Below are 66,472 nucleotides of genomic sequence, written 5' to 3'. Positions count from 1 at the left end.
TAACTGCTCTTTGAGTATATTCACAAATCTCAGAAACACAGCGATAAACAGAGCGGTTATTCAAGCTGCTAATCAGTAAGACGTATAAGATAGAATGAATTGTGAAATGCGGAAAAGGCAATTCGCAAGGCGCGGCGGTCGCACATCAGTTGACAACGGTCACGTGTTTAGTGACGTAAAAGTAGGCTAACTGCTACAGAATTCCCCTTCCAATGAACAAGTCAGACGTAGGAGGGGTTGTTTATTAATTTGAAAAGAGATCTGGAAGATTGATATTAGGATATGGCAATTGGGTGCATGTCCAAAAACTGTGGGACATGAAGAGAAATAGCATGCAAAAGTGGCGAACAAAAAACAAGCGTGGCGTTATAAGAAAACAATATATATACAACTCAAGAGAGCAACGTTTTTATGGGTGTTTTAATAATTTTTTTGGTGGGCTCAGACGATTGAAAATGCAATACAGGAAGCAATAAATTTTTGGCCGGGCTCTTTTTAGCTGCGGCATCTCAAATGGACAGCTAGAGGCTGTCTGTTTTATAAACAATGTTTGAACAATTATTTTTCTTGGTCGCTCGGACCCTTTGTGACACAAATAAATTTCAGGCGTACATTGATAAAATGCGATACATGGAATAAAATATACATTGCGATAAATTTCATGCACAATTCGGTAAGCTTAGCGTTTGGCATTGAAGTGTATTTAACAAACATATTTGGCCCCTGTGTCGGTATGTCAGCAAAGCGGGCCGTGGTGTGTTAGTTTGTTAGTAAGGGTGTTTGGGTTCGTTAGAGGCAAGGAGGTATAGAAAAGCGTCGTCTAGCAAATTTGCGTAGTCGAATGCTCCCCGGGATATAGTCCATTCCCGAAAAGGGTCTTCATAGTTAGCAGGGCTGTCTTACGTAGTTGGAGATTTCTTCAGTAAATCGACCTGATTCTTCAATAGAATTCACTTTACTGAAGCTGGTTGAACGAAAGCAAAGACGTGGCATCACGTATTCTTGTGCTGTGAAGTTCAACGAAGTGTTTGATGAAGTGCGTTCAGAATTGCACTTAAGACTGAGATCACATTCGATCCCAATGAGCGGTCGGAAAGCTGTCCTCGTGACAAGTGAGGACGTCTGGAATCTTTTGAAGTTGAGGAGCATGTTGATGTAAAGAAGCCTTCGATATTGCAGAAGGACCTCCATATGTCTTGCCACCAAACAGCATGTTTGTATGACAATGGTAGATGTGGGTTCACAAAGGGTAGGGTGAAAAGGTGAAGGGTAACGTTTGTACGGTGCGGCCGAGATTCGAACTCGGTTCGCGAACAATAAGCAAACTGTATAAATACAGCTCCAATGTAGTCCCGGTCCCACAGCGCACAATGTTATAAAAGCGTGAGAACAGGAAATGATTTGGTGGCGCTGCGGGTGAGCGTTTAAAAATGCACTGTGTGAAACGTAATATCGGGACACGATACAAAAAAACTTTTTCCAACACAACTTTTGTGCTTTGTATTACATTGCACATTATATATTAAAAATTATATCATGAGAACACAAAATTGTTCCATATTGGTATCAGAAAAGTATATAACGATTTGTTGCTTTGCTATGTAGCGTTTGCCGTGAAATTTACACGGTTTAAACATTGCCTTTATAGCATCAAACGGCTTAAATGTCTTACTGGGGTGTTGGGTTGTCGTGAAGAGATCCCTAGTCTGTCCGTTCCATACTCATGAAGTTAACTTTCGCTTTATTCCATGTAAGCGTTCGCTCCTGGGTCCCTCGTCGAGACCTCTGGAAAGCGAGGACATCTTTGGTGCGAAATAATCTATCCAAATAATCTGGGTGCGTCGAACACCTTTGAGGTGCGAGTTTTCTGAGGAACGCTGAAGAGGGCTAAATATTTTCGGGGCTGTTCTAGCAAGATATCCGGTCCTGTGGCTGATAGGAGAGCTATTTGGCGTCTTCGGAGGGAAACGATTGGTTGTCGATTCTCTAGTTTATTGTTCCATGGAATTAACTTCTGTAATCTTAGAAATATTAGTTCGTATGCATTTCTGAGACTTGCCTGCTTTTGATTGCAATGTTCTGTCCTCAGATATCTTCTGAAGAACAAGGAGGTCACCAGTGTAGCGTAGGGAGTTCGTGGGGAGGTGTAAGAAGGCTGCTGGCTCTATAGACGAGAGCCGACGGCTGCCTAAGTCACTTACAAGTTCTTAATCCGACTCCAAAGGAGCAGGCCGCTAGAATACCTGTCCTTAACTTCTTGTACTCTAGGCAAAGACAATCCACTCACTAGATAACTGCTCTTTGAGTATATTCACAAATCTCAGAAACACAGCGCTAAACAGAGCGGTGATTCAAGCTGCTAATCAGTAAGACGTATCAAATAGAATGAATTGTGAAATGCGGAAAAGGCAATTCGCAAGGCGCGGCGGTCACACATCAGTGGACAACGGTCACGTGTTTAGTGACGTAAAAGTAGGATAACTGCTACACCTACAAGTAACGTTTTAAAATTAAAATTGCAAGGAAGAAATAAATAAGACAGAATAAATACAATAATAATACTTGACCCACCCGAACACAGGTGTATTCTCCAATCTCCTTTACCTTTCTCATTAATAATTATGGAGAATTCTTTAAAATCGAGAAAGACATGTACAAAAACTGTAGCTGTGTCCCAAATTTGAAGAGGTCCCACCGTCTGTATTTGTTATTTACTGTGTTCGTTGTGCATGTGACAAATGCCTGTTTAAGTCGTTCTGGTATATTTCCTTTCCCTGCATCCTGCTAGTTAACTGGCCAGTTTTAATCCTCAACGCATTCGCTTTGAATGCAACGTTAGTCGTGTCCTTTCTACTGCAAAACAGTCAACGATGTGCTCCTTACTGGCAACACGTGTTTTTACTGCCCTGTAAGCTCTTTTATTGAAAGCGAAATATGCTAAATTATGTGAATGTACAATAAATCTATAAGCGACCTGACAGTATGCTCTTTAAATTACAATGGCAGTTTGTTTTAGTTTCGATTAAGTGGAGTCAGATAGCACGGTGGTCATGTCCCCCTGTTGAAATATACATTGGAGACCCCGACTGAGATATGAACATGCAAATAAACCCTTCTGAATAAAATTTTATGCATACTGTCAGGTTGCATAGAAAGTATGAATTATTTTGGTTTGCTAGCGTTGTTTTCTCGTTTGTAAGTATTTTTAAGCTACGCCGATCAGTTATGATTTGTTGAAACGTTTGTTACCAAGATTATGCCAGCGTTATTGCTTGTCAATATGATGTTTGATTAGATGTAATGTAGAGAAAAATCGTTTGACGCTTTAAATTGTTAGTTACGCAAGACTGTTATAGATATTGTTGCAAAATTATGGCCTTACTTGGTAAGTTTTAAAGGTAAAAATATTACGATCGAGGTTAAATACCTCTCGTGATATCTAATCTCAAAACCAATAAACGGATAGATTCTATCTGAACCAGCACTTACAGGAGTCGTTACTTCAAAAGTGTCAAGGCCACTGCGGCTATTGTCTCTGGTCACGTGTTATGGTGATTGATCTTTTATATCTCACCCAAAATAATCTGATCACTTTGTGTGAAATCCCTGCGTCACTTAACCGTTATGATTTATAAGAAGGAAAACAGAGCAGAAGGCCAAACCTTGTTGCCAATTCCCCACATAACGCGAGTTTTATCTCATTTGTGACTGCAAGCGAGCATGCTCTGGGCATTATAAGCCCATGATTGCTAAGGCCTTTGATGCCTCATTTACTTTTCAGACGGTGTGAGATAACCGTCATGTAGCCCACATGAAGTTACTAGCATGCAGAGAGTAAGTTTCTAGAATGACCTTTTGCGCCAAGATTCTATCAAAATTGCGCTAAAATACTGAAAAATCATAAAAATCTTGAGTAAAATAAAAGCCAAAAAACGCCAGTTACCTTAAGTAACGTTACCCAAAATTTCACAGGCCGGTTCGTTATAAATATAAGGCAGGAAGCAGTTTTAATCGTTGTTTACTAGCGTATTGCGTGACGTCATAGCACGTGATGACGTTTGCGTATCACCTGACTAGCCCGGCCTACATTTTTACGACCTCTGTTTAAAACAGACAGTTCCTTTTTCCACAAAGATTTCGCGTATTTTTCCACATCGACTGAAAAGGCGACCTTGTGATATTAAGGCCTAACTATTCAAACCGGCAGATTTGTAAAACAAATGGCCCAAAAGGGAGAATTGGCGTTTAATTAGCCGTAAAATGTAGTCTGATGAATAAGTGAATGATTGTATACATAGACCGTTCTTTTGTATTTGTGCCGTCATGTGATGCTGGACGGAAAAGTTTTGCGTTTTGCACCATGGAATGTTTCAGGAATTTGTAAAGTTAGTTGCTTGGCAACCGTTGGCTGTTTCATCGGTACAATAGTTATCTATAAAGCCAATTTTGATTTATTTAATTAATACCGGTATTTACCAGACAGACAATAGTAAAAATTGATATATAGTATGCGTACTTGGTAAATAGTAAATATGGCCGGGTAAATAGCCAAATAAGCTGGTTAATCAGCCAATAGGCAGTTCATAACAAAGCTATTTAAAGGGGTTAGGGAATAAATCATGGAAATAACGATCTCGAAAAATGAAATTTGATATGACCACAAACCAAACCCTAAATGCTGAACCTAAGCGTAACACAAGTGATTATATAACCGCTAATAGTGTATGTGTCCGCTAGCCAAATAGCCACTGCTTTTAATTAATGTTTAAAGCAGGGGTCGGGAACCTATGGCTCGCGAGCCATATATGGCTCTTTTTGTGACGCCATATGGCTCTTTTGATGAAAGCAAATAAATCTAAGCTATCATTTGTCAGCATGATCTGGAATAAAACTGCAAGCGGCCACGACCGCTTTCCTAACTTTATTTTTACTTTTTTAACACACATAATAGAAAATGGTAGGCGCTTTGCGCGAATCCTGTATGTTTTTTGAGACTGTTTGGAGGAATCTCTTAATATTCAAAATTCCCTATTCTTTCAACGAAACTGCTTGATCAAAGTATTTACAACTTAGCTAATTGATTTTTTGGTGCATTGCATGTTCTGTCGTTTAATTGGGAACAAAATAAACGGCCCTGCTCAATTTACTTTTTTGCCAACCTATAACTAGATGTTAAAAAAGTGTTAAATGGCTCTCATGGAAATACAACCAAGAATATTTGGCTTAAATGGCTCCCTTAGCTAAAATAGTTTCCGACCCCTGGTTGAAAGGAAATCGCTTAATGTTGTCTTTCCAATTTTCCTGCCTGGTGTTGTCTACGTCATAGTAATGATTAGTCGAGCGTAGCGACAGGCGCTAAAATAGGGGTTTTCCCATCCGGGAAACTATCTCACTAAGTTTGTCAAAATAAAATTCTATAGAAAATCACAAGGGTCAAAATAAGCTATAAGTAAGTTGTCAAAACTTGTCATGTGTTGTGTGTCTAAAGTATTTTCCATCATTTTTTTTAGTAACAACAAAGCGAAGACCGAAGATTAAGCTAAATCTAAACGGTTACTTTTCATTCTTAGAATGTTAATTCAGCCTTACATGAGTTTTACAGAAATGTTATTCATTTTTGACTTAATTGTTGCTTGAACCATATTCAACTTCAAGTAACAAATATACAAGGTTTAAATTTAAATGCAGTGTATTCCGCTATTTTAAAGTCGAATCCACAGGAAAAAAGGGTATTTTTTTCTAATGACGAGTCATTTTAAAACGGAATATTTATAGACCAGTGTTCCGTAGAGTAATTCGAATAACCATTGTTTGTAAATGACTTGTTTACAACATCGATAATAACTATGCAGCCTTGTAAATAAGTCATTTTGTAATGATTCAAGCCTACAACGCTTCTCAAGCGTTAGCTACAAGCCCCAGGCAAACGGTTTCCAAAACAAGGCAGTTTCCACAAATTTAAAACAATAGTCATTTTTCTACCCCAGTCAGATAACGCCCATTGATTAAAAGTTATGCTAAAGTAGGTTAAGTCTTTTATTATTAGCAATACTTCAATTTGCATACACTAAACAGAAAGCCAATGAAAATATTAACGTAAATATTCCAATTTTATTTGAAATTTGTATATAAAAACCACCAAAAAAATAACCAAAGTCAGAAATATTAAATCACCGATTTAATCAAATTGAACTTTATTAAGTCATTGACATAAAATCATTACAACAGAGAGAATACCCACAATGCTTTCTTATTTCCGATAGCCCGCCATACCTATGGTTTGTCTGAGTTGGCAGTACAGCACCCTAGTGTTAACATGTTCAAGTGGCTTTTACTTGCCATTCAGCCAGATAAAAGTTGATGAAAAATGGAAGTACCAACAAACTTTTAATGCAAACAATATTGCATTCGAGATGTGCGAACTGTATAAGATGAAACAGTGACTGCCATTAAGCTGGAACACCAAACTAAGGTGAGTGTATCCCTATTTATGTAAGGTTGTCGACGACCAAATGTTAGTTCACAACCCATGGGTCACTTTTGGGTGTTTTACAGGTTTGAATTTATCAATTTCTGAGCACAATTTCCATGTGTAAAGATTGTTTCCGCAACACGAAAAAATGACAAATATCAATTACATTTTAACTTATTTTTGCCAATGTCTTATGAATGTTTAATAAAGAGATTGGGTGAACAAAACTTTGCTGGTACGCTGACGCTTAGTATTTGAGTCACTGCGATAAAAAGGTTTGGTGTAGCAATGACTAGGTGTTTTGTTTGATTGGACGATATAAAACATTGCTACACAGGCACAGCTGACAACCAATTAAACTGCGCGCTTTAAATTGTGGGCCGCGACACGCATGAGTAACTGGAGAGTTTCTCAGTTCAGTAAAAAAGTTATACCGCATTTGCAGAACTAGAACTATAGGCAGGGTTGCCATCGACATAGACCCAAAAATAAGGACAACCGAAATATTATATTAGCATTTAAAAAAACGTTTTTTGAAAAGCATTGTATTTATTCGAGCTGTGTCATATCACATTCCATACTTTTTGCCAGAAACAATTTGATCCAGCAATTTATTAAGGTTTATGATTTGGTTGTTGGTCTACTCCTGTTAATGTTGCTTAAAGAAAACTATTTTAAAAATCCGACACATAACGTGATCGACCAGGTGAAATGTGTCGATCAAACGGCGCGATTGAAGTGTTGGCAACCCCTGATTTATAGCTTTACTAATTTAATCGAAGTGTCTACTGCACCCTATTTCCTGTAGCCCAAACAGTAGTAACCTTGTACTGCTGTTTACTGCTAAAATTTCCTCAGCTGCCGTATGCTGGTACAGCAAGGCAAGGCTGCTGTACCACTGCCCTAACTATCTCACCACTTTAGATTAAGTAAAATCCTGAGACTTGTACGCCAATAAAAAAATCTCTGGAGCAAAAGCATAATTTTAGAACATTATTCAACACTGGTTACCAGAGGAAAACGATCGAAGTTCTGTAGTTGTTGAAAATAAGACAAAATAAGGACGCAAGTCGAAAATAAGGACATTTCTTAGAAATAAGGACATTTAGGTTTTCTAAGACCTAGTTCGTCAAAAAATTTGAAAATGCTTTAATTTGAAAATGTGTTAACAACAGCCAATGACCTTTTATTACTAAACCCCAAAACGCCACTGGAGGCCACCCAAGAGCCAATTTAACTCAATTTTAGAGAAATCGAAATAAAAGCAATTCCTGCATTGTGGCGTGTTGACCTTATACGTAAAGCCTATGTTTCTATAAATGTGGTTTAATAATTTGACGTTCTCACCAAATTACTTTTTTAAGTTTTCTATAAAGGCAGTCTTCAAAAAAGAAATATAAACGGGCAGGAAATTAATGTTTTCTAATAAGGTATTTGTTATTTTCGCGGTTTAATCCGCACCATTTTATATCGATTCATTTGTGACGTCAGGCCTTTTTTCATTTTGGTTTTGTAAAATGCAGTGCTGAAAAACAGCTGCATATAAATTTTGCTTCTTATCAAAGACTGATTGTTTAAATACGGCGATATATATATATATATATTTTGTGATTTTTAAGAAATTTTTCTGTGCTTTAACATTTGTTTTTACCGAACAGTCTAAACATCATCTGATTCGAAAACAAGAATCTTACTTTTATATTTTAACTATCCAATTAAATGATAAACCTTGCAATACGATATATGGCCAATGTTGGGCTTGCAATCAGTTCAAAACACGACCCAAAAATAATCTCTGATTTTTATTGATAGTGAAGTGAAAACAACTTTATCGTTGGGTGAAATGTTGTCATCTACGGATTGATGTTGAGGACGGTTTGGTCATCTGTTAATTTCAAACGAGAAAAAGTTAGAAACTGCAAACAGAAACTGCAAAAGGGGTTGATTTATAATATTATTACTTTCTTTCCGATTCGAAACGAGCAAGTGTAGAATAGAGCCGAACCCACCTAAACATCAGTGATGTCCAGGAGTTCATCCTCTGCTTTTTCGTCGAATTCATCGACTTCTGCCCCGGCATCGCGAAGCTTCTGGCGGAATTCTTCATTATCGTGCAAAGCAGCGATTTCTGAACGAGTGAACACAAAAAATCAAGGTTAGATTACAGCAGGGGTTCTTAAACTGGGGTCTATGGACCCTTTGGGATAGGTCTATTTGTATTGTGGCATCAAATTATAACGTCATCTCTCAAATTCCTTGTCTACACTGGTCCTCGCGAAGCAAAATATATATTTTTTCTTGGCAAACAATTGCTGCTGTTCGTTGAAAACCCTTCTCTATATTAACGGACATTACAGAGTTCTTAGTTGAAACAAAGGACATACGTAAATTATACCTTATTACATTTTGTATGACTGCAAATTATTGCATGCGAGTTATAAAGGAACTAAGCAAATTTTAAACTTTTGTAACTGGACTTTTGCTAAAAATAGTTGAGTAAAGCCCTGGTATATGGTAACACTTTAACAATTTTGTTGGCAAAATGATTTGCAGTGTTGTAATGACTTATGTCCTTGACTTGACTTTGATGGAAAATATTTATCTTTACGTCCTATAAAATGACTGTATTTGACCACGACAGAAAAGTGCAAATAATATTTTCTTTAATTTAAAGTCATTGTCATCATTTGCTTAAAAGGGCAAGGAGATATCTTGTTTTATATACATTTACTTTTTCACTATTGAGAAAACCCTTTAGATTACAACGTTTTCATTTTTAGGTTAATTTTTACTCTCTCACCTTCAACTGTCATGTCTTTCAAAGATTCGTCTCTGAAAAAAAAAAACAATATAAAAACAAAGTTTAGTTTCGATTTAGCAAAATTTCCACACTCGGAAAATACACGTAACAGTTTGTGTACTTATGAGGACCCAAAATAAAATACAGGACCCAAGGAAAAAACTGCATTTTTGCCTAAACTACGCATAATTCGAAATGGCTTACCGGCAATCCGTCGGATTTAACAACAAGCCTGCGGCGAGGTTCGAACTCACGACCTCGGCCAAATCGTTTCAGCAACTAACGTTGTTTTTATAATACATACTGTGGTAATTTTTACATACATATAAAAAGGTTGTCGTTTCTTGAAATTTCTTAGCGATTAAAAGGTTAAACCTTAAAAAACTGCCCACAGACGTCAAAGTTACCGCCTTGTTCTCACTGTAACACATTTTTGAGTCTTACCCGAATTTGCTGGTCCACTTTTGCACGTGGCCGGCCCACTTCTTGACGTGCCCTGCCCATTTGTTGACATGCCTGATCCAGCTCTTTCGGCGCCTGGTGCGTCGGCGTCGTCGGCGGCGGCGGCGTCGTCCCCAAGCGTCAGTGTCGACCAAGAGAAGAACGGCGAAGAGCAGGGCGAAGATGACCAACTTGTTCATGTTTTTCTTTTCTACTTAGATGTTTACTAAAAACTAGAAAGAAAATCAATGTTTGGCGTGTTCGGCAAAAATGACTTTTTCGCAGTTAAAAAATGCAACAAGGGGCGTCAAAACACCCTGGGTTTGTGCAAAATAATTTTTGTCACAGTCTTAGTAAGGTTTTCTGAATTACCATATGGGAAGAAGATCGTTAAATCCCCAAACAATGTTTTTAATGTTTTTAATGGAATATATTTTTTAATTATTGTTGCCTTCTGCCCATTTCAATAGAAACTTGTTCAACGTAACGGTGCAAAATGAAAGTTTTAAAAAGGGGAAATGGTTTGCTCAGTAAAAGACTCTAAATTTGCGACGACTCCAAAATACTCGAATAAATAACAAGTAACGTTAAGTGCAACCTGAGTACTCCAATTTAAACGAGTATATTAAAATACGACGAGTATTTAAATAAATAACGAGTCCAACCCAACAAATCGGAACAAAAACGAGTATATAGCAGATTTACTCGGAGTTAATACTTGAGTTAGTAACGAGTATATTTGCGACAAATTTACCTCGAGGTTTTGGACTCACTACGAGTATTTTGAGAATGCATTGTGAATTCTTTACTAACAAGGCCAGTCAACAGATTGCGAAAATTAAGCCCATCGAACTTAATTTTCCATAAAGTATACAGAATAAAAAAAATGCAGCTGTATGCAATTTTGCGCCGAGAATCTGTAAAACAAATTCCAGCCCTATACCAAACGCAATTCCCTGATATTCTGAACACCCGCTAAGAAAACGAATCTAACAAAAATTATCGTATACTAACGGAATCTGTCGGTTAATGATGCAAGCAAGTCAGACTGGAGAAAAAACAACTAGCCTGTGGTGAGGTTCGAACTCACGACCTCGGCCAAATCGGGACCGTCGCGCTGAAACTATACAGGCTCAGATGGAAGCAAGTCGAGAAACAACCTTATCAGCATTGCCCGCTGTAACCTGGTAGTTTAAGCAACTCTACAGGGATTTCTCCCCATTCGTTTCATTTCCACTCGCTTTTTCGCTTTTTCAAGTCGGTTCTCCAACTATACTCGAAGCGACTGTTGGATTGCAACGAATTCGCACGCGCCTTTATACTGCCAATTTCGCGGTTTGTTTTTTAACTTACCAGCTGCAATATACCTACGTTTTTCCGGTTTGCTGCGAAATAATTGAAAAACGAAAATAATTGAGTTACTCGTGGCACGACTGATGCCTTTAACGCATTCCATTACGCATTTTAATTAACTTGGTTAATATTAATGATTCAGTATTGTCACGACAAAACGTTTTTTAAATTCCCCACTCAATGATATCAACAGGCGTTTTAGAAACTCCGTAAACAGTGGAGTGTCTTCCGATTATCCAAATTCTTAGCGTTTACCAAATTAAAAGAACGAATTCTAGTTGTTTAACTATTAACGACGCCAAGAAACTTTTGCGGTTCTTTAAGTCAAACAACAATATGCTGTTTAAATCAATGAATTTTTATTTTCTTAAAACTTTGTAAAAAATATGTTTTTAGGTTAAAATTTGTCAAAATTTAAATTAAAATTTGTCAAAATTTTAATTTTTATGGTCCAAATTTCTTAATTTTTAGTTAAAAAAAATCGCAATAATAATAAACATTAGGTTGTAAATAATATTGAATCCCCAGCCATATCAATTTTAAAAATACCACCCTGCTTAAGATTTTGTTTTTTATAAGTTTACTATATTTTGTTTTTGTGGTTTGCAGTGTTTTTGTGTCACTACAAAAATAAAATAAGTCTTAAAAATAGTCTTTTAAGTTGAAATTGTCTTGCAAATATTTAAATTCTTTCTACATTGAATGCTAGTTGTTTAACTACTAACGACGCCAAGACCCTTATGCGGTGCTTCAAATCAACAATATGGTGTTTTAATCAATGGATTTCTAACAGACGAAAACTTTTTCCCAAAAAATTATTATTAGGTCACAAACTTGTCCAAATAAAAAAATAAAAAATCTTTGACTGCAGTACCGTGACATTTTTTTTCTGCCGAGTCTTTCGGGCAGTAAAACAATAAAATTATTACTTACATTAACACTTACACTTGTTTTAAATAATATTTTATTTTTTTAGGCCCAAAAATAATCACACTACTAATAAACATTAAATTGTAAATAATATTGAGTCCCTATTCTTATTAATTTTGAAAACACTGTCCTGCTTAAGATTTTGTTTTGTGGTTTACAAAATAAGTCTTAAAAAATTGTTTTTAAGTTAACGCGAGTAAACCAGTATGACTCAATGAGAACAGCAGGCGGTTTAAAATATCTGTAAACAGGAAAATGTCTCCCGGATAACCGCTTTTCTGAGATGAGTTAAGATAGCCCGCCCTACTGTGCGCTATGTTTCACAAGAAAAGGGTTCATTTTAAAAGTGCCGCTGCAAACTAGAAATTTCATGATTTTAATTAGGAGAGAAAATATAATGGTCTGACGGTTTGACTGAAATGACTCTTTTTTCGATAAACATTGTTGTCGGAAAAACCCGTTTGTCACGTATATATTTTCTTCTTTATTTCGTATACAAGCTTCATTTTTGTCACGTACACAGGCTTCGTTTTCAAGCGTTAACTCTGTGAAAAATTTCTGTATATATATATATATTTAATTTTTATTTTTGAATTTTCTGAAAATAAATCCGATCAGCAAACAATCAAACAAGTGGTAATAGTTTTATTGCCTCAAGAAAAAAGCGTTTGTCGCGTATATGCAAGTTCCATGCGATTTGGGCAGATTTTCGTTGGTGAGCCTGTTATTTATTTTTATTTAAGTTAAAAAAAATTTTTTTGGTGGCTTTCTCCAGATAAACGACGAATCTAATTTCGCCGTTGACAATTTCAACCTACACCTTACGCTAGGTAGGATATGAAAACATTGTGTAGAAAAACAAATTGGAAGTATTGCGGCTTTGAGAACTTTAAGAATCTCCTATTAAAATTTTTGTTAATTAGACAAATTTTGTTTCTAAACAAAACAAAAAAGTACTATTCTGAAAAAGACCCAACCAATATAAAAAATATTATTTTATTATTATGTTTAAAATTTTTTTTTTAAATAAAGTTTTTAAATGTTTTTTTTTAATTTTTTTTTAATTTTTTTTTTTTAAATCTTTTTTTAAATAAATTTTAATACAAAACACACATACTTTGGGATAAGAATGTATTTTAATGCAGGAAATTGTAACTATTAAGCTAATTTGAAGCTCCGTAGCTATAAGTGTTGAAATGACATACAAAAGTAGGCAGCTTTTAAACGTTTCGAATAACTCTATTCATTTCCAACATCTTTCCACGACTTACTGCGCCTTATGTTATTTTAAAATGAGCTGTTTACTGCAAAAGCTATATGAAAAAAAATGGAGTCTTTCATCAACCATCACATCTTTCTTGATTAACATTAAACAGATCATAACAACATATGGTAAAGTGTGGTAAACAGGAAGAGTTTGCAGCAACCGTTTTACTCATCTTGCTATTTTCCTATCGCCAGATATTGTATGTAAATCTCATGCGGAAGCCTTGACTCATAAAACGTCGTACGGTCCTTTCGTGCTGTTATTAGGGTTCGCTTTAACTGGAATAACAGGACGTATGATTATTGTGTTTACTAAACAAACTCTTTCAATAAACATTTCCTTCAAAGATGTTTGCAAAAGCGGTAGACAACATCGTTACTTTGGCATTATAGGATTTCAATGTAAAGCCAAGATTTTACAAAAAAAGCTGGCATTAAGCACCAACAAACAAACGGCGATAGGTAAATATTTGTTATACAAAACAGGGTTGCCAGATGAAAAAAATGAAAAAAGCCAAACTTACCTTAAAAAAAAAGCCAAATCTATTTCAAACTCTAACAAGCTTATGTTTTTCCTGAAATAAATAAAAAATGCAATAAATGGTCATGCTGGTACATTGAATTTCTCTTTTTGTGGCAATTTTTCTTAATTTTTTTCTCTTTTTGGAATTTTTTCCTGGCAAATTTTTTTGTTTTCCCAAATTTTTCTTAGCAATTTTTCTCTTTGTGATATTTTTTGGATTTTTTTTCTCTTTTTGTGTTAGCTTGATCTCTTCTTAACATAACACTCATGACATTTTTAAATAAAACGAAAAAAGCCGAAAAAAGACAAATTTCATTTGAATTTTTTTTTTGAAAAAATAAAATCCAAAGAGGTTCAAAAAAGCCTAAATTTTCAAATTTGGCTTTAAAAAATCCTAACTGGCAACCATGATACAAAACCGCCTTTAATTGTATAATTCGGTTCAGTTAACGTGCACGTTAAATTAGCTAAGCTATTTTTGTTATGTATACTACTTTACTTGTAAGTTAAGCTATTGCGGTTATTTGTTTAAAACAGGGCTTCACAAACTTAATATGTGTTTTTTTAATCTTTTAACGTTTTAGCAGTAATAACACTATTTTTTTAAATGCATCTGTTACAGTGACGAATAACTGAGTTAAACAATGTGTCCCGCAGTCGTTTTTATAACTTCAAAATCGCAAAAAATGTAGCATTTTGTGTGAAACGAAAAAAGGTCCGATTTACCTTTAAATACTCGTGGTCAGGGGCTGGTTCAGGGATTTTTGTTAAGGGAGCATAATTTTTTTCTAGAGATGACGTCATAAAGTTGCGTTCAAATGCGACCCAACAAGAAGTAACCTTAACAATATCACACGGTTCGTTTTATTTTGTTAAAATGTTTAAAAGCTTGGAGAGGTGTTAAACTTTTAGCACCAAAGTCCCTTAAACTTACAATGCAAAAGTCACAACAGAAAATATTAAAAACTTACTTTTTCTTTACTTTAAAGTTTAGTGTTTTTCGCTGAAAAGTGCAAAAAGTCCTAGATAACACAAAGTTGTTTTTCACCAGACAATAAGTTTTTCTAGACGCACTTTGTCGCTCGATCGAAAACGAGAGATGTAATCGATTTTACCAAAGCGCAAACGAGTTGCTTTAAATAAAATTAAAATGGCAAACATTTTTTTATGGATTTAGCCTGAATTCGTCTCTGATGCGCGTCCTACGCTTTTCGAAACACTGGTTAAGTAAATGTGGATATTGGGAAAATGAAGTTTTGTATAATCTAAATATTATTGTTCTAAGACCAGGCTTGGACAACTAGATCATTCTAGTTTTGTCATTTAATAGTTTAGCAAAAAATACGACTATAATTTTAATTCTACACGAATTTCTGAATTGCTTGTTTGGTCAAATTCTAGTTCTAATATAATTATTTTTCGGATTTTACCAAAAATGCTACTGTCCAACGGCAATTGTTCTTTCTCAGTGGAAACAGAAAATTTCGGAACGACTAAAACGTAGAAATTTTAGCACAATAATTTACAGTTTGCATTCTTATGAGAAAAATACAATTTAAAATTAAGTGATTGTGAATAATTTCTCATTATTAATTCTAAATGTAAGTTTTAGGAATCCGGTAATTACAATTCTAATCTAAAGTTCAGTTTATTGTATTTACTAATATGGCTGTTCCGTTAATATTTTAATTGACTGTATTACTGAAATTAATTGCCTTTGGCCAACGTCTTAATTTGGTTTTATTGTTAGGTCAAGAATAGCAATAACTCTGTCCTCGGTTAACAAAATTCAAGTAATGGTTAAATAGGTAATATTTTATTTAAAGTTTTAAAACTTGCTCGGAGCACGAATTTGATTCTATAGCCTTGTAAAGCGTTTCGAAGCACTAAATATATTATGGCACGCACAAGCGATGTCGTTGGCCGAAATAAATATATCAGAATTGTTTTTTTTAATAAATAGCATGCCGTAGACAGTTTCTATTAAAAACTGGCACCGAAATTAATTAGTGAAGTGTTATCGGAAATTCATTAGTGATGGTGCTTTATATTTTTGATGAGTAAATTCATTTAATAACAATTAAAACCAGTTGCTAGCTGTATAGATGGGGTTTCCTTCGTGCTAAAGATTTGTATACAAAAAATTAAACTCTCCAGTTACATTTGAGCATTAAGGGTTCATAGCAGGACGTATGAGTTAGTACATCGTGCTACTAGTTATTAGCTACTTCCTGTTTCTGCTAACTAATTTCCTAAACTCTCACTTCAGGACGGAAATGAGGCACTACGTTGTTGCTAGTAGTTTTAAGTTTGAAGTACCAGTACGTTTTTCGGGTCTGGGTTGTTAGAAAATACATAATAAGTGAATAGACTTCGTAATATTAAGTCAAATCAACTTTGTAGCAAAATGCTGGGGGTTGTATTAGGTGTAGAATTAATATCAAAGCTTAAGTACTATTTGAAACGTTCAAAAATCCAACCTACTTCTGCATGAGCTTTGATGTTTAGTCTACATCTAACTACAACCTCCAAACATTATCTTAAGATTTATTCGAAGCGTTCACAAAATGCAAACTACTTCTGTATGAGTTTTATCTCATCGCAATACCCTTTGATTAAAATATTGGGTATCGTTATCGGAATAAATGTTCATATAACTCAGCCACCCACAATACATGGTTGGAACATATCCGACCATGTTCTAATATTCCATCTTTTTGGTTTACAGCTTGTTAGCCTTTTTAACGTCGGCTCGGGTAGTCTACTAAAAATAACAAAAGTATGGTAGAGATACAACAATCCACTCATAGGGACAAGACTGTCAAATATTCCACCCTATGCCAGTAATTCTATTTTATGGCTTACCGCTAAAAAATAATAAATAGAATTTCGGCACCCCGACTGGAATTTTCGTTAAAATATTTTACTGAAATGTCACTATAAATGGAACTGGAACAACACAATGAACTATAAACATAAAGGAAAATGTCATTTGATATAATGGTCTCTAATCGTGCACAAATAGTTGTGTCAAGAAGCTTACCAATTTAGCATAAATCAGATTCGTAACAATTCTCAAATACCTATCGGCACCCTTAAGTATAAGAAATGGCAGACCAGGGCGCCGCGGCACCCCGGTTGAGAACCACTGCCCTATGCTATTGCGACCTAATACGATTTACAGTTTACGGCCTTATCTGTTCACTTAATGTATATTTTAACCCATGGGTCACGATGCAAAATCGGTGGCGGTTTTATTTTGTTGGTTTGCCGACGGATTAGATCCATTGAGATTGGTTCTGAGATTTTTCCAGAAATTAAGAAAATTACGGAACCAATACGAAGACATAGCTTATAATAGTTAAGTTCGAACTAATTTATGCGATTGCCTATTTTGTTTCTCAACTCATTGGTCACTGTTTGATTTGGTGGGGTGGCCGAATGTAGTAGGTGTTAAGTATTACGCATTTTGAGCCATGTACTGTAGTCGTTTCGCACCCTGCGGCTTAATTACGTTATTCGCATTCTTGTGCTGATTGCTGATTGATTACAGTGCTATTGTGCTGCTATGCTATTTGATTTCTTTGCTACTTAAACCGTGGTTGGTTTTGTTTCGTTGCCCATTACTTCACTGTTCTGATCGAGAATACAACATTGGCGGCGAGGATGGGATATTTTTTTTTGATATTTTTGTAGGTATATATAGATAGATTTGTTGTGATTGGGTATGAGCAGAGTTGGATCAACTACATCAATTGAGCTCAATTACAATTACTCCCTTTAATATTTCAATTACATTACAATTACATTAAAAACTGTAATTAATTACATCAATTACAATTTTCGGCATTAAAACCTCAGTTTGCTCAATATCTATGTATTGAGCCAAAATTTTATCAAATTACAATTAGAATTACAAAGAAAAAAAAAACCTCAATTACATTACAATTACAATTACAATAAAAACTTTAATTAATTACATCAATTTCAATCGATCCAACTCGGGTTCTGGGTAACATTTCTTGTGCTATTAGTCGCATGTTTTGTTCGCTTACAAAAAGTTCGGCGCGCCAAAGCTTTCCTGCTCTGCATTACGCTAAGTATTTGAGCCTCCGCTTAAAGCAGTGGTTCTCAAACTGGGGTCCGCGGTTCTTTTGGGGTCCGCGAGACAATTTTCTGGGACCGCGAAGCACCTAACAAATAAATCAACACGACTCTCCTAAAGAAGAAAATAATTTGTGCAATAAAAAAGTTTTCAGGCAATTTACGTTTCCAAACGAAGCTGATTATTATCATTAGTTGTTCATTCACGTTATTGCACGCTTTAAGGGACCGTGAGAAATTAAAACATTTCTAAGGCACCGTTGCGTAATTTTTTTTTTAAAGTTTGAGAACCACTGGCTTCAAGTTTTCGGAAATACAGAGTTAAACTGCCAGGGTTTGGAAAACACCACTACATCATGGATTTAACTATGTCGTTTTCTGAACGGCAGCCTTGTATATTTGCTTTACACCTAGACCTAAAACCTAGACCTAAAAAATCACCGTCAACTGAATCGAAAAGCCTTTCTTCCAATTATGACAATGATTAAAGATTTGCCCAAGCTGCTATTTTGATTCCAAAAATCACAAACAGTCGTTTCTTGTTTTATTTTATTTACGCCATTTTGAATGTGAAGCTTCTTCTTCCGGTATATGTCGGACGTGACGTAATATGTGACGTCATCTGTTGAAGGAAAACATCTCAGTTTAACGAAGTGTAAATCACAAAAATATAGCAAGCAATGAAACAAGCATTGATTGAAAGTTTTTAGGCGATTTTACAGCAACTTTTTGTAACCGTTTTTTTTTATTTTAGAAAACGCATGTCTGAACGTTTATATCGTTGAGCGTTTTAATTAAATCAATTATATTTTTGTTTAAACCTACTGTTGGAGTCAGTTGGTTACGTATCACGAACAGCACTTATCCGAGAAAATAATATTTACTCTTGGGCGACCTCTACCGGGTCAAGGTCCAAGTTTGTTTCTTCATCAAGAATCGCATCCAACAAATCAGGGTTAGCTTCTAGAAAATCCATTTCTGTGCAATTAACAAAACTTAATGTGATTGAGAAGTAAATCAATTTGGTCGGACGAGCAAAGGCAATGCTAAAATGTGTAGAAATTGACACCGCAATATTTGCCATATTCTTATAAAAGTATATTGCGATTGTAACTAAATTGATTGTTAAATGATGAAATGTATAAGTTCTGTTTAATATTTTAGTTTTCAATGATTCAGTTATTTTAATTCTAACGTCATTTAAGAAAACATGGATCTAATTCTAATCTAATTTGTAAAAATAAAAGGATTTAATTTGAGATTGAATTTAATTTAAAAAAGCTAAAATAAGTTTTCTTACCCGGGTATTGTCGGTTTTCAATGTTCTCGTCTCTGTAAAACATATATTACATATATTAATTTTATAATATTGTTTTAAATATGTAATTCTAGCTCGAATTTAGTTTAATTTTTGGTTTTCGCGAATCCGAATTTAAATAAAAAATTTACGATTTTACCTAAAATGTAGGTGTATTATGGATTTAGGTATTTTCTAATTCGCATTTTTGCTTAACTCCTACCGTTTTTTTTAATTCGGCAGTCGAATTTTATTCTAATTTGGCAAAAAAGTGAAGCTTTAATATTAATTCAAATTAGTGGTTCTTGACCTGTAAACAGTTTTGAAAATTATATAGGATTCCATCTTTAAGCCGTAAATAGCAAAAAATAGCCTTCGAAGTTTACGTTTTTATCGTCAATTAAGTGCATTTCATTTAATGCAATTATTTTAGGTCACAACTCTTTAGGTTGAATGTTAGGAAGAAGTAACTGAAAGACATTAAGTAAGACATAAATGGCTGGGAACCTCAGAGTTCTATATTAAGGGTTTCTTCAATATCAAGTGTTGTTACCCACTTCTATATGGCCTTTGATTTTCCTAATAGGTCTAACAACAAACCCAATTATATTAAGATTTATTCGAAACGTTCTCAAAATGCTATCTACCCCTGCACGGCCTTTAATATTTATCTACGTCCTACTATACTGTACAAGCTTTAGCCATTATGGTGCAAAATAACCTAAGTCGGTTATAAAAACTTACCCCAAGAAATTTCTTGCCCATCTGACCGCGGAACTCCAGCCACGCCGACTGGAACTAGTATGACTGCAACTACTTGGACGACTGTAGCTACTTGGACCACTGTAGCTACTATGACCACTGTAGCTACTAGGACCACTGTAGCTACTATGACCACTGTAGCTTCGTCGACGACTGTAGGTACGAAGACGACTGTAGGTACGAAGACGACTGTAACTTCGTCGACGACTGGAGCTTCGTCGACGACTGTACCTACGAAAACGACTGAAGCTACGAAAACGGCGAAGGAACCCATCTGCTTCAATCAGCAGCAAAAAGCCAAAGGCCAAGGCTAGTTGCTTGCGCTTGTTCATGGCTTTTAGGCGCTCTTTTTTGGTGGTTTTGAGATTTCAAGATGTGCTTTTAACCTAACAAATGGGATTTATTAGGAATATGATAGGCCTGGAACACACTAAAATACATGAAAACATAAATTGTTTCTTTTGAGAGTTTAAGGTGTGATTTTAGCGTAACTAATTGGATCGATTAGGAATATTATGGGTCTAAGACACTTTAAATTGCACGAAACCTACTGTTTCTTGATTATGAGAAATACTTTCTGTCCCATTCAAAGCAGAATGGCGAAATTTTAAATTAGGCGTAGTAAGAATATTAAAATCCATATAGTATAAGTACCACTTTTTTACGTTTTGAATAACTCTTATTTCATTTTTAACATCTGAAGATCGAAATTAATAGAGTTATTCGAAACTTTTAAAATGTTGCCTATATTATATGATTTTTGTTGATCGCTTTAAATTGCGATTGTATTGGCTTTCAGTTGAATATTTGCTCACAAATTCGTTTATAAATGTCGTTATTTCGAGCAAACAATTGAATCTCCTAAATGCCCCAGGCCCCCCAAAAAAATCCCTACCTCTGCTGTCCTGCCAACAAGTAACCGATTGAGCCAGTTATATACCCTTCAGAAGGCTCAGTATCTTAAACAAACTCCTTCAAAAAAGCCACATAACAATACAGTTTCTCTGCTGAGCAACAGCAGGAAAGCAGAAAGAAACTGAAAGCCGTAGTCCGGCCAAATGAAGACAATAGAGCTGTTGTTCATCACTAAGCAGTAGCCTATATCGCTCGATATAGTTTGCTTCTAACAATAACTTAGTCGCGCCACGCAGTGCAATTGTTAGATAGAAAATTATTGTATAAAGCTGCTAAAAATATGATATTGGAAGCCATCAGCGCACAATAGCAGGGATTTCGTGGTTCCGGGAATTAGCACATTTGCAAATGGATTGAGCGTGTTTTGGGTATAATAGCGTTTTCACTATATTCACTCTGTTAACTCTTTAGTTAATCTGCATCCTTTGAAATTTATTTTCATGCTTTACAATTCTTTAATCTATTAGTATCCTTCGAAACTCTTTAATAAATCTGAAATTTTCGAAACTCTTTACTTATTTGTATCCTTCGAAACTCTTTTATAAATCTGCATCCTTTGAAACTCTTTAGTCAATTGTCATGCTTTACTATTCTTTAATCAATTTGCATGCTTCGAAACTCTTTAATAAATCTAAAATTTTCGAAACTCTTTACTTATTTGTATCCTTCGAAACTCTTTTATAAATCTGCTTCCTTTGAAAGTCTTTTATCCATTGTCATGCTTTTAAATCTACATCCTTTGAAAGTCTTTTGTCCATTGTCATGCTTTACTATTCTTTAATCAATTTGCATGCTTCGAAACTCTTTTAGCAAACTGAATGATTCGAAATTATTGAAATATATCTTCATTGAAAACCGCCAGATTTCAATATCGGGGATCTCGTGGTCCGGATATTAGGAAAAGCACGTTTTCAAACGGGTATAATGGCGGTTTCACTCGAGTCGTTCATATAATCACTCTGTAAACTCTTAATTAATATACACCTTTTAAAATCCTTTAAACAATAAGCATCCTTTTAAATTATTTAATAAATCTGCTTCCTTTAAAACTCTTTTATCCATTTTTATGCTTTTAAATTATTGAATAAATCTGCATCCTTTGAAACTCTTTTGTCAATTGTCATGCTTTCTTTGTCATATGTATTTTTTGTAAATTTTCCAGTTCAGTTCTTACATAATCGGAAAGTTTATCAATTTTAATGGTTTACTGTTTTATTTTTATATCGGTGTTTTGACTTGACGTTGCTTTCACTAATACTTGGACTGGGAATTGACTTTGCAAAAATACCTTTTTTTTGTCATTTTGCTGTAACGTTTGCTAAATCGAAATTGTCCTTTTGTTTAGGTCAGTGCTTTTCAAACTTTTGAAATCTCTATCCGCACTTTTTTATTTCGGAAAATTTCTATCCGCACGAAACAAGCACAGCAAGTTTGCATCCTTTATTTTTATTTGTGAATACAATGAAAGGTTTGTGTAATAAAACCGTGAGCCTAGTCTTGACCGATATAAAAGATGGCTTAAGCTGCAATGAACCACTATACGAGACTATATTACTGTACCTGTAACAAAAAAGTGGGCACACCAGCTTATTTGATTACTGTATTACACATAATAATAAATAATAATGCACTATTTTCATCCGCACATTAATCCGCACGACGTTAGTCACCCGCATTACAAGTTTTTCATCCGCACAAGTGCGTCATATGACAATCATTTATTTAATTTTTTTTATGACAATTAATTATCTAATATTTTCTTAAGACAATTATTATTTTTTTTTTTTTTTATGACAATTAATTATCTAATATTTTCTTATGACAATTATTTATTTAATATTTTCTTATGACAATTATTTATTTAATATTTTCTTATGACAATTATTTATTTAATATTTTCTTATGACAATTAATAATCTAATATTTTCTTATGACAATTAATAATCTAAAATTTTCTTATAACAATTATTTATTTAATATTTTCTTATGACAATTATTTATTTAATATTTTCTTATGACAATTATTTATTTAATATTTTCTTATGATAATTATTTATTTAATATTTTCTTATGACAATTATTTATTTAATATTTTCTTATGACAATTATTTATTTAATATTTTCTTATGACAATTAATAATCTAATATTTTCTTATAACAATTATTTATTTAATATTTTCTCATGACAATTAACAATCTAATATTTTCTTATGACAATTATTTATTTAATATTTTCTAATGACAACAACAGATTTGCCCAAAATTATATTTTGATTCCAAAAAGCACAAACAGTCGTTTCATTTTTTATTTTATTTACGCCATTTTGAATGTGAAGATTCTTCTTCCGGTATATGTCGGACGTGACGTAATATGTGACGTCATCTGTTGAAGGAAAACATCTCGGTTTAACGAAGCGCAAACTGCATTCATATAGCAAGCAATGAAACAAGCTTTAATTGAAAGTTTTTAGGCGATTTTACAGCAACTTTTTGAAACCGTTTCTACTTTATTTTAGAAAACGCATTTCTGATCGTTATCGCATGATCTACATGTACCATTGCACCTGTGCCTGAACATATCACCTTTAATAAACTACATGTTGTTGACAATACTTAAATAGCTATTGACTCGTTTTCGCCGCAAAGACAGTAAACATACTGTTTTTACCCAAATGTAACAGTTGAGAAGCTAATTACAACAGTTATAGTTGCTAATGTCATATTCTGAATCAAGAACATTAGGAGCAAAAACACATAATTAGTGCGTGCTTGTAACAGAATTAATGCGTGCTTGTAACAGAATTAGTGCGTGCTTGTTTTCTTGGTAGACTCGCAGACAGATAGCTTAATAAATTGACTGCGCACGATTTGCATTTAAATGGGCCACACGACTACTAGCCGCACTATTTTTGGTCATGGGCATAAAACTGTTATATTTTTATTTCCGTGGACCTACACACCCCCATGAATCACATTATTTGAAACTAGGTATGTCTGATAATATCGGATCGGAGCCGATACCCGATACCAATTGGTAGCATCGGTACTCGTCCGATAATATCGGATCGGAGCCGATACTCGATGCCAAGTGGTAGTATCGATACTCGTCCGATAATATCGGATCGGAGCCGATACCCGATGCCAAGTGGTAGTATCGATACTCGTCCGATAATATCGGATCGGAGCCGATACCCGATGCCAAGTGGTAGTATCGGTACTCGTCCGATAATATCGGATCGGAGCCGATACCCGATGCCGAGTTGTAGTATCGGGACTCGTCCGATAATATCGGATCGGAGCCGATACCCGATGCCAAGTGGTAGTATCGGTACTCGTCCGATAATATCGGATCGGAGCCGATACCCGATGCCAAGTGGTAGTATCGATACTCGTCCGATACTTGAATGTTATCGGTGCCGATCCGATACCAAATTATTGTGGTAGATTTATTTATGATTTACGATTCTACGTTTAAATGTAAATTCATCAAAATATTTAAAGGTTACTGACGACAAATTCAACTTCTTTTCACAAAAAGTAAACTTTTGCCAACTTGAAAAAAATGTATATTATCGGACATTCTTGAACCAACAGCACTTACCCGAAAAAATAATATTTAATCTTGAGCGCCATCTACCGGTTTAAGGTCCGCTTCTTCGTCAAGAATCGCATCCAACAAACCAGGATTGGCTTCTAGCAAATCCATTTCTGTACAAATTAGTTATACTCTAGTTTCAAGGATTTAAAATTTTAATTCTAACGTCATTTAAGAAAACATGGATCTAATTCTAATCTAATTCGTAAAAATAAAAGGATTTAATTTGAGATTGAATTTAATTTGAAAAAGCTAAAATAAGTTTTCTTACCCGGGTATTGTCGGCCTTCAATGTTCTCGTCTCTGTAAAACATATCGTTGATACATTTAGGCTACTTCGCATTTATTGCAATTTCATAGCAATTTTATAAAAAAAAAATGTAATTCTAGATAATCTTAAACTGTGTAAAAACAGATAAAACATAAAATCATTTCCTAAATTTTAACTGAAGTATATATTTCGCCTTATACATAGGCATCATCAGTTGCTGTTGGAAAAGCAAACATATAAAAATGCCAAATTTATCTGATACAAAAACAAGAATCTTTCTTTTACATTTTATTGTCTGCGGGAGATCCCTTACTACCTAAAGTGTTTCAGCTTAATTCTAGATAGGATTTCGTTTAATTCCCAGTTTTCGCAAATTCGCTAAATTTGAATGTAATAATTTGAAAACAAAATTAAAAGGCTTAATACAAAAAAAAAGATTTTACCTAAAAAAACTATCACAACATGCTACCTATACTCCTGCATGGGCTTCGATATGCATTCTACCACCAACTATAAAACCTCTAGCTAGGAAAAAACATGTGGCGGTTATAGAAACTCACCCAATGAAAGGAATAACCTTTTTGACCCATTTTACCACGTGATGCGCCCACGACCACGACCGACGACGACGACGACGACGACTGTTCCCCTCCGCACCAACCAGCAGCAAAAAGCAAAGAGCCAAGACTAGTTGCTTGCGCTTGTTCATGGTTTTAGGCGCTATTCTTCGGTGGTTTTGAAATTTTCTTATAACCTAACTAATTGGACCTGTTAGAGATATTATAGGTGTGAAACACACTAAAATGCATGAAAACATAATTTGTTTCTTGAATATGAGAACTTTTTTCTGTTCCATTTGGCGTTTGAATTAGCCTTTGTAAGGATATCAAAGCTCATATTGTATAAGTACCATTTTTTTTACGTCACTATCTGAAGTGAAATTAAAGATGATGAAAATGAATAACGACTTATTCGAAACTTCTGAAATCTTCCCTATGATACATGAATCTTTGTTAATACCGGTAGCCGTATTTGTCTAATTCTAAATCTGAAAATCAGGTGGAACTGATTCATACAGGTAACATTTAAAAAGTTTCTAAAAGGTATTCAAAAGGTAGAAAAATGTGATCTAAATTTTATTGCCTTTAATGTTCGTACTGCGTTTAATTTAACGGTTCTGAGAGAGAGCAGGCAATAGTTTTTATAATCAAGAAACATAAGTCTATATTTTCATGCCCTTTACTATGTTTTTAACACACAATGTACAATATAGTTGATAATAATGTCAAAGCCAAAAAGGTCGAGTAAATCGACATCAGCTTGATAAAGACGTTTCGATACGAGCTTGCATCCTCTTCGTCTGACATTAACTGAATATGATGCAAGCTCGTATCGAAATGTCTTAATTAATATCATTTTGATCTACTCGACGTTTTAGGCTTTGCAATTTGTTATCAAGCTACATTACAGATCCGTGAATAGTGTACCCATGTACAATATAAATTCTGAAAAGTTAGCTGATTTTAATTAAATTTAAAAATTTTAATGTAGCCCATTCCTGCATACAAGTTATCAATTGACACAACAAAACCATTGGGCCCAGTTATATACCCTTCGTAAGGCTCAACATCTCAAATTTCATACACCGTCATAAAAAAGCCACATAACAATGCAGTTTCTCTGCTGAGTTATACTGAAGAAACAGAAAGAAACTGAAAGCTGTAGTCCGGCCAAATCTAGACTATACAGCCGTTTATCACTAAGCAGTAGCCTATATCGTTCAATATAGCTTCTAACAATAACTTATTAGCGCCACGCAGTTCAATTGTTAGTTAAAAAATGATTGTATAGAGCTGCTAAAAATCTGCTATTGGAAACCACCAGCGTACAATAGCAGGGATCTCGTGATTCCGGGAATTATCACATTTGCAAATGGATTTTTGGATGGCGGTTTCACTTGATTCGTCTATAGTAATCATTCTGTATCCTTCGAAACTCTTTTAGCAATCTATAGGCTTTGAAATTATTGAAATATGTATTCATTAAAAACCACCAGAGCGCAAAAGCCGGATGTCCGGATATTCCCGTGGTCCGGATATTAGGAAAAGTCCATTTTCAAACGGGTATAATGGCGGTTTCACTCTGGTCGTCTATAACAATCACTCTGTAAACTCTTTAATTAATATACACCCTTTGAATTTATTCCTAAATATTCATGCTTAACCTTTCTTTAATCACTCTGTATCCTTTGAATCTCTTTATTAAATATACGTCCTTTGAAACTCTTTTATCAATTTTCATGCTTTACAATTTTTTAGTTACACTGTATTCTTCGAAACTCGTTAGGGCGTTTAGGCATTCTGTATTAATTGAAAATTGTTTTGTCAATCTTCATTCTTCGGAAATCCCATTTGAAACGTTTAGGAAAAGCACACCTTCGACATTGACAATATGTAAATGTCCTTGGTTTTGCATTTTTCGCTTGGCTTATAATTTGAAAACAGTTATAGTTTGATGTGACAGTTGGGCATTAGGCCTAACATTAAAACAAACGACTTTATGACAAAGGTCAGGTCTAAATATATTTTTCTTAATAGTTTGTACTAATGTTTCTTATTGAGTTTATCAAAGTGAAACACCAAATATTGAAAGTGTAAACCTTCCAGTTCAATTTGACTGTTTTGTGTCTTTTTGCTGTTGCTATTCATTGCTGAACATGCGTAAAATTATTTAAAACGAGGTAAATTTAAACGTAAAAAAAACAACATTTATTTACATTTTTTAGGGCGAAATTGTCCTATTTTTGGTAAAAAAATCATGGCAGGCCCAATTATCGTCACAACAAACAAGTAAAAAAACACCAGTCCACTGTTTCGCAACCCAAGCGAGTATTCGTCGATTTATTTCACTTTCATGCATACAAAAACATTTCTATTTAACCACCCACTGTAATATCGAAACTCTTCAAAACAAACTGATCATTTCTATCCAGGCCAGTTTCCAGTTTCGTACAATTGGCTGGAAATTTCCAAACATTGTTGCTTAAAGAATGCGATTTCCTGTTTGAAACCAATTGAAGCGTTTGTGATCTCCCTAACTTCTAACATTTTCGGGTCTTTGGAAAAGTCCCAAAAACCTGCAGTGACCAGCTGCGGGGGGGTCCCAGGATTTTTATTTGGGGGGCAAAGAAATTGTAATGATGACGTCACAAATTTACGTCATGACGTAACGTAAACAATCGATTTTAAAACGCTTTGCTGTTCACGTTCACTGCGTTGTGACCCACCGGCGGGCCGTACGAAAAAATTACTGTTTTTTTTTTCACGTTCAAGTTTTTTTTTTCACGGCGAAGCGATGTTAATTGCGCCTTAGACAGTTTTGAGGGTTTATAATCTGGTACTTAAAACTTAATATATTCGGCTTTTTTTTATGTTTATTATGACATAATAAGAAAAGTAAAGCCCATACAGAAGTAGAAAGGATTTTGAACGTTTCGAATAAATCTTAAGATGAAGGCTTGAGGTTGTAGTTTGACGTAGAATGAATATCAAAGTCGAAATAGAAGTGGGAAGCATTTTGATCGTTTCCAATCAAGAAAAGAGATATTCGAAACGTTCAAAATGTAACCTACTTCTGCATGGGCTACATCCAACGCAAAAGTCAAAACAGGAATGAAACGGCTTTGCGTCGCATATAACAAATACAAAAAATCAGGGGATGGATTAAAACGAGGTAAAAATATTTTGTAAAAGAACTTTGCTGAGAAAGAGAGAAGGAAAATATTTGATAAAAAAGGTAGGAGTGTAATACGATGCATACAGTAGTTCGTGTTGGTTTCACTATTTAAAAAATCTATAAAACAATATATATATATAAAGATGCCATAAAGACGACACAACGTTATAGAGGTAATAATGATGATGTTTGCAGCCTTTTTATTTTTATACAATTTGGCAAGAGGCTGCAGTAAAACTAATTTAATAAAGCATTTTAAAAATGTTTTGATATCTTTACACATCTCTGTTATGTGAAAAGGGCATTTAATGACTTGAGATCGTGTAAGTTAAAAAAAAAATGCAAAATAAACCCTGTGTAAACGGTTTGAACAGTTAGAGATCTGCATATCTTAAAAAATAGGGTTTGTAAGATAAAAATACAAACACAAATTTCAAAAAAAACGAAGATGAAGTGCAGAAAAACCAAGAGTAAAAAATTATATTCCAACTGTGTTTAAAAACGTCTTAAAAAAGTAAAAAAAAAATAATTTCTAAACCGTTTAAAGCCTAAAGATAATAAGGAAAACAAAACGTGAGTGTCATTACACCTTTTTTTTTTATTAAACACGAGTTCCATATTTGTTTGAGTTTCATGTACGCGTTAATTTATTGAATAATTGAGTTTAATGAACGCAAAATTCAGAAACTTATTAGAAATAAACCCTAAAGTTGTACGGGTTATTATTGATTAAAGCAGGGGTTCTTAAACTTTTTTAACGCAGACCCATAAACACTTTTTTAATCTCTTGGACTGGGCTTGGCATGAAATTGGTGACGTCATAAGTTGACGTCACAAAACAATTAGACTTGAGAAACCTGCTGATTTCAGTAAAAAACTGTGAAACTGAAATAAAGTGTAAATGCAAATAAAGAAAGGGGCCAAAGCATTTTTGAATTGAATCATTTTCTTTTAAAAGTTTATTCATTTTTTCAAGTTATACACTAAGATTTTAAGTAGGATTTATGAACACCCTAAAACTAGTCAACGTACCGCCATGGGGTCCATGGACCCTAGTTAAAAACCCTTAGATTAAAGCAATCAACGCATAAAAAGTGTTTTAAATGTGTTTCACTCTGCGTTTTCTCCGCCAGGTGTCGCACCGTCGTCGTTGACCTTGCCAGTCGCCGGCGTGACCTTGCGAAACGGGCCTAGCGCGCGCTTAAAGAGCAACGTGGTAACCCCGACTCCAATAGAGAACAAGGTTGTGAGAATGACCGAAAGGATAGTACCGTTTATGACCAAGTGACGAACAAGGTAGGAAGTTAGGACGAACAAGCTGTAGAGAAATACGATTCCACAAAGTGAGAAAGCCTGCTGAGTGGGCGAAGTGCCTTGGTTCGGAAAACAAGCGTCCAATTTCAACAGCAAGTAAATACACAGCCAAGCTGCTAGCACAGTGAGGTAGAGTTGAGCTGGGACAAAGCACATCTCGTAGAGGCGACCGAAACCGGTCTGGCCCGGGTTCCGGCCCTTTATTACGGTGCCGGCCAGGGCCACTGCAATGGCCAGGTAGATGACCAGCGTGGTCGGACGGAAGTAGGGGGATACCCTTTTCCATAGCGGAATGCTGAAAATCTAAACGAAGCGCAAAACTGTTAAGTTACTATTTAAGACCAAATTCTTCATGTGAAAATGTTTGGCGAAATTACGACGTTCGGTACTCAATGATACCAATAAGTCAAATTAAGTCCCTTTCGGTCAAAAGGCTTAAGTGAAGTCAATTTTACCTAAGTTAGGGCAACAACTCATTCATAAACACATTACTATCCATCCGTGTATAAGTGTACCTATATATATATAAATATAAATAAAATAACACAAAAATAAATTTGTACCTGGGTTAGGGCAAATATGAGCCCGAATCCCAACGTGGAGATGGGCCAGAGCACACTCCCTCCCGCTACCTCGTGGTCACCAGTTTGTACGGCAACCACCGTAGCATGGACCAGAACCCAGCATTCATTCAGCAGGCGCCAGTACCTGTTCAAGTGCGACGAAACTGAGTGGTGAACAAGTAAAAATGTCCAAAATACTGTTGCTACCAGGCATAATATATACTAAAACTAAATTCCTCTCGTATTTATTTGTTTGTCCAGCGCTTCGGCTAATTATTATTCACAAAACCGTCATCCTATATAAAATACATCTAATGATACGTCACACGCAAAACACTCGTGCGCCACCGTGCGACACGGTGAAAAATATGTTTAAACGCCTTCAAGTAATTTTTAAACGCCCTTAAATTATCTTTAAACGCACTCAAGTCATTTTTAAACACCCTTAAGTTATTTTTAAACGACCTAAAATCATTTAAGCGCCCATAAGTTATTTTTTAAGTTAATTTTAAACGCCCTGCAGTTATTTTTACACCCTAAGGTTATTTTTTAACGCTCTGAAGTCATTTTTAAACACCCTTTACAGTACACCGACCTGTTCAAATGGATGTCGGTGAAAGCCAGCGATCCTTGCAGCATCACCATTGCTGTGTGCATGAACCCGAGAATGTGTCCGACCGTGTTTTCCATCGGGTGGTACCAGAAAGTGTAGATGACCGCCCAAGAAAACGCAAAACCGTGGTACCTAAAGCAAATAGTATGCATTTGGTTAAGATATGACATGTCGTTTTCATGCATTTTAACCATTATTTTTGAGTTTTTAAAGAAATGATGCTTTATTTGTACTTCTGGGCACATGTATAGACCTCTAAACATTTTGTAGAGCATCTTTTACTTCCCACTAGGTTAACAGGGGTTTTCTTAAGTGAAACACATACACATAATTATACCATATGTAACTATTTGCAAAATTTACCAGTCCCAAGTAAAGACCAAACCACACACAAAAAAACAACCATACTTACTTTCTAACTAGGTTCACCGGGGCCATGTTGAGGCGTAGATATTTTGCCACACGATCTTTCGACCTCGGGTTGGGCCACATGAAAGCCAAGCCTCGGTCCCTGTATTCCATCAGCATTATAAAGGCGATCATCATTATCACAGAACACTGAAAGCAAAGGGTTTGAAAATCAGCTGCTAACCAAATGTGTATTAAGAAATATCGCGTTGACAATAAATTACATAATAACTTGAATATAGTAGCAAGTATTGGTCAAACTTTGTATTTTGCGTAATAGTGCATGGTCAGTCACTTTTTGGTTTGATCGATCAAATAAGAGAGATTAAAATTCAGATGCCAACTAAATGTTTGAATTTATTTTGCTTATGTATTTTTTGCTTATGTTTGAATATATTTTGCTCTAGAGCTCTGAATATGTGATATTGGAAATCGCCTTGTTGACCCTTGCAAGATAAATGTCGACCTTAATTCCTGATCAGTAACAGCTCAATACTTGAGCAAGGCTAGCAATTCACGTCAGGCATTATTTATACAACGTAGCACTGAATATGTGATATTGGAAATCACCTTGACCCTTGCAAGGTAAATAATTGGGATCATTAAAACATACATCGATGGCCAAATAATATAAACTGGCGGGCCAGATTTTTGGTACGTTTCACTAAAAAGGCTAAAATGCACCAAAGGAAACAACTTGTGACAAAATACTTCGCATTTTAGAACCGGGACATGATTTTTTACCTGTGATGAAATCATGGACATTTCTTGCACCATTCCGTCGTAAAATGTCGGGCTAGACCAGGAGTCTTAAACTGGGGTTAGTGGACCCCTTTGGAGTACTTGGTTTGTTTTTTTCGTGAGGATCATGGAGTCCTATTAGTGATTAATTTAAAAGATGAAACAAAATTTTCCTGTGATGAAATCATTGGCAATCCCTGGTTAAGCGTCATTGCAATGAAACAACTAACAGCGTTGAAATTGAAAGTGATAGTCACAAACATTACAGACCCAATCAGTTAATAACTTAAAAGATGGAATAGTTTTCTTTTTTTACCTGTGATGAAATCATGGACAAGTCTTGCGCCAGACCGTCGTAAGTCCAATGCGTTTGCACCAAGTGCAGAATATGAAACAACCCGTTTACTGCGAGCATCGACCAGTTGAACCAACGCAAGTCCGTGCTGAAACAAGATAAAACGAGTACGACTTCAAGGGCTTGGTCACAGAATACACATTGCGTTCATGTGCGTTTCAGTTGCTGACTTTGTACGGAAACAAGATAATAACGTTGCAGTACGCTTGTTTTCAAACTCCTCCATAGACGAAGCAAAACGTGTTAGAAATACAAAACGTTAAACAAACACCAACCTCTGACAAATCGACTTACGGAAGGCAATGGGCAGTGTTGTGAACATGTCATTTAAAACAAATTAAGTCCCAGTCAAGTCGTTTAAAAAATAACTTAAATACAAGCCGAACCATTTGCTAAAAGTAACACGTTCGGTCCCAGTTTAAGTCATCCATTGCCCAAGTCAACTAAACTGAAAACCTGGCCTCGCTTGGCCAAATACTGAATACGTTTCTCAACTCTCCGCTTCATTGTCCTTTTATTACTTTCTTTATAGGCACACAAGGGGCGTATAATAAGTCTAGAAACCACTGATTCACCTGTATTTTTCGCCGCGTGCCTTCATACTGGTGACCAGCTGTGCGCGGTATATCAGTCCCCATACAGAAGTAGGTCGCATTTTGAACGTTTCGAATAACTCTATAGTTACTCATTTTGTCTAGTGCAGTGATTCCCAAACTGTGACACTAGTGTGCCTCAAAAGATTGTCAAGTGTGCCGTGAAACTTTTTGTAATTCGGAAAAGAGAGTATTCGTATTACAGGCATACACGCAAGCATTTTATAATTAAATACGCACTGTTCATTAGAAAATTAATTATTTTAACACATTTATATATAGTTTATCGTGTGATAAGGGCGATTGTAAAATTACTCTTGATATTGTTGTTCTGTGCCGCGATATAGTTACTATTTCAAGTGTGAAAAAAAAAAGTTTGGGAACCACTGGTCTGGTGTCTATACCTGTTTTCCTAAACAAAAAAGTCTAAATAGTGCTGTACCTGTATTTTTCGCCGCGAGCCTTCATACTGGTGACTAGTTGTGCGCGGTAGATAAGTCCCCAGATCAGCAGCTGATGACAGCAGTAGAACAACCACACGATGGCGCGCGTAAGAGGTGTAACGTCATCCACAGGCAGCTTCCAGTAATACCAGCGGTACGTGCAGTCGATGCCGTAACGTCCTGACAAAAACGCAATTTAAGTTGAAGATGCTCGTTGAAAACGTGTTTGTGACCCCTAAATTGAAAAACTTGACTGTCAATTTTTTTCTCAACTATTATTTTGAAGCAATAAATGTATGCTAATTTTCCTATTCAAAGCCGTAAGTAACGTCCTGACAAAAAACTCAATTTTAGATAGGGAACCCGTTAGTTTATGTCTTATTTTGATGCCTGGTGCTGATGTTTTACATTCTACTTAAAACTATGGGCAAAATTACGGCTTCCCAACCCGAGACCAATTACATCATACGGTCCCAAAAGCATATTTGTTGAGTTAAAAAGCATCGTTTTTTTAGAATAATACCTGCTTTGGTTCAAAAAGCTTTTAGCTAAATTACAATTCAATTCCGATTTGGTGAACATACTAGTTTTTACGATTGGAGTACAAATCATAACTGAATGCCTTTGACAGTTCTGATTGAAACGATAACACTCGGTCGAGTACCAATGTGACCATTGCGCAAAAGACTTTTATTTAAAACAGAGCCTTCAGTGCATTTAAGTCATTAATACATTGCTGTATCTGCCATAAAACTAAAAATATATCAACCTTGAAAGTGATTTTTGAACTGTACAACCTTCAATAAAGCAATCGACAATAAAAAGTTATATCAAAATGAATTTACCAGGCTTGGACGTCTCATTACAGTAAGTCGGTTCAGGTAGGAAACGGTCTGTAGAGCTGTTAACCACTTTATGCTTGACACCGGACGGTGCGTACCAGCCAATAGAATGACCTGGAATAATCGTGTATTTCTTGTAACTATACGTGGCGATTGCTGGTAAAAAACAACTAGAGATCGACCGATATCACAATTTAGAAAAGTTAGTTAATGTTGGAGCCATTGCATGGAAATCGCCTGGTATACGTGATTTAGTTTAATGAAGCAATGGGCATTTAGTAGAAATAACAGCAAAACATTTCCCATAATTATGATCGAAAGGCTTAGTACCATTTTTGTATTAAGCACATTTTCCAAATAACGTCGTTTACTCCTGGAAAGCTCCGTATATCGACAACGGGCGCTTGATTGACGTTAATACAACACCGTTTGTCCTTGAAGGGCAGTTATTAAAAGAGCAGGAAACAATAAAAAATGTGACGTTTTTGCATTAAAGTATAATACAAAACTTTCTATCCGGCCAGAGTCGTTAATCTTTACAGTTATCCGGCTCTTCACGCGAAGTTTGGTGAATCTTGTATCAAAGCATGAGTGTTTAATTCCTCACCACTTGTAATCACAATATCCCCACACAGCAAGGTATTGATTACTTGTACCAAGGTCTATACGTTTTTTAGTTAAAATGTAAAATGAAGGACCTTTTCACTCGTAAATGACTACAATCTTTAATCGCAAATACTTAAGTATAAGTTTCTCTTTGCGATTTTTGACTTACCCCAGGCCCAAACTCCGATTAGAAGAACAGCAATGAATAGCATCGACGTCATCCACGCAATTACATCCTGGCGCCAACCGCAACCTAAAAGTATTTTACAGTCGTGAAGGATCGTATAAATAAGGCGAAAGTAATTGCTCAAAAGAGGGCATTAATAAACAACGTAAGCTTGTAAGTAGGCCAGGGGAATTTACGCAGTAAACAGCAAAACGTACTAAGATTATCTAAGCCCATACAGAAGTAGGTACCATAGCATTTTTTGAACATTATAAATAAATCAAACTTTTTAAAAATGTTCCCTACTTCTTTATGGGCTTTAATATTCATTCTACATATCACTATACAACCTCCAGCCATTATCTTAAAAATTATTTGAAACGTTTAAAACGCTACCTAATTCTTTATGGGCTTTGATAATCGTACTATTTCGTACGTTCCTGTGAATTGGCATAACATATACTTACACTTTTTTGTTTCTTGACGTTTCCCATTGGTTTCGGGCAACGTAGATAGGCCTAATGTTGAATTCTTTGGCTCACTTAATTTGCCATTTCCATTAGCATCCTCCGTATGTCCAGATGACATATTGCGTTTTTTTGCAAAATTTTTAACAAAAGCCTTCCCTTGGTGGGTTTAAAGACTTACAGAAACACACTCATATTGAAATTGTCGCTATTCAAGGAGCCTGCGTGCCTCGGGATAAAAACACTTTGTCCTACTTTATCTTAACAGCTAGTTTTATAGAATTGCGGTAACATAGACGTAAAACCACGATCTAAACATATGCTTCCGTAGTGAATATGGGCACATCCCCGTCAGAATTATTTTTCGAATAAAAAAACCCGCCTGAATCCGAATGGTGAAAAACAAACGATTCTTGTTGCATATCATTTTTATTCTATTTGGATAAGATGCTGATGATGCTCACAAGAGTGAAATAAATGTATCGTCTTCCATCTCAACAATCTGCTTTTTTAATTTTCGTATTAAGTTTATCTTTATCGCTAACTAGCGGTAACTGTATTTGCCGAACCAAATCTCCATTGTATTGTATTAATTGCCCTGTTTTTGTGTCCGCTTATAAACTCTGTCTTTACTCTATCGGGGAGCAACCGCTAGGTTTACCAGACAAGCCAAAACAGTTATCTATATTTCTTTTCGGTTATTGAAATAATCTGTTATAAAATTATCTAAACAAGCCAACAGTAGGCGGCAACAACCATTCGCCTTACTTACACATTCATAGAATTACGATGATTCTTTAATAGTAAGATAGCACGACTGTCAACTTCACTGGCTGTTGCTGATTCAGCAGCGGCAAAAGTACATTTACGGTACTACTGTGAACAATAACCTAAAGTTTAAAAACACGAGTTTATTGGTAATATACGCGTCAGTGGAACAGAGATCGACAAGCAATAACCTGCTGCAAATTGTTTAGGATACGCCCTTTTATATATTTACTATTTTGTAGTTCTCCAACGTTATTTAGCAGCTAATAGCTGACCTGTGCTACCCATTGTTAACGTTTCGCTTCACTGGGAACTAAGGGCATAACCAGTCTAGAGAAAGGAGGTGGAAGGTTGTCAAGAGCCTTAGGCATCTTAAATTAAAAGTTTTGATCAATTCGGCTATAAAATTTTCACAATTATTGGTTTGGCACCATGTTATTTTCTTACAGTTAGGTGTAAGATCCCGCGTACTTCATTTATTAAAACTTTGATGATTTTTAAGTTGATGTTGAATTTATGTTGTGACCTTGAGTGCTCATTTCAAGCAAATCCAATTGCGATACATCTGTAGGATAACATTTGCAAAAAACACTTACGTATGGATTGGTGCACAACAGTTAGCACAAATTTAGTAGGACGCGATGTTTATTTATCATTTCAATTTTTAAAAGGTAAGAGACGCGTTTTGAGTATTTGTCACGTATTTCGATTCTAAAACCTATTCCATGCTATGGAGCACAATGGTTTAAAGTTGTAGTAAGACGTAGTAAAACTATCAAAGCCAATTCAGAAGTAAGTAGCATGTTGAACGATGTTAAAAATGAATAAAGAGTTTAAAATTAAAAATGATACCTACTTCTGTATGGTCTTGATATTCTTAACTACATAGGGGCCTATTCCATATTGATTACAAAGTGGTATAATGACTTTGGGTCGAATGGTGAAATGCATATCGAATTGTGCCTGCAAAGTACCGTAACCATACACTTATCCAGTCAAAAACGCCATTCACTTGTTATAATTAGCCCTGAATTACGCCTTTCGTGCAGAGTTGTGAAATTGACGCAGTCTAAAGCATGCCTGACGCGCTATAACCTACGTGAACTGTTGCTTTGCACTACTGAATGGTTGAAGTCCGGATATTACGCACATAGCTCAGCTGAACACAATAGGCTAGAATTGCACAGTCATAACTACACGTTACGTGGTCCTGTATCAATGCAAACTCCTACACAACTACAACTCTCGCAGCAATTACAATAACAAGGTGCTTACAATCAGGACTAGTAGCAGCACCAACGTAAGTAATTTGAAGAAAAAAAGTACGATCTCATGCCACAAAATGCTATTAAACGCATACCGCTTATTTCAAAGAAGTCACGCCTTCAAAAATAACCTTTGGTAAATCTCTTAGGTAGATTAGAACTAATTTATTTGGGATAGTGCGAGCTAGCAGCTTAGAAAGTCCGACTGTAAAAATCAACCATAAAGTGCTGCCGGCTGAAACTTTTTCCTATTTCCAATAGTAGCTTATTACCTTATCCAGCGATCAAGGGTTTTTACAAATTAAAAGCATTTTGACTTACTTTTTCTTTCAGGCGACATGTCAATACCCTACTTTTTGGTCATAGAAAAGGCACAGAGAGATGGTTGGAAATTTAAAACTTATACCAACTGTTATTATTTAACGCCGCAAAGCCGTAACTATACCAAATAAGTTCAGTCGCCCTACAATGGTTTAGTACTTTGTTTTATTGTCCTAGTTTGCTATTTCAACTTTGTCCTTCTTTCGTTACTATAACTAAGAAAGTGGTAAGATTCTACCAGCACACTTTCGTCTGCATTTTTTATAAAACAACAATCAAATGACCGCAGTATAACTTGACAGTAAAGATATCAAGTATACACTTGCCTGCACAAATTCTTTTTCCAAACCTACCTAAGAAATAACGCTAAACCCAGTCAGCTTGAAAAACTAGTCAAAAATCATCAAAACATTATACTTGGACAGTTGCAATCTCTCTCGTTCCTCAAAAAAAGAAAAAAAGGCCGGCTTTTTATACCCGCGATCACGTGACCTCTCTCGTGTCAGGTTTCTAAGCTGGGCGTAACCTTACTCAGCAGAACAACAACGGAAGGGTTTTCTGTTATAATATCATGGCGGTTTTGTGAACCAAATGGAAATGACTTAAGTCCCTGTCGAACATTTAAAAAAAATAACAAGCCCAGTCCAAGCTGAAACGGTTTAGAAAGTAAGGATCTCCCGCGGACAATAAAATGTAAAAGAAAGATTCTTGTCTTCGTATCCAAAGATCTTAAGACTGTTTATTTATTAAAACAGATAAAACATAAAATCATTTCTTAAAATCTTACAGAAATATATATATTACGCCAATAAGGCATCATCAGTTTCTTATTCAAATAGAATGCTACTTATAGGCGTAATATATATATTTCTGTAAGATTTTAAGAAATGATTTTATGTTTTATCTGTTTTAATAAATAAACAGTCTTAATCCCAGTCCAAGTCACCAGATTCCCAAGTCAAGTCATTATTAGCGTGAGTCAACTCAAAGTCAAGTCATTATTAGCGTGAGTCAACTCAAAGTCAAGTCATTGTAAACGTTAAAATGTCGAAAACATTTAGTTTTTGATTTATATTAAACGACATTTTAACTGTATTATATCTTCATTAGAGCAATACGGTATACGCGAGCTTTTGCTTTATATAGTTGTTTATATCTAATTTGGTGAAGTGTATTGAACAGTATTTGCTGTCTTTTTCTCTTGTGATTTGCAATTATCCAATTTCCTATTTTGATAATATGCTAGGTCTTGTTAATTATCTGCAATTATCGTATCACAAAGACAGTCTGGAACAAAAAAGTATTGCCTAATTCAGTGGTCGGCAAGCTGTGGGCCGCAGAGCCATTTTTAGTGGGCCGCGGGTTACTTTTGAAAAGCTTAGTGTTATCATGTAGTTGTGGGTCGCGGAAAAGGCCCGCGTGCCAAATGTGGCCATGGAAGCCTATCGAACTATATTTTTTGGCAACTTTGACTATATGTAAACTAAAAAATGTTTGCCCTACGTGCGTATATTCTTCGTTTTATACTATGTTTTACATTATGCTATGGCAGTGTTTTGACCTTTGGGCATCAAGGCGCCGTGTTATATTTCACCTTAAAATCAAACGCCCTGCATCAGCCACTATTTTCGTAGTGATTTCGCGTAGTGGCCCTTCCATAACACTAAAAAGAGTACTTTGGGCCGCGACAAAAAAAAGTTTGCCGACCACTGGTTTAAATGTTTGAAATTATGTTTTTCACTTACTCAGCAGAACTACAACAGAAATACTTTTGGTTATCATGTAATGCAAGGACGGCAAACTGTTTCTTACAATGACCCCCAAATAATCCACTTGTATCTGTAGATAAACCACACAGTTTTCACTGTTTAAAGAAGATATTTAAGAAAAACAACATAAAGGTATTCGTTATGTTCAAGTTACTAAAATTTCTGTACAAATTTATCTTTTAAAAAGACGCAAAGCACTATTTAGTTCAATTCAGCTGAAAAACAGCTTTATGTACGTGCAGCTTGACAGTGCACTATTGCCCAGTCAAGCACCATTGCAACCAAGACGTTACCCGCATTAAAACCGACGTTTTGCACGACTATAGTCGACTGTCAATCAAACTCAGGCACGTTTTGTGGCGACTTCACAGTGGCTTTCAATTTAACCGAATCTGTCGATCAATGAAGCAAGCAAGGCAGGGTAGAAAAACAACTTTTGGGAGATCTTTGATCGAAAAACACTTTAAAAAAACAAATAACACTTTTCAGTAAATGGGTAAATAACAACCTCGCCATTCAGATCATAGTGCAAAGCAAAGTTAGTCGAAAAAACGATCAACAGCATGGAGTGAGGTTCGAACTCACGACCTCAGCCATACCGGGACAGTTCCAGAGGCACCGGTATGTCATTACGATTATGCTTTAATACTACGGGTAAGTAAGGCGAGTTGCAACGGCTTCCTAGGTCTCTTCTAGACTTACACGTTCCTTGTCACTAAGTTAAACGTTTAATTTTCATGACAAAGAATTTACTTGGACTTGGATTTAAGTCATTTTAAAATGACTTGTTCACAACACTTTAAGATTTTTTAATAGTTTCTTTATTGCTGGCTTTGTTATTGCTGTTACTAATAAAAAATTAAGGTCGACATTTGTCTTGTAAGGGCCAAGGTGATTTCCATTATCAATGTTATCCTATATTCAGTGCTACAGAGCAGCATGAAATGTTGTTTTGATTTCATGGCACTGTGCCACGTTATGGTCATATTTTGGTTACAGTTTCCTGAACATATGTCGTTTTTGCAAAAAAAAAACATGTAGTCTAATGTATTTGGACATAAGTTGTGTTTTTTGACACAAGTTGATATTTCGTTGACCATAGATTTTTTTTAACTTAAAGCTGGGAGCTATAAAATACTATTTGTACTTGTCAATTATATAAATGTTTTGGCAGTTCTGCCTTTAAATGCCGTAAGAACCTTAGGTAGTGTAAAATAAAAAAGAAAATCTTTTTACTCCATATAAACGCATTAAGTCTGGAAATAGATAGAGTTTAAAACGCTTTCTTCAGAACAAACATTCGATCTTTTTTTTAATCTCTTTGAACTAACACATTTATTTCGATACTCAAACGGTTGGCTGTGACGTTTAGCGCTGCGTAGATTCGTTACAGTGCAGTACATTTTTAAACGGATAAACAAATACTAGGCTAAAACTAGTAAAGACTAAAACCAAATGTCGAATAAATGCAGAAATAAAACAATATAGAGATCTTGTTGTGTTCGATTTTAGAATGGTTATCCAAAGTGTCCGAAGTTTTCCTTTCAACCGATGACGCAGTACTCGGCGAAGACTGCACCCGAGGCTACAGTGGCAGCTAGCCACGTGACCAGATACGGCGTTTGTGATTGGGCAGAACTGGTGGGCGTGAATGTTGTTGTAGCTTTTACAAGAAAAACAAAAACCGTTGCAAAATAACATTACATTTCAAGTCAGGCAGGTTTTTGCCACGCTGTACCATTTAACTTCTAATGTGGAATACTCTTTTGTTCAAAGTCATGACATTTCCTAAAATTTAAAAGCAACTTAACCTTATACTAACCACAAAAAATCAGACACATACAATACACACGCATGCACGCAAACAAACACACATAAGTACATACAGTGATAGACACAGATAGACACACAAACACGCATATACATAAATGAACACACAGAGACACACATAAGTACACAAAAACACACACACACAAATACACACACACATAAGTACACGAAAACACACACACACACACATAAGTACACAAACACACACACAAATACGTAAAAACGCACACACACAATCAAACACACAGACACACATAAGTACGCAAACACACACGCACACACAAACAAAAATAACACAAACAAACAAAAACACACGCAAACACTTTAACCAACCTTGGACTTGACAAGTATAGTTAACCTCCAGGAATTCACTGGTAAAATTGGCGCATGGGCCGTAGAAATCTAAGTCGGTACAAACACACAAACAAACACACTAACGAAAAATACAAACAAACACAAAACAAAAACGCAAACAAACACTTCAACCAACCTGGTGCTTGACAAGTATAGTTAACCTACAGAAATTCCCTGGTAAGGTTAGGTCATTGGTCGTAGAAAGCCCAGTTGGTACAAAACAAACACAAAACAAACACATAACAAACACAAAACAAACACACACACAAACAATTACAAAGACGCAAGCAAACACTTTAACCAACCTTGGGCTTGGCAAGTAAAGTTGACCTCCAGGAATTCTTTGGAAAAGTTGGGGCATGGGTCGTAGAATGCCCAGTCTTTTGCGGTCAGTCTGCAGGAATTTTTACCGTCGCAGTCTTCACGGATTGTGTTCAACACGCTTGAGTCACTCAGACATTCGAACGCCTTGTTGATGTAGCAATGACTGCGAAAAGCATTCGTTTCTCGGATATTTTAAACAAGACGCTTTCAAGTACGGGTCTAGGGTTCGTTTGATGTGGGTAATGACATTTTGGGGGGTATGACGTCACTGGGCGAAGTCAGAACGTGTTTGCTATAAAATAATTCGCTTTAGAAACCTGCCTTTCTTGAGCAAGCTCGGATGTAAATATTCAACACTTAAGTATAATCGTGCATAGCGCGCTGAAAATACTTTTATTTGCCTTAACTGGCAAACCTTTTAATTTGAACGAAGACATTGGCCAATCAAATATAACTGCTCGATATAATTGCATTTATTAATATTACGTTATCAAACATGTTATGAGGTCCAATACATGACTTCAGGAATGCGCAAAATACACACACAGCGAATAATGCATAAACTACATCGGTGGTCAGCGGTCAACAAACTTTTAGTCAAAAGGACCCGGATAACTGTAAGGCCTTGCGATCGTGGGCCGGATAAAACTGGACTAACTTGATTATATCTACTTTGATTATAAATTTTAATAAAATGTCGTTAAAAGGAAGGAAACATTAATAAATATATTTAGCCAACACTGTAGTGAGCTTCAAATGTCATCTAAATTATATTTGAAATTGCACCCGAAAACATTTTAATTGTACTTTATCTTGATTAAGGAAACATACCACGAATCGGCGACCCCAAAACGGTCCCCCAAATTTCTCCAGCGGTTTCCCAAATTTTGGACTTATTTAAATGAAACACTTGCGGTCTCTTAAAACTACTTAGCGGTCACCCAAACCAAACCTTAAAGAAAACCCTGGGCATGGCTTACAGATAGTTGAAGGTGACGCCATAATTGGCTTGCAGCACTTTGATCACAGTGTTGCAGTCGCACCTGAGGAATGAGCTGATACCCTGGCAGCGTATGGAGGTCGTTATTTGCGACGTGGCGCTGAAAAGAATTGGTTATAATCACGAAAGATAAATAGGCAACAATACCGAATTTGCCATTTCTTAAGTTGAACACATTATATTTTCAGACAAACTGGAAATAATATTCTTCGAAGCTAAAAACAACATCTTTTTAAAGAAACTGAAACAATATTTTTCATACAAACCAATGGAATAATATTTTTCAAACAACCTAAAAAAAATATTTTCCAAACAAACTAAAAAAAGGAATTTTTAAATACACTGAAAACAATATTTTCGCAGGCAATTTAAATATTTTGTAATGATTTATCCGACTGTATCGTCATTAGGCCAAAACTACATTAAAAAAAAACTTCCAAGTAACAAAATCAGCTTCATGAAATCGCTGTTTAGTGTAAAAATTTTGTTAACATTTTGCTTGGATTCGCACCAGACAAACATTCCCGGTAATAAAGTATGAATTGGGTATATTGGGATGATTAAGAATTTATGCCGCGGGCTGGATGAATTACGCTAAGACATGTGTAGTGATTTCCAAACTGTGAGCCTTGAGAGATTGTCAAATGTTCCGCGAAAGTTTTTGTAATTTTGAAAAAAAAGTTATTAATATTACCAATAGGCATACATACACGCAAGCATTTTAAACTTAAAAATGCGCTATTCATTACAGATTAACAATATTGAGACATTTACATATAGTTTGTCGTGTGTTAAGGACGATTGTAAAATTATTCTATTGTTGTTCTGTTAAAAGTTTGCCGCGAAATATGTGAAAAATTAGTGTGCCGCAAGAAAAAAAAGATAAAAAAAAACAATAACAAAACTAAAAAGGGTTTAGAACAGGGGTTCTAAAACTTTTTTTACCGCGGACCCCTAAAAAAAAGTTTTGCATTCGCATGGACCAGTGTCAAAGGAAATTTTTGACGCTATAAATTTACGTCACAATACAAATAGACTTCAAATAACTGCTGTTTTTGGTCCAAAAAATGTTAAAGTGTAATGGAGTATTAATACATTCAGTGCGAAACGTTTTAGTTTTAATTAAACTATATTTTCTATAAAAAAATTATTACTTTTTAAATATACACTAATATTTTATTAAGGCTTTCACGTACCCCCAAGGGGTCCATGCACCCCAGTTTAAGAACCCCTGGTTTAGAACCACTGGCATGCACACTAAATAATGGCAAACGTATAAACTCACATTTGATTTGCCGACGAGCCTGAAATAAAAAGGAACGCGTAAGCTTTTGAAGTAAAAACAGCCAAAATATAAAAAAATGTGTGTCAGTTTAAGTCAAATATATATTTAAAAATGTGTAAGCTTCGTTTTGTTGTGACTTTCCAATAAATAATTACCTTTGCATGATGCAAGACAAATATAAATCAACATCATCCATTTTAACAGTTGAAATGCATACATTTGTTATTTATTTTTGCTTTAGAACTAAACACTGAAAAGGTGAAACAGAGCATTCCACAATTGCGATAATAGTTGCATTATTAAGTGTTATCTCTACTGTTGAGTGTAAAGTTTTTCCGTGTTTAACTAGTTCAGGGGTTCTCAAACTTTTTTTATCGCGGACCCCTAAAATTTTATTTTACCTGGCGTGGACCACCGTTGGCGAGAAATTCCCATAATGACGTCATAAATTGACGTCACAATACAAATAAACCTCAGAAATCTGCCGATTTCGGTCCAAAAAATGTGAAAGTGTGATGGAGCCAACATTCAGTGCAAATCGTTTTAATTTTAATTAAAGTTATTTAAAAAAAATATTATTTTTTAAACGTATACGACTATTTCCATTAGGCCTTCATGAACCCCCTAAAACTAGTTCACGGACTCCAAGGGGTCAATGGACCCCAGTTTTAGAACCCCTGAACTAGATTATAATAACTAAAACATCAAACCTTTCTTGCCAGCAGCAGTTTTAATGACTTAAGTGAATGACTTGACTTTATTCATTGTTTGCATTTGAATTGACTTGACTTAAGTCTTTTAACGAAAATGACTTAATTTGACTATTTTGAAATAAGACTTGTTTTGGATAACTAATTTTGCCGAACTCTGGTTAAAATTAAGTGTTGGCATTACATTTTTTTTATATTAGGTTGTTTTTCTCAATTAAAACAATTTTGGTTGATAATAAATTACAAAGCAAAATGACTTGTTTACACCGCTGACAAGCAGTAAACTTACTAAATAGTCAACTGGCTGACTGCGTAACGCAAATGTCCAGTTTACTGGCAAAAAAAGGATTAACAAAGGTAAACTATGCACGCATCTGTAATGTAGCTTTACAATAGCCTAAAGGTTGGGTAAATCGACATATTTTAGTAACAATAACAGATAGTGATACAAGCTCGTATCGAAACGTCTTTATCAAGATGATGGTAATTTGCTCGACATTTTTGTCTTTGACATTCTTTATAAAGATAAACTACTTTGCAAAAAACTTAAAAAGATCAGTTTTTTCCTCAAAACGAGCTGAATAACAGAACAAAAAATGACTTTAAATCGTTTTGCAAACGCTCATTATGTGTTTTCACATCTTGCCTTCCAACAGAAAACACAATGCTGACGCTAAAAGTTCTAAAATTTAAAAATAGCTTGAAAAGTGCACCGCTTTGAACAACAAGCAGTCAGCAAGGTTTAAAACTTTAAATGCTTATTTATATTACAAGTTTTAAACCTTGCTGACTGAGCTTGAGCTAATTTAACAGCCCTGGTATAGGTCTACGCAAATGAAGTTTAGTACACTGCTGCTTCCGTACGAAAAGCTTTATTACAAACAACCGTGTATTAAAAACAAATAGAGTGAAAAACATGTGTTTTCATAACAAGCAGCTGTCATTTAAGTCCAAATTATCTTATTCGGCAAATAAAACTCGTACAGGTGCATTCGGTTTCGAACCACATTAACGTGCACCAGTGGATGTAACTTTGGCTGGGTTTAAAAGCTTACTTTGTCATGTTGCTTTGTACAACAACATAGTTCAAAAGAGATTAATTGTGTGCGCGGGTACAACAGGTGTGTTGCTGACCTTTGTTTAGCAAAGTTCATACGAGGGAAAATGTGTAAAAAGGCTTGATGTAAACTGACTCTAAACTTGGTAGTGCTGCAATGACTTCACTGAATGTCTTTACTTAAGGCCTAAGGGCCCAAAGACTTGACTTAAGGGCCATATGAATGTACGAGGGCTTAATCAACTAACCACCTTTGGCAGTGCTGCAATGACTTAAATTAATGACTTCACTTACGTTCACTTAAAATTTACTTTTCTCAAATATCTTGACTTGACTTAAGTCTTTTGATCAACATGACTCGATTTGACCTAATGATTTGGGTTACTTGACTTGGACGTAAGTCATTTTGTCAAATAATTGGGTTAAAATCAAATGATTTGATTCCACATTTTTCAGTACAATTGGGTTATTTATTTCAAGTTTTGCACGTAAAACAATTTGTTTGCTGTAAATCACGTTTTTGTTATTCTTGTAGGTGTGTGTTTTTGCTCAAAATCGGACGAGTTTACCTTATAATAGTTTAAAGTTTGGAACACTATATACGGATCTGTTCATAAGTTTAATGATGAAAATAACGGCCCAAATAGACGATCACTGATGATGGCATTAGAAATTGCCGAAACGTTTGACAATAAAGCATGTCGCTTTTAACGTCTATTTGGGCCGTTATTTTCACCATTAAGTTTAAAGTTTATTTTTGTATATCAATGACTTGACTTAACTTTGCTCTTGACTTAACTGAAACTTGACTTTTTTATTTTTTGTCTTGTTATTTTTCTTTGGTACAGCAGTTCGCAAACTGGGTCCCAGCCAGTCATTTAAGTCTTTATTTATGCTATAGCGTGTTTTATGATGTCTCTTGTGACTCATAATGCTGTAGTGGAGAGGTGGCCAACCAATCGAATATCAAAAGCCGCATCTGTTACTTGGTTAACCGCAAAGAGCCACACTTTACACACATGGAACGAAATGAATGGGCCCTTTTTTACTCACTTTACAAAGAGATCGCACGAAAAAAGTTACTTTATTTCGTTAACTAGAAAAAATTTAATTCATAGCAGTTGAAATTAGGACTATTTATTGTTTTTGGTTGAAATTTTAGGCCTTCTGGCAACCCTGGTTCGAGCGTCCATTCATTTTTATTAGACATTGTTTGACTGAAGCTACGCTTGATTTATTAATTAAAAGGTGTAATCGTGACGTCATGAACGCGACTGGTTCACTGCCGCAAAAGCCACACAAAGACAAATGTAAGACTGGCGGTTACTTTGCTCCTTTTATATTGCTAAACTTTTAGTTCATTCTGCCTAATTCTTATAATTATTTTCTTTTTTAAATTCTACACGGCGACCCCCCAAGACAATCCCTTGCGACCCCCAGGTTGCGAACCACTGCAATAAGATATACTAAGTATAATTTCAAATATCGTTCAGTTGCTGAGACGTGCAATCTAAAGTAACAGTTAAATTAGCACATATTTTGAGTCCGGATAAAAAAGTTAAAATTATACGATCGCTTAAAATTGAATTAAAATTAATTTTACATTAGATAATTAGGCTACCCGGAAATTAATAAGTCGCAATTGTACAATAACCACACCTAGCCTGACCTTAAAAATGACTTTGATTAAATGGCGATGGGAGAAAACTTATTGTTTTATTAAATGCAAATAATGAAAGTGCTGAGAAAGGCGTGCTGGTATGGTGGAAATTTGTCTAATGAGAAAAGTTGTTCTATTAGTTGAAGCAGTGGTCGGCAAACTTTTATTGTCGCGGCCCACCGTAGCCTTTTTCAGAGCTATACACTGCTGGAATGAAATTCTGCGAAACCTTTGTACAGTTTGCTATTATTTCCTAGCGAAAACATAAGTGCTACTGATATAAAAATATGTTTTACTCCAGTGAGTGCTTATACAAACAAAATTAGGTAAAAATATTGGTTTCTTAGGGTGGTAGGGGAAACGCGATGTTTCTAGGAATGTTTATCGTTATGCAAACATTTTATCGTTATGTAGTGAAAGTATTACCGTGTTTTACGGATCATAAGGAGCAATCTAAATCCATTTTTTTCCACATAAATTGATCGTGCGCCTTATAAGCCGGTGCGCCTAATGTATGGATCAAGTACGGTGTAGTGCTTTATTGCCTACACTCAAAACCAGTACCGATACTATTATCATATAAATAAACCACCGTCTAACACAAAAACTACGGCTAAAGCAACTTGCGACTACTTGCGACCCCACGTTGCGTCTGATCGACAGGCGACGGCTGGCGACCGCATGGCCGCCGAACCAACGTTGGGTTGCAATAGGAGACGAAAAGAGGAGCGAGGAGAAAGAGTGGGAGAAGTAGGAGAAAGAGCGGAGCGGTTTACCACGCGGCTGAATTCTCGGCTTTTTTGTGGATGCCTCAAATTGATTGAGCGCCTTATGTATGAACAAAAATCTAATCACAGCAATTTATTGACAGTGCGCCTTATAATCGGGAGCGCCTTATGGTCCGTAAAATACGTTGAACACAATTGAGTAAGTGAAATTGCTATATAGGCCAGGTAGACAAACATTCCCAGATTGAACTTTGGTAACTTGGGAGGATGGCACCAGGATAGGAATAAAGGACAACTCTACTTACAAGGCAGAATTATTACTTTATTTGTTTTGTATTTTAAAAGCAAATGATGCGCGAACACCTTTGCTTTGTAGCCCAAACATCTTCTATGTGTACGCCGAATGCTTGTGCTGTTTGCGTGCTTTCAAAAAAATGCAGAATTGCCTCAGGTTATATATTAAAGCCACGCAACCTATAGAATTGCACAAACAAGTCATAGATGCAAGAAAACGTCCCTACTTGCGCAACTGAACATTCCGAAACCTTATAAGAGAAAGCCGAGTGGTAGCAGGCGTTCAAATATAGATTGAAGAACCATACAAGGAGAGTTGGCCAAATATGGCTGCGCATACCAACGGTTTTTGAATGCTATATAAGAACGGCTGTTGACAGAACCTACACACAACTTTCAAGGTATCTCATCTGAAGGAAGAACTGCTATAATAGAAGAATGCTTCAACTTGGCGTTTCAATTCTAGTTTTACTGCAAGCTTGCAATGCGCTTGCCTACGGACAAGTTCAGTCCAACGACTTCTTGGTGTGCAAACCAATTGGCAGCTTGTTCGAGATGCAACAATCCAACACCGGGGGGAACTCAACAACCATGAGGGGAGCTCAAGGACCTCCAGGCCGGAGAGGCCCGAGGGGCTTAGCTGGCCCGATTGGCGCCACAGGACCACAACCAACTGTTGATTGGAACAGAATTGAACAAAAAATCGACGAGAAAATTAAAGGTAAGACTCTTCAGTCAAATTAATTTGATAAACGTAAATATATATTTTTTGGCTTTAGTAAGTATTCTTTTTATGTTTCAGAATTGTCCCAATGCCCTGGCGTTGTATTCAACGGATCTTGCTTCTGGCTTCCACAAACCGTCGCAAGCTATAAGGACGGAAAAGGCAAAGCTGCAGCAGAACGTCTTTGTCAGTTTCACAACGGAACTCTGGTTGATATTGAAAGCCAGCAAATGTACGAGACGCTGTATTCGTACATCCAGCGGGCCTGGAATGTGTACGTGGACGACCCAACTTCCGATGGCGTAGAAGTTTGGTTGGCGTCAACTTACGAGGTGGGTGATTCTAACTTAAAACTTACTAAATGTTGCGGTTCATGCTAATACATAAATGCATTTTATAGTTGAAACAATACGACTTCAAACGGTAATGCATCTGCATTTGTGTAAAATGAAAATCCACTAAAAACTCTAAAATTTACTGAATTTTGAAAGACAATCAGGAACACTTCGATTTAAACCACGCACTTTTGAATAAAGAACGTTTTGGCGTCGTTAGTTACTCGTTTTTTTCAGTTCTTATTTCGGGTTTATGCAAAACTTTTGAAAATGCTTAGCTGTTATTTTTGGCATATCAAAAAGACAAAAACTTAAAAAATGCGAAAAAAGACGCGGGTTATTTTTGAAATAGCAAAAAGACAATAAATTAAAAAATGTGTTATTTTTGAAATGTGTTGAGTAAAGTTTAGTTTAGACCTGGACAAACTACGACCCGCCAAGCAATTTAATCCGGCCCGCGGCTCATTTTTTGTAAAATACATTAGAAAAAACACAAAATTAACTTTTAATTGTGACGCCCCCCTATATCTGTGCTCGATGCGTCACGCTATCCCTTTTCTACACTATTTTATGCTTTCCATGTGGCCTGCGGTAAAAACAAATTACCTACCCCTGGTTTAGTTGCTTAAATAAGTTCATAAAAATAGCAAAGAGCTATTATACTATAAAAAAGCCATCGCGGTATTTTTAAATCACCACCAAAAAACACGCATCTACTACTAATACATTTGTCTAATTCGGAGGTTTACTACTATCTAAAAGCAAAATCGAAGTTGAATCTTACACGTTTAACGTGTATCGCATATAGTGCTCTAATACAAATTTAACACAGTACAGTTAAATTGATGTTGGATGTAATTTAAAACTAAGTTTCGATGAGGTTAATTTAAAACTAAACAACAATTTCAAAAAGATTATTGCAGTATTTCTTATTTAGTAAATTTTTTTTGGCATTTTCGCATTTTGTAAACGATTTTTACCTAACGTGTAAATTTTACCGAAATTTTGACCTTGTTTTGCAAGTTAAATAATCGCCCTAATCATTACATTGTGGTAGGCAAAATAAATTCCGTCTTTTTTGCACAGAATGGAGAGCTGCGAAGTTCAACTGGTGGAAGTGTTTACGTGCGTTGGTATCCGGGACTACCATTAGGTTCGGGTCAAGCAGTGTATTGGGTTATTGCTACAAACCCAACAAGGGGGTCTAGAATTGGCATGCTTAATGCAGCAAATCTTAACTACCAATGGCCTGTTGCGTTTTGTCGTATTAAAACATCAAACTAATATAATTGGTCAACTATAATAAATACAAGAAGATTTTCTCCACAATATGCTTGCCTGCAAAGCAATTTCTACTTCGATTTTGAATTCTAATAAACCCCAACGTATACCTTCTTTTCGTATATATAAATTTTATTTTTTACACTTCAGTAACAAATCGAGTCAGTTGATTTTTGCGTTGTTGCTTAAATTTTAAAGCAACAAATCATATCCAATATTGCATGAATAAATCAACCTTATTCGATTTCCCTACTGTATTACCCAGGTTTTATCGCAATTCCTTATTGCTTTTGTGCATTATTGAACTTTACTGATGATTGACAGGAGACATGATATCGCACTGCTTACAAAAAATATACCATTTATTAACCACTTGCTTGTCGCATTTTGAGCAGTAAAGTGCTTTGATCGTTTTAAGTGCTTGCTTTGTTATGTGAATTATACAATGTAAATAAACACTAATGACTTCTGACTGAGGTAATAGTTATATTAAAGTTCCATCCGCCTAAACATGCTCAGAGCAGTTTAGAAATGTTTAAAGAACATCAAAAAACTTTGCAATAAATAAGCAAATAACGTACTCAATAATGTAAACACTCGATTATTTAAAAACTTGCAAATTAGGCAAAACAATATTTAGTAATCAGGGGTTCTTAAACTTTTTTTACCGCGGACCCCTAAAATTTTCTTTCATCTCGCGTGGACCAGGCAAAAAAAATTAAAAAATGACGTCATAAATTGACGTCACAATACAAGTAGACTTCATAAATTTGCAGATTTTGGTCCACAAATGTGAAAGTGAAATGGAGTCTAAATACATTCAGTGCAAAACCGTTTTATTTTTGATTAAATTGTTTTCCTTAATAATTTGATTGGACCGCGAAGCACCTCAAATACAAAAAAAAACAAAAATCAACACGACTGTCGTAAAGAAGATAATTTTTTGAGCAATAAAATTTTCAGGCAACTTACATTTTCAAACCAAGCTGATTAGTTGTACATTTACGTTATTGCACGCTTGTTGAATTGTCCATTTGTGACGTCATAGTGTTGTTTTGTGCTAGTGAGAATTACGTTTTTACAGCTTCCTTCGCTGTCACTGTGAGCTGTACGGTCAAGGTTTTAAAACTGTTCGTGATTGCTAGACTCAAATAAAGTGATTCGTTAATTAGAGGTTAACATAACTGATAGGAAAGAAGCCAGTGCATCTGTCCCGTTGATACAATTAAAAACAATGTGTTATTTTAAGTTTATTTGTGGATATTTTTAAGGACCGTGAGAAATTAAAAAATTGCTCGGGGACCGTTGTGTATTTTTTTAACAAAAGTTTGAGGACCACTGGTCTACACAATGACGCACACAAGACAACTGTAAACATTTAAAAAAGTAAAACAAGTCCGAAAAGCGAATGTCAAATCCTGGAACCGACACGACTTTCGAGCTTACAGCGCCGCTAAAAAACTAGACACCCCTATACCAAGAGTTCAGTCACTCATTCATAGTGAGATTAGATAACTGTAAACATTTAGAAAAAAACAGTCCAGAGGGTTAAAGCCACACGCAAAAAAGGCCACACGTTAAAGAATAATTTAATCAAAAAGAGTAGGCAAATTTTTCGGCATGCACATTTTACCCAATTTCTAAAGTAACTTATCTCTGTTTACAAAATGACGTAGGCCTACAAAAGATAACTGTAAACGTTTCAAAAATCAAAAAAAAACAGTCCGAGAAGTGAATGTCAAATCTTGGAACCGACACGGCTTTCGAGTTCAGCGCTACGGCCAAAAAAAACAAGACGCCCTTATACCAAGAGTACAGTCACTCTTTATAGTAAGATTGGAAAGTCCCCTATCTCTGTTCACAAAATGCTGCACAAAAAATAACCTAGATATTTAGAAAAACAGTCAATAGGGTTAAAGCCACACGTCAAAAATAAGAATCAAAAATTGTAGGCAAACTTTTCGCCACCCAAATTTTAGCCAAATTAGAAGGTCACTTCTCGCTCTGTTTACAAAATGATGCACAAATGACAACTGTAAACATTTCAAAAATAAAAAAAAATAGTCCGAAAAGCGAATGTCAAATCCTGGAACCGACACGGCTTTCGAGTTCAGCGCTACGGCCCCAAAAAACTAGCCGCCCTTATGCCAAGAGTTCAGTCACACTCATTCATAGTAAGAGAGGCTCCATTGTTTATAGCGCTCGCGCTGCGGCGGCGGTTACGCCTGGACGGCTAGGTTTGTCTTCCTGTGCCAGTCTTGCGCCGAACTTGTTTGATTTGCCGCGGTTTGATCTAGCGCTGTGGCACTGCTGGCCAGTCTAGGCCAAATAAGGCACGTTTTCTTGAGCTAGGGCGATCAAATTTGACGTTAAACAACAAGTTTGGCGCTGGAATAGAATCCTACCACTTTTTTTTACAATAACGAGCGAATTGTCAAAATTGGAATTGCAAGAAAGTAATAATACCACTTGACCCACCCGAACTCTAACTCACACCTTAAACTTGAATAATGTAAGCAATAAACCCTCGGACGAAAATGTGGTAAGATTCTAGATCAGCGCCCAATGTTTGGTTTACTTTCGAGTCTTTTAAATCGCGTTTCAACCTTTTTGGGTTTTTTTCTGTTTGTTTACGCGTTATAGCTAGCATTTTGACTTTTTGCTGTTGGTTAGTTGATAAAAGCGGTTTTTAAGGCTAAACTTGGTTTCAATGCGTTGAGAAATTGGCGACGACTGTGGTTTTTGCGTGGAGTTTTACCGCAAAATATGGCTGGATGATTGATCGTCTGGTTGAGCATTTAAACGTAGTATTTGAGCATTGCTTTACCGAATTAAGCTCGCTGGTTTAAATGTCCTACATATTTGAAAGCGCGAACTTGCTGTTATATCAATATTTGTCTAGTTTTTAGGAGAGAAAAAATTACTTTCTTGTTCATCGCTTTAAGCCAAGATATATCCTAATCCTTTTGCCTATGTTTTTATGATTGTTTGTCGTCATTCACACTTCTTATTTAACACGTGTTACTATGTACTTGTTTACAATTCGCGTGTTTACAATTCCCTTGTATAGTTATGTTAAGTTTAACAAGTCAATATGGCACGGATAAAAATGTAGAAATTAACGGCGCTCTTTCACTATTGTACGTGAAAATTAACAAAAATTGAGGGTGGGTCAAGTTATTATTAATAATAAACATAATATTACTTGACCCACCCTCACCCAAACGCTAACCCTAACCCAAACAATATGCGTTGTGGTATGCGGTATTATTGTTATTAACTTATAATCTAAGTTATACTTTTCAAAATGTAATTGTATGTGGTTTTAGCTTTGTAATTTTTTGCTATTAATTAAAACACATTACCTTCCTAAATGAAGTTTGTAGCATAATGGTTGAACGTTGTTGTAGATAGGCCTATACACAAGTTTAAAATAACACTTTATTCATTAAAAAAAATGAATTTCAGTTTATCGAAACGTTTAAAATGCTACCTACTTAAGTATAGGCTTTGGTATTCTTAGTTTTTTTAAAATACAGACTGTTTTACCTTACTGCAAAGTCTACTTTTTGTCAAATTAGGTATTTTTTCAGATCGAAGATGTTTATAGATAATAAGTTATTTGTGCTGTTTTGTGCTTTTTTGTTATTTCAATTAGCACAATGCCGAAAAAAGAGACAAATGAAAGAAATGGAATACTCCATAGACTAGTGTTTAAATACATTTGCTAAAGCCTAATATTGAAAGACAAGAGTAATTCTCCTTGCGGATCCTCTGAAACTGCTCTACGGACCCCAGTTTGGGAACAGCTGAATTATAGCCTACGTGAAACACAGAGGCTACTCGCGTTTTTGTTTTGTGATAATAAGACGTATTTCCTTTTTTACTGTTTATCGATTACGATAAATGAGAAGGCGAACTTGTTTCAAATATATTAAGTATTAAAATTGCAAAATCTTTAATTAAGCGACTTTTGTAGCTTTGTAATGTCACAAAACTGTAAAACACATGTATTACTTGATCTTTTCCATACAAAAACATCATCGGAAAAATCGTTTAATATGAAGTTATTTATTTTTCTGTATAACGTTTACTGGTACATTGTAAGTTGCACATTGAGCGATAGTGCACAATGTGCACTTAATCGTCACATATCGCAAGTGCACATTGTGCACCTTCAAATGTGCACCGAACTGTGCAGATATCGCAAGTGCACATTGTGCACACAATGTGCACGTTTTGGTTTTGAGTCGTGTTGCTTTTTTAGGTGGTAGTTTATAAAATGTACATGTTAAAGTCTTACAAGTACAACAAATACATAAAAAACTTACATCTTATTTAATGGCATAACCTAAAGTGTGTGGATAATAGAGCAAAAAAAATACAAAATTGTAATCTTATAGGCACAATATTTAGTTTTCATGCAGACAAAATACCTGAATGATGCTTTTTGTCCGTTTCTTTAGCAGGTAGGTTCTGTACATTAGGGTGGTTGTCTGCTGCCATAGCCCCATTTTGACAGGGCAGCAGTTTGAAACAGTAATTTAACACAATCTAGGTTGCAGCCTTTCAACACAAAACAGCAGCTCAGTGAAAATAAATTAATAAGTTATTAACTCTTCAAATCCAATATAGCTAAACTAGGGACTGGCGTAGAACCCTACAATTTTTACTGGCGTAGAACCCGACTTTAGCGTAGAGAGTTCGTAGGGAGGTGTAAGAAGGCTGCTGGCTCTGTAGACGAGAGCCGGCGGCTGCCTAAGTCACTTACAAGTTCTTAATCCGACTCCAAAGGAGCAGGCCGCTAGAATACCTGTCCTTAACTTCTTGTACTCTAGGCAAAGACAATCCACTCAGTATATAACTGCTCTTTGAGTATATTCACAAATCTCAGAAACACAGCGATAAACAGAGCGGTGATTCAAGCTGCTAATCAGTAAGACGTATCAAATAGAATGAATTGTGAAATGCGGAAAAGGCAATTCGCAAGGCGCGGCGGTCACACATCAGTGGACAACGGTCACGTGTTTAGTGACGTAAAAGTAGGATAACTGCTACACCTACAAGTAACGTTTTAAAATTAAAATTGCAAGGAAGAAGTAAATAAGACAGAATAAATACAATAATAATACTTGACCCACCCGAACACAGGTGTATTCTCCAATCTCCTTTACCTTTCTCATTAATAATTATGGAGAATTCTTTAAAATCGAGAAAGAAATGTACAAAAACTGTAGCTGTGTCCCAAATTTGAAGAGGTCCAACCGTCTGTATTTGTTATTTACTGTGTTCGTTGTGCATGTGACAAATGCCTGTTTAAGTCGTTCTGGTATATTTCCTTTCCCTGCATCCTGCTAGTTAACTGGCCAGTTTTAATCCTCAACGCATTCGCTTTGAATGCAACGTTAGTCGTGTCCTTTCTACTGCAAAACAGTCAACGATGCGCTCCTTACTGGCAACACGTGTTTTTACTGCCCTGTAAGCTCTTTTATTGAAAGCGAGCTATGCTAAATTATTTGAATGTACAATAAATCTATAAGCGACCTGACAGTATGCTCTTTAAATTACAATGGCAGTTTGTTTTAGTTTCGATTTAGTGGAGTTCAGATAGCACGGTGGTCATGTCCCCCTGTTGAAATATACATTGGAGACCCCGACTGAGATATGAACATGCAAATAAATCCTTCTGAATAAAATTTTATGCATACTGTCAGGTTGCATAGAAAGTATGAATTATTTTGGTTTACTAGCGTTGTTTTCTCGTTTGTAAGTATTTTTAAGCTACGCCGATCAGTTATGATTTGTTGAAACGTTTGTTACCAAGATTATGCCAGCGTTATTGCTTGTCAATATGATGTTTGATTAGATGTAATGTAGAGAAAAATCGTTTGACGCTTTAAATTGTTAGCTACGCAAGACTGTTATAGATATTGTTGCAAAATTATGGCCTTACTTGGTAAGTTTTAAAGGTAAAAATATTACGATCGAGGTTAAATACCTCTCGTGATATCTAATCTCAAAACCAATAAACGGATAGATTCTATCTGAACCAGCACTTACAGAAGTCGTTACTTCAAAAGTGTCAAGGCCACTGCGGCTATTGTCTCTGGTCACGTGTTATGGTGATTGATCTTTTATATCTCACCCAAAATAATCTGATCACTTTGTGTGAAATCCCTGCGTCACCTAACCGTTATGATTTATAAGAAGGAAAACAGAGCAGAAGGCCAAACCTTGTTGCCAATTCCCCACATAACGCGAGATTTATCTCATTTGTGACTGCAAGCGAGCATGCTCTGGGTATTATAAGCCCATGATTTTTAAGGCCCTTGATGCCTCATTTACTTTTCAGACGGTGTGAGATAACCGTCATGTAGCCCACATGAAGTTACTAGCATGCAGAGAGTAACTTTCTAGAATAACCTTTTGCGCCAAGGTTATTATGTCTGCTATTTAGGGAACCCATTTAATGTGGACTAGGCGATGTAATTTGTTTTCGCGTTTCTGAGATTAGCACCTTATCCCCTTTCAATTGGTATTTAGAGCAAAAGACTCTAAGCAACTAACTACAGTTTTGCGATTTGAAATTAGAATTGCGTTTTAAGACGATCATTTTCTGCATTATAGGCTATTCAAAAGTGTTTTGCATTGTTTGTTTATAGTGCTCTTTAAGTACCATTTCAGACGTTACATCGTGTCGTACAACCAGCTACCCCTGGAGTTGTCCGTTTGCCGCCAAGACAAGGAATTCATGAAACCTCTTCGCTCTATTGAACACCACGATTCCCAACACGTGCTGCTTCCATATTGCACAAATGTCCTTGCTGGTCGACTCGTGATCGGATCCTGGGAAGATTTTAAAGAAGAAGCGCGGCCCAACGAACTGCTCGGAACTTTTTTCGTGTTCCAAGGAAGAGGAAAATGATGAAGAGGTCCCACCGTCTGTATTTGTTATTTACTGTGTTCGTTGTGCGTGTGCTAAATGCCTGGTTAAGTCGTTCTGGTATATTTCCTTTCCCTGCATCCTGCTCCTTAACTGGCCAGTTTTAATCCTCAACACATTCGCTTTGAATGCAGCGTTTGCTCTTTAAATTACAATGACAGTTTGTTTTAGTTTCGATTTAGTGGAGTCAGATAGCACGGTGGTCATGTCCCCCTGTTGAAATATACAAATTGAATAATACTTCATTATTAGCAACAAAAACAAAACATTTTTCATAAGGGGTACCGGTATGCCTTTTTGCATTTTAAGTTACTATGACCTACTTAATAAGGTTTGTCCTAAGAAGTCTGACTCAATAAAACGTGACACGCGAAAAAACTTGATTTGTCTAAAATGTTTAGAAGGCATTTAAAAACAAGCTAAAAATTGCGCTAAAATACTGAAAAATCATAAAAATCTTGAGTAAAATAAAAGCCAAAAAACGCCAGTTACCTCAGTAAGTAACGTTACCCAAAATTTCACAGGCCGGTTCGTTATAAATATAAGGCAGGAAGCAGTTTTAATCGTTGTTTACTAGCGTATTGCGTGACGTCATAGCACGTGATGACGTTTGCGTATCACCTGACTAGCCCGGCCTACATTTTTACGACCTCTGTTTAAAACAGACAGTTCCTTTTTCCACAAAGATTTCGCGTATTTTTCCACATCGACTGAAAAGGCGACCTTGTGATATTAAGGCCTAACTATTCAAACCGGCAAATTTGTAAAACAAATGGCCCAAAAGGGAGAATTGGCGTTTGAATTAGCCGTAAAATGTAGTCTGATGGATAAGTGACTGATTGTATACATAGACCGTTCTTTTGTATTTGTGCCGTCATGTGATGTTGGACGGAAAAGTTTTGCGTTTTGCACCATGGAACATTTCAGGAATTTGTAAAGTTAGTTGCTTGGCAACCGTTGGCTGTTTCATCGGTACAATAGTTATCTATAAAGCCAATTTTTATTTATTTAATTAATACCGGTATTACCAGACAGACAATAGTAAAAATTGATATATAGTATGCGTACTTGGTAAATAGTAAATATGGCCGGGTAAATAGCCAAATAAGCTGGTTAATCAGCCAATAGGCAGTTCATAACAAAGCTATTTAAAGGGGTTAGGGAATAAATCATGGAAATAACGATCTCGAAAAATGAAATTTGATATGACCACAAACCAAACCCTAAATGCTGAACCTAAGCGTAACACAAGTCAATATATAACCGCTAATAGTGTATGTGTCCGCTAGCCAAATAGCCACTGCTTTTAATTAATGTTTAAAGCAGGGGTCGGGAACCTATGGCTCGCGAGCCATATATGGCTCTTTTTGTGACGCCATATGGCTCTTTTGATGAAAGCAGATAAATCTAAGCTATCATTTGTCAGCATGATCTCGAATAAAACTGCAAGCGGCCACGACCGCTTTCCTAACTTTATTTTTACATTTTTAACACACATAATAGAAAATGGTAGGCGCTTTGCGCGAATCCTGTATGTTTTTTGAGACTGTTTGGAGGAATCTCTTAATATTCAAAATTCCCTATTCTTTCAACGAAACTGCTTGATCAAAGTATTTACAACTTAGCTAATTGATTTTTTGGTGCATTGCATGTTCTGTCGTTTAATTGGGAACAAAATAAACGGCCCTGCTCAATTTACTTTTTTGCCAACCTATAACTAGATGTTAAAAAAGTGTTAAATGGCTCTCATGGAAATACAACCAAGAATATTTGGCTTAAATGGCTCCCTTAGCTAAAATAGTTTCCGACCCCTGGTTGAAAGGAAATCGCTTAATGTTGTCTTTCCAATTTTCCTGCCTGGTGTTGTCTACGTCATAGTAGTGATTAGTCGAGCGTAGCGACAGGCGTTAAAATAGGGGTTTTCCCATCCGGGAAACTATCTCACTAAGTTTGTCAAAATAAAATTCTATAGAAAATCACAAGGGTCAAAATAAGCTATAAGTAAGTTGTCAAAACTTGTCATGTGTTGTGTGTCTAAAGTATTTTCCATCATTTTTTTTAGTAACAACAAAGCGAAGACCGAAGATTAAGCTAAATCTAAACGGTTACTTTTCATTCTTAGAATGTTAATTCAGCCTTACATGAGTTTTACAGAAATGTTATTCATTTTTGACTTAATTGTTGCTTGAACCATATTCAACTTCAAGTAACAAATATACAAGGTTTAAATTTAAATGCAGTGTATTCCGCTATTTTAAAGTCGAATCCACAGGAAAAAAGGGTATTTTTTTCTAATGACGAGTCATTTTAAAACGGAATATTTATAGACCAGTGTTCCGTAGAGTAATTCGAATAACCATTGTTTGTAAATGACTTGTTTACAACATCGATAATAACTATGCAGCCTTGTAAATAAGTCATTTTGTAATGATTCAAGCCTACAACGCTTCTCAAGCGTTAGCTACAAGCCCCAGGCAAACGGTTTCCAAAACAAGGCAGTTTCCACAAATTTAAAACAATAGTCATTTTTCTACCCCAGTCAGATAACGCCCATTGATTAAAAGTTATGCTAAAGTAGGTTAAGTCTTTTATTATTTACTTCAATTTGCATACACTAAACAGAAAGCCAATGAAAATATTAACGTAAATATTCCAATTTTATTTGAAATTTGTATATAAAAACCACCAAAAAAATAACCAAAGTCAGAAATATTAAATCACCGATTTAATCAAATTGAACTTTATTAAGTCATTGACATAAAATCATTACAACAGAGAGAATACCCACAATGCTTTCTTATTTCCGATAGCCCGCCATACCTATGGTTTGTCTGAGTTGGCAGTACAGCACCCTAGTGTTAACATGTTCAAGTGGCTTTTACTTGCCATTCAGCCAGATAAAAGTTGATGAAAAATGGAAGTACCAACAAACTTTTAATGCAAACAATATTGAATTCGAGATGTGCGAACTGTATAAGATGAAACAGTGACTGCCATTAAGCTGGAACACCAAACTAAGGTGAGTGTATCCCTATTTATGTAAGGTTGTCGACGACCAAATGTTAGTTCACAACCCATGGGTCACTTTTGGGTGTTTTACAGGTTTGAATTTATCAATTTCTGAGCACAATTTCCATGTGTAAAGATTGTTTCCGCAACACGAAAAAATGACAAATATCAATTACATTTTAACTTATTTTTGCCAATGTCTTATGAATGTTTAATAAAGAGATTGGGTCAACAAAACTTTGCTGGTACGCTGACGCTTAGTATTTGAGTCACTGCGATAAAAAGGTTTGGTGTAGCAATGACTAGGTGTTTTGTTTGATTGGACGATATAAAACATTGCTACACAGGCACAGCTGACAACCAATTAAACTGCGCGCTTTAAATTGTGGGCCGCGACACGCATGAGTAACTGGAGAGTTTCTCAGTTCAGTAAAAAAGGTATACCGCATTTGCAGAACTAGAACTATAGGCAGGGTTGCCATCGACATAGACCCAAAAATAAGGACAACCGAAATATTATATTAGCATTTAAAAAAACGTTTTTTGAAAAGCATTGTATTTATTCGAGCTGTGTCATATCACATTCCATACTTTTTGCCAGAAACAATTTGATCCAGCAATTTATTAAGGTTTATGGTTTGGTTGTTGGTCTACTCCTGTTAATGTTGCTTAAAGAAAACTATTTTAAAAATCCGACACATAACGTGATCGACCAGGTGAAATGTGTCGATCAAACGGCGCGATTGAAGTGTTGACAACCCCTGATTTATAGCTTTACTAATTTAATCGAAGTGTCTACTGCACCCTATTTCCTGTAGCCCAAACAGTAGTAACCTTGTACTGCTGTTTACTGCTAAAATTTCCTCAGCTGCCGTATGCTGGTACAGCAAGGCAAGGCTGCTGTACCACTGCCCTAACTATCTCACCACTTTAGATTAAGTTAAATCCTGAGACTTGTACGCCAATAAAAAAATCTCTGGAGCAAAAGCATAATTTTAGAACATTATTCAACACCGGTTACCAGAGGAAAACGATCGAAGTTCTGTAGTTGTTGAAAATAAGACAAAATAAGAACGCAAGTCGAAAATAAGGACATTTCTTAGAAATAAGGACATTTAGGTTTTCTAAGACCTAGTTCGTCAAAAAATTTGAAAATGTTTTAATTTGAAAATGTGTTAACAACAGCCAATGACCTTTTATTACTAAACCCCAAAACGCCACTGGAGGCCACCCAAGAGCCAATTTAACTCAATTTTAGAGAAATCGAAATAAAAGCAATTCCTGCATTGTGGCGTGTTGACCTTATACGTAAAGCCTATGTTTCTATAAATGTGGTTTAATAATTTGACGTTCTCACCAAATTACTTTTTTAAGTTTTCTATAAAGGCAGTCTTCAAAAAAGATGTAAAAACGGGCAGGAAATTAATGTTTTCTAATAAGGTATTTGTTATTTTCGCGGTTTAATCCGCACCATTTTATATCGATTCATTTGTGACGTCAGGCCTTTTTTCATTTTGGTTTTGTAAAATGCAGTGCTGAAAAACAGCTGCATATAAATTTTGCTTCTTATCAAAGACTGATTGTTTAAATACGGCGATATATATATATATATATTTTGTGATTTTTAAGAAATTTTTCTGTGCTCTAACATTTGTTTTTACCGAACAGTCTAAACATCATCTGATTCGAAAACAAGAATCTTACTTTTATATTTTAACTATCCAATTAAATGATAAACCTTGCAATACGATATATGGCCAATGTTGGGCTTGCAATCAGTTCAAAACACGACCCAAAAATAATCTCTGATTTTTATTGATAGTGAAGTGAAAACAACTTTATCGTTGGGTGAAATGTTGTCATCTACGGATTGATGTTGAGGACGGTTTGGTCATCTGTTAATTTCAAACAAGAAAAGGTTAGAAACTGCAAACAGAAACTGCAAAAGGGGTTGATTTATAATATTATTACTTTCTTTCCGATTCGAAACGAGCAAGTGTAGAATAGAGCCGAACCCACCTAAACATCAGTGATGTCCAGGAGTTCATCCTCTGCTTTTTCGTCGAATTCATCGACTTCTGCCCCGGCATCGCGAAGCATTTGCCGGAATTCTTCATTATCGTGCAAAGCAGCGATTTCTGAACGCGTTAACACAAAACAGTTTATGGTAGGACTACTCAACTGGAAAACCTATTCAACTGGCAAAAATAATTTTCAGTTGAAGCGACATATGTAGATTGTACCGTATTGCACCTTAATGGACCTAAGCAAATTTTAAACTTTTGTAACTGGACCTTTGCTAAAAATAGTGGCTAGCCCTGGATATGGACCTTTTCAGTGTTGAATCCATCAGACCTTATCTGTCTCAGTATTTACTTAACACTGCTATTTAATGAGTTTTTTCTTGGCAAACAATTGCTGCTGTTTATTAAAAACCCTTTTCTACATTAACGGACATTACATAGTTCTTAGTTGAAGCAAAGGACATACGTAAATTATACCTTATTACATTTTGTATGACTGCAAATTATTTCATGAGAGTTATAAAGGAACTAAGCAAATTTTAAACTTTTGTAACTGGACTTTTGCTAAAAATAGTTGAGTAAAGCCCTGGTATATGGTAACACTTTAACAGTTTTGTTGGCAAAATGATTTGCAGTGTTGTAATGACTTATGTCCATGACTTGACTTTGATGGAAAATATTTATCTTTACATCCTATAAAATGACTGTCTTAATCGACAGAAAAGTGTGAAGTATGTTAGTTTAAGTTGTCATTTGTTTAAAGGGCGAGGAGATATCTTGTTTTAGAAACCTTTAGTTTTTCACTATTAAGAAAACCCTTTAGTTTACAACGTTTTCATTTTTTAGGTTAATTTTTACTCTCTCACCTTCAACTGTCATGTCTTTCAAAGATTCGTCTCTGAAAAAAAAACATACAAAAAAAAGGTTTAGCTTCGATCAAAATTTCCACACTAGAAAAATACTCGTAACAGTTTGTGTGAAGTCGTTACATGTGAGGAACCAAAGTAAAAATGCTTTACCCAAAATAAAATACTGGTCGAAGGTAAAAAATAACTGCATTTTTGCCTAAACTACGCATAACTCGAAATGGCTTACCGACAATCCGTCGGTTTAAACAACTAGCCTGCGGCGAGGTTCGAACTCACGACCTCGGCCAAATCGTTTTAGCAACTAACGTTGTTTTTATATTACATACTGTGGATATTTTTACATGCAGATAAAAAGGTTGTCGTTTCTTGAAATTTCTTAGCGATTAAAAGGTTAAACCTTAAAAAACTGCCCACAAACGTCAAAGTTACCGCCCTGTTCTCACTGTAACAAAAGAGTCTTACCCGAATTTGCTGGTCCACTTTTTCACGTGGCCGGCCCACTTCTTGACGTGCCCTGCCCATTTGTTGACATGCCTGATCCAGCTCTTTCGGCGCCTGGTGCGTCGGCGTCGGCGGCGTCGGCGTCGTCCCCAAGCGTCAGTGTCGACCAAGAGAAGAACGGCGAAGAGCAGGGCGAAGATGACCAACTTGTTCATGTTTTTCTTTTCTACTTAGATGTTTACTAAAAACTAGAAAGAAAATCAATGTTTGGCGTGTTCGGCAAAAATGACTTTTTCGCAGTTAAAAAATGCAACAAGGGGCGTCAAAACACCCTGGGTTTGTGCAAAATAATTTTTGTCACCGTCTTAGTAAGGTTTTCTGAATTACCATATGGGAAGAAGATCGTTAAATCCCCAAACAATGTTTTTAATGTTTTTAATGGAATATATTTTTTAATTATTGTTGCCTTCTGCCCATTTCAATAGAAACTTGTTCAACGTAACGGTGCAAAATGAAAGTTTTAAAAAGGGGAAATGGTTTGCTCAGTAAAAGACTCTAAATTTGCGACGACTCCAAAATACTCGAATAAATAACAAGTAACGTTAAGTGCAACCTAAGTACTCCAATTTAAACGAGTATATTAAAATACGACGAGCATTAAAATAAATAATGAGTCCAACCCAACAAATCGGAACAAAAACGAGTATATAGCAGATTTACTCGGATTTAATACTTGAGTTAGTAACGAGTATATTTGCGACAAATTTACCTCGAGGTTTTGGACTCACTACGAGTATTTTGAGAATGCATTGTGAATTCTTTACCAATAAGGCCAGTCAACAGATTGCGAAAATTAAGCCCATCGAACTTCAATTTTTCATAAAGTATACAGAATAAAAAAAATGCAGCTATATGCAATTTTGCGCCGAGAATCTGTAAAACAAATTCCAGCCCTATACCAAACGCAATTCCCTGATATTCTGAAAACCCGCTAAGAAAACGAATCTAACAAAAATTATCGCATACTAACGGAATCTGTCGGTTAATGATGCAAGCAAGTCAGACTGGAGAAAAAACAACTAGCCTGTGGTGAGGTTCGAACTCACGACCTCGGCCAAATCGGGACCGTCGCGCTGAAACTATACAGGCTCAGATGGAAGCAAGTCTAGAAACAACCTTATCAGCATTGCCCGCTGTAACCTGGTAGTTTAAGCAACTCTACAGGGATTTCTCCCCATTCGTTTCATTTCCACTCGCTTTTTCTCTTTTTCAAGTCGGTTCTCCAACTATACTCGAAGCGACTGTTGGATTGCAACGAATTCGCACGCGCCTTTATACTGCCAATTTCGCGGTTTGTTTTTTAACTTACCAGCTGCAATATACCTACGTTTTTCCGGTTTGCTGCGAAATAATTGAAAAACGAAAATAATTGAGTTACTCGTGGCACGACTGATGCCTTTAACGCATTCCATTACGCATTTTAATTAACTTGGTTAATATTAATGATTCAGTATTGTCACGACAAAACGTTTTTTAAATTCCCCACTCAATGATATCAACAGGCGTTTTAGAAACTCCGTAAACAGTGGAATGTCTTCCGATTATTCAAATTCTTAGCGTTTACCAAATTAAAAGAACGAATTCTAGTTATTTAACTATTAACGGCGCCAAGAGACTTATGCGGTTCTTTAAGTCAAACAACAATATGCTGTTTAAATCAATGAATTTTTATTTTCTTAAAACTTTGTAAAAAATATGTTTTTAGGTTAAAATTTGTCAAAATTTAAATTAAAATTTGTCAAATTTTAATTTTTATGGTCAAAATTTCTTAATTTTTAGTTAAAAAAAAACGCACTAATAATAAACATTAGGTTGTAAATAAAATTGAATCCCCAGCCATATCAAT

General features: G+C 35.7%; 6 protein-coding genes and 1 long non-coding RNA gene across 10 annotated transcripts; 1 reads left to right on the top strand and 6 right to left on the bottom strand.

Moving 5' to 3' along the window:
* Nucleotides 1-8,268: 8,268 nt before the first annotated feature.
* Nucleotides 8,269-9,941, bottom strand: LOC146158063 (uncharacterized). The gene is made up of 4 exons (XM_083385990.1): nt 9,717-9,941; nt 9,273-9,304; nt 8,482-8,600; nt 8,269-8,357 (listed from the first exon to the last, which is right to left on the bottom strand). The coding sequence occupies exons 1-3, from the start codon at nt 9,911-9,913 to the stop codon at nt 8,482-8,484; spliced, it is 348 nt and encodes a 115-aa protein (XP_083242116.1). The 5' UTR covers nt 9,914-9,941; the 3' UTR covers nt 8,269-8,357.
* Nucleotides 9,942-18,436: 8,495 nt separating this feature from the next.
* On the bottom strand, nt 18,437-25,509 carry LOC146158061 (uncharacterized). 2 transcript variants are annotated; one of them, XR_014494725.1, is made up of 4 exons: nt 25,290-25,509; nt 24,730-24,761; nt 24,465-24,571; nt 18,437-18,511 (listed from the first exon to the last, which is right to left on the bottom strand). It is a non-coding gene; the product is annotated as an uncharacterized LOC146158061 (long non-coding RNA). The 2 variants fall into 2 exon arrangements; XR_014494724.1 differs by lacking the exon at nt 18,437-18,511 and adding an exon at nt 23,157-23,246.
* On the bottom strand, nt 18,753-20,373 carry LOC146158062 (uncharacterized). The gene is made up of 3 exons (XM_083385867.1): nt 19,931-20,373; nt 19,190-19,221; nt 18,753-18,867 (listed from the first exon to the last, which is right to left on the bottom strand). The coding sequence occupies exons 1-3, from the start codon at nt 20,278-20,280 to the stop codon at nt 18,770-18,772; spliced, it is 480 nt and encodes a 159-aa protein (XP_083241993.1). The 5' UTR covers nt 20,281-20,373; the 3' UTR covers nt 18,753-18,769.
* Nucleotides 25,510-27,663: 2,154 nt separating the features above from the next.
* On the bottom strand, nt 27,664-36,375 carry LOC146158060 (uncharacterized). The gene is made up of 9 exons (XM_083385606.1): nt 35,576-36,375; nt 35,112-35,195; nt 34,340-34,450; nt 33,494-33,674; nt 32,420-32,546; nt 31,367-31,512; nt 30,937-31,086; nt 30,342-30,486; nt 27,664-30,081 (listed from the first exon to the last, which is right to left on the bottom strand). Exons 1-9 carry the CDS (start codon nt 35,694-35,696, stop codon nt 29,575-29,577), a joined length of 1,572 nt encoding a protein of 523 aa, XP_083241732.1. The 5' UTR covers nt 35,697-36,375; the 3' UTR covers nt 27,664-29,574.
* Nucleotides 36,376-40,719: 4,344 nt separating this feature from the next.
* Nucleotides 40,720-55,890, bottom strand: LOC146158058 (L-rhamnose-binding lectin SML-like). 3 transcript variants are annotated; one of them, XM_083385608.1, is made up of 5 exons: nt 55,717-55,890; nt 44,492-44,510; nt 43,187-43,306; nt 42,188-42,369; nt 40,720-41,361 (listed from the first exon to the last, which is right to left on the bottom strand). In XM_083385608.1, the coding sequence occupies exons 1-5, from the start codon at nt 55,784-55,786 to the stop codon at nt 41,243-41,245; spliced, it is 510 nt and encodes a 169-aa protein (XP_083241734.1). In that variant the 5' UTR covers nt 55,787-55,890; the 3' UTR covers nt 40,720-41,242. The 3 variants fall into 3 exon arrangements, with proteins under 3 accessions (XP_083241734.1, XP_083241735.1, XP_083241736.1); XM_083385609.1 differs by lacking the exon at nt 55,717-55,890 and adding an exon at nt 44,647-45,003; XM_083385610.1 differs by lacking the exon at nt 55,717-55,890 and adding an exon at nt 44,893-44,950.
* LOC146158059 (uncharacterized) lies at nt 48,904-53,557 on the top strand. The gene is made up of 3 exons (XM_083383503.1): nt 48,904-49,661; nt 49,743-49,996; nt 53,480-53,557. The coding sequence occupies exons 1-3, from the start codon at nt 49,379-49,381 to the stop codon at nt 53,555-53,557; spliced, it is 615 nt and encodes a 204-aa protein (XP_083239629.1). The 5' UTR covers nt 48,904-49,378.
* Nucleotides 55,891-63,003: 7,113 nt separating the features above from the next.
* Nucleotides 63,004-64,784, bottom strand: LOC146158057 (uncharacterized). Its single transcript, XM_083385971.1, has 4 exons — nt 64,588-64,784; nt 64,123-64,154; nt 63,252-63,370; nt 63,004-63,127 (listed from the first exon to the last, which is right to left on the bottom strand). The coding sequence occupies exons 1-3, from the start codon at nt 64,779-64,781 to the stop codon at nt 63,252-63,254; spliced, it is 345 nt and encodes a 114-aa protein (XP_083242097.1). The 5' UTR covers nt 64,782-64,784; the 3' UTR covers nt 63,004-63,127.
* Between the last annotated feature and the right edge of the window lie 1,688 nt (nt 64,785-66,472).

This window comes from Ascidiella aspersa, chromosome 3, assembly GCF_963924565.1.
Source record: "Ascidiella aspersa chromosome 3, kaAscAspe10.2, whole genome shotgun sequence".
In the NCBI taxonomy this organism is placed as follows: Eukaryota; Metazoa; Chordata; class Ascidiacea; order Phlebobranchia; family Ascidiidae; genus Ascidiella; species Ascidiella aspersa.
This window is presented reverse-complemented; position numbering and strand designations above follow the sequence as displayed.

What these genes read in the sequence shown, in the direction of transcription:
- LOC146158058 (XM_083385608.1), bottom strand. Translation starts at nt 55,786, where the DNA reads ATGGCAGCAGACAACCACCCTAATGTACAGAACCTACCTGCTAAAGAA. An exon ending in GGCGTCACCTTCAACTATCT is followed by an intron (nt 42,370 to 43,186) that starts GTAAGCCATGCC and finishes TGCTTTTCGCAG; the next exon opens with TCATTGCTACATCAACAAGG. An exon ending in CTTTACTTGCCAAGCCCAAG is followed by an intron (nt 41,362 to 42,187) that starts GTTGGTTAAAGT and finishes TTCTTGTAAAAG; the next exon opens with CTACAACAACATTCACGCCC.
- LOC146158060 (XM_083385606.1), bottom strand. Translation starts at nt 35,696, where the DNA reads ATGTCATCTGGACATACGGAGGATGCTAATGGAAATGGCAAATTAAGT. An exon ending in TAATGAGACGTCCAAGCCTG is followed by an intron (nt 33,675 to 34,339) that starts GTAAATTCATTT and finishes CGTTTTTGTCAG; the next exon opens with GACGTTACGGCATCGACTGC. An exon ending in ACCGACATCCATTTGAACAG is followed by an intron (nt 30,487 to 30,936) that starts GTCGGTGTACTG and finishes GCACTTGAACAG; the next exon opens with GTACTGGCGCCTGCTGAATG.
- LOC146158057 (XM_083385971.1), bottom strand. Translation starts at nt 64,781, where the DNA reads ATGAACAAGTTGGTCATCTTCGCCCTGCTCTTCGCCGTTCTTCTCTTG. An exon ending in AAGTGGACCAGCAAATTCGG is followed by an intron (nt 64,155 to 64,587) that starts GTAAGACTCTTT and finishes TTTTTTTTTCAG; the next exon opens with AGACGAATCTTTGAAAGACA. An exon ending in GAAAGACATGACAGTTGAAG is followed by an intron (nt 63,371 to 64,122) that starts GTGAGAGAGTAA and finishes TAACGCGTTCAG; the next exon opens with AAATCGCTGCTTTGCACGAT.
- LOC146158059 (XM_083383503.1), top strand. Translation starts at nt 49,379, where the DNA reads ATGCTTCAACTTGGCGTTTCAATTCTAGTTTTACTGCAAGCTTGCAAT. An exon ending in AATCGACGAGAAAATTAAAG is followed by an intron (nt 49,662 to 49,742) that starts GTAAGACTCTTC and finishes TTTATGTTTCAG; the next exon opens with AATTGTCCCAATGCCCTGGC. An exon ending in GGTTGGCGTCAACTTACGAG is followed by an intron (nt 49,997 to 53,479) that starts GTGGGTGATTCT and finishes CATTGTTTATAG; the next exon opens with CGCTCGCGCTGCGGCGGCGG.
- LOC146158062 (XM_083385867.1), bottom strand. Translation starts at nt 20,280, where the DNA reads ATGAACAAGCGCAAGCAACTAGCCTTGGCCTTTGGCTTTTTGCTGCTG. An exon ending in TGGGCAAGAAATTTCTTGGG is followed by an intron (nt 19,222 to 19,930) that starts GTAAGTTTTTAT and finishes TATGTTTTACAG; the next exon opens with AGACGAGAACATTGAAAACC. An exon ending in TGAAAACCGACAATACCCGG is followed by an intron (nt 18,868 to 19,189) that starts GTAAGAAAACTT and finishes TTAATTGCACAG; the next exon opens with AAATGGATTTTCTAGAAGCT.
- LOC146158063 (XM_083385990.1), bottom strand. Translation starts at nt 9,913, where the DNA reads ATGAACAAGTTGGTCATCTTCGCCCTGCTCTTCGCCGTTCTTCTCTTG. An exon ending in AAGTGGACCAGCAAATTCGG is followed by an intron (nt 9,305 to 9,716) that starts GTAAGACTCAAA and finishes TTTTTTTTTCAG; the next exon opens with AGACGAATCTTTGAAAGACA. An exon ending in GAAAGACATGACAGTTGAAG is followed by an intron (nt 8,601 to 9,272) that starts GTGAGAGAGTAA and finishes TCACTCGTTCAG; the next exon opens with AAATCGCTGCTTTGCACGAT.